The following is a 72,089-nucleotide window of genomic DNA, read 5'->3' as shown; positions in this document are numbered from 1 at the left end:
TGCCCAGTATCTGATTGCTGCATTTATCCTGCCTAATATTTGATTGCTGCATTTAGCCCAGTATTTGATTGCTGCATTTAGCCCAGTATTTGATTGCTGCATTTAGCCCAGTATTTGATTGCTGCATTTATCCTGCCTAATATTTGATTGCTACATTTATCCCAGTATTTGATTGCTGCATTTAGCCCGGTATTTGATTGCTGGATTTATCCTGCCTAATATTTGATTGCTACATTTATCCCAGTATTTGATTGCTGCACTTAGCCCAGTATTTGATTGCTGCATTTATCCTGCCCAGTATCTGATTGCTGCATTTATCCTGCCTAATATTTGATTGCTGCATTTAGCCCAGTATTTGATTGCTGCATTTAGCCCAGTATTTGATTGCTGCATTTAGCCCAGTATTTGATTGCTGCATTTATCCTGCCCAGTATCTGATTGCTGCATTTATCCTGCCTAATATTTGATTGCTGCATTTAGCCCAGTATTTGATTGCTGCATTTAGCCCAGTATTTGATTGCTGCATTTAGCCCAGTATTTGATTGCTGCATTTATCCTGCCCAGTATCTGATTGCTGCATTTATCCTGCCTAATATTTGATTGCTGCATTTAGCCCAGTATTTGACTGCTGCATTTAGCCCAGTATTTGATTGCTGCATTTATCCTGCCCAGTATTTGATTGCTGCATTTATCCGGCCTAATATTTGATGACTGTACGCAGCCTACTCTGCCCAGCATCCAACTACGGCATCTAAGTCTAGTCTCCTTAGCCTAACTAGAAGTAACATTATGCACTCTTACCTGCCCAACCTAGTCCACCTAGCATTACTCACCAATCTGATAGCTATACTCACCATCGTCTATATGACCATGCCTACATCTCTGCCCATAGAGGGCTCAGGAGCCTATATACAACCTAACTCCAAACCTTGCAACCTAGCACAGAGGAATCTTAGACTCCGGGCTCGACTACCTAAAATATTCAAACCCATCATTAAATATAACATCAACCTGGAACACCTTCGACCCAAATTACTCCCACCATTGGAAACTACCGCCCCTCCCAGGTGCAAACTCTACCATAAAACTAATAAACATATGGCCAACCTCCCTCTCACAGTGCAGCCAGAACCGGAATTAAAAGCCGCATTGCTCAATGCCAGATCGTTAGTCGCTCATGCCACTGACATAGCAGATGTCATACGCGAAAACGACCTTGATTTCATCGCCATTACTGAATCATGGCTCAACGAGGCAGCAGGTCCTGCACTCACTCTAGCAGTCCCAGAAAATTATACCATCATCAGAGCTGACAGACCAGGCGCACGAGGTGGAGGAATAGCAATTATCGCCAAATCCAATCTCTCTATGAGAATCACACCCTACCTTAAATCGTGTGAGCTTCTCTCTATCAAACTTCCCACCGCCAACTCCCAAACACTTAATATTTACCTCCTCTATAGACCCCCAGCCCCCACCAGTTCCTTCAATGAAGATATCACCTCTGTTATCTCTGAGAAGCTAAAAAATTCCTCTGAAACTTTAGTGTTAGGAGACTTCAACCTAGGGTACAATGATATCAATGACCACCAGGCCACTGCCGCAGCTAATACCTTGTCAGAACTAGGCTTCACGCAGTTCGTGAACACTCCCACACATACCAAAGGGAGAACTCTTGACTGGATAGCTAGTCACAACTGCAACCCCTCTATAACAGCCATTGCCCCCCAAATATGGTAAGACCATCACCTTATCTCCTTTACCTTCAATACTAAAAGACCTACAGTTTTAACACCCACTCCTGCTATACCCACTATAACCAGAAATAAGAAAAATATCACAGCGGATAATATTCTGCCCCACATCCTACCCAATCTTAACTCTCTACCCGACCATACCGACCCAGGCATCCTAGTGGACGAATTCAACAATGCTATGTCCACTGCCCTTGACAGAGTTGCTCCGCTTAAACTTAGAAACAGTAAACCAAAAAGCACCTAAACTCCTGGTTTACACCCCATTTAAAAAACTTAAGACTACAGAAGAGAAAATGTGAAACAGTATGGAACCGACATCCTACCGCTGAAAATAAAACCAACCTAATAAACATCTCTTTGCAATACAAAAAAGATATCATCCTGGCCAAACAAGAAACCTATAATAATAGGATCACCCAAGCCAACTCCAGTATGAAGGAGCTATTCTCCATCCTAAAAGAACTGGAAACTCCTATCGCAGCACAGGACGACTCCATCAAAGATAAAACCTGGTGTACAGACATACAACTGGCACTAACCAACAAAGTGGCCAACCTCCAAACTAAAATTGCCCTAAAGAAAGCCTCATTACCAACCCAACCTCCTGTGGACAAAACTCCCACACCCAAACCCAAAGAATCTACCCAATTCCGCTTCTCCAAGGTCTCAGTAATTGAGATAGAAAAGACCATTCTGACTCTTAAACCGACTAATTGTAAAGGAGACCTATGCCCTGCACAACTGATCAAGGACGTGGCTAGAGATCTAGCCCCCTTCATCACAAAACGTATTAATGCCTCCTTCACTACAGCACCATCCCTCGCAACCTAAAAGAATCTTGGGTACTCCCCCTTCTGAAAAAACAAACATTGGACCCCAACATTCCCACAAATTATAGACCTATCACTACGGTGCCTTTCTTACTAAAAATATTAGACAAGGTAGCGTACACCCAAATCCAGAACTTCCTCGAGATAAACCATCTCCTTGGAACACGCCAATCCGGTTTCCGTCCGCAACACGGCACAGAGACTGCCCTTATTGACCTAAAGGCCCAAATAGACTCACTCAGAGACGAGGGCAAACTAGCTCTCCTCCTCCTTCTAGACCTCTCAGCCGCCTTTGATCTGGTGGACCACAGAGTCCTATGCAATCACTTGGACTCGGCGGCCCACTTCTCAGGGGAGGCCATAGTCTGGATACAGTCATTCCTTAGTGACAGGACCATGAGGGTGTTCTCCCCCGCAGCGGCAGCAGACCCGATTTCTATCACCTGCGGAGTGCCCCAGGGATCTTGTGTCTCGCCAACACTCTATAACATCTTCACCAAGCCACTCTTCGACGATCTCGATAATCTGGGTATCACCTATACCAACTACGCAGACGATACCCAGATTCTCCTACCACTTACTGGGGATTACGCTGAAGACCTGGCTTTGGTGAACAGAGTCTATAGCATCGTTCAAGCATGGATGGCCAGCTATGATTGAACGATGACAAAACAGAGCTCATCATCCTGGGCACGGCAGCCCGCATCTCCAAACTCAACCAAAACTACTCAGCCTTCATCATTGATGGCAACACTATCAAGGTCGCCAGAGAAGTAAAAACCTTAGGTTTTTACCTTGATGCGACACTATCCTTAACCAAACAGGTGAACTCACTGGCCTCTTCCACAGCCTATACATGTAAATTAATACCAGCTGGGAAACATTTCTAATCAGATGACCGTTGTCTCATCCTAGCCAGAGCCCTCATCTTATCAAAATTAGATTATTGTAACGCCCTTTACATAGGGACAACCAAACAAATCATCAATAGAATTCAAGTGCTCCAAAATAATGCACTTAGAGTGGCCCTAAGTATCCCTCGAAGAGCACATATCTCAGAAATAAGACGTAAACACAAATGGCTCTCCACTCAAGAAAAAATTAACCTTAAATCTGCCTCCCTCATCCACAAATGTTTAAATAACAAAGCCCCCAGCTACCTTTCTGAACGCTTCAATAGAAAAAATCCCTCTAGACTTACAAGGACAGTCAGCCCTAACTGCCTCCTAGTGCCCAGATTTAAACTTACCACTATCGGAGGATCCAGCTTCCCAGTCAAGGCAGCACAGTTATGGAACGCCCTACCCCTTGCACTTAGATCCAACCAAACGTTCAACAACTTCAGAAAGAATTCCATAAAATGGCTCACCGAGAATGCGACATAAATGGCACTCTACCTCTCGCACCTCCACTTGTACTCCACCTGACTTGCTATTTTGTTTCGCCATAGATTTGACTGTTTGGTGGCGCTCTATCTGCACTTGTACTTGTCTCACCTGTAGAGTCAAGAAATTGTCTGCTCTGTAACTTGCTTGCTCTGGAACTTGTAACGTCTGTAACCAAGCTGTAAACCTCCTTGTCTCTTGCGCCCTGCTACCTCAGGGTCCGGTGCGCACAACAAATAAACAAACAAACCAACAAACTGAAACGGCACTCATTGATTTGAAAATCCAGATGGACACAATAAGCGACTCAGGGAAACTCTGTATTCTACTGCTGTTAGACCTATCTGCGGCGTTTGACCTTGGGGATCATGATAGCTTATGTACCACTCTAGCCAATGATTTCAGTTTCTCCAAAAATGCTACTCTTTGGGTTAAATCCTTTCTCTCCGAACGTACGTCTAGAGTCGCCATCTGCATAGACGCTGCCGACCCTATAGCAGTCCCCATACGGGTACCCCAAGGTTCATGCCTTTCACCTACTCTATATAATGCATATACAAAGCTTCTCTTATCGGGATTAGACGATATGGGTGTCATCTACACCAACTTTGCAGATGACACCCAGATACTTATACCAATCTCAGGGAACTACGACCAGGACACATTGACCATCAATAAAGTTTATGCCATTATCCAAAATTGGATGGCCTTGAATAGCCTTTGCCTAAATGATGAGAAGACAGAGATTCTCATCGTGGGCTCCCAAACCAAAATAGGTAATCTTCACCCAGATTACTCCTCAATCAACATTGATGACACAATGATTCCAGTACTTAAAACAAGTCAAAACGTTAGGACTGTACCTAGATGCCAATTTTACTATGGTTAAACACATTTCAGCACTCTCATCTTCCAGGTTCATAGTGACTGTTTCGACAGTCAAAGTTTCGAATGACAAAAGTTCCGACACAAAAGTGTCGGAAAAAAAAAGTTTCATGTTTGTTTTTTTGTATTACTTTTTTTATGCCCCCCCAAACCCCTGCTTTTTTTAAAACTCTTATTTTACTATCCGAAATTAAAATAAACCCTTTAATATTAAAAAAATAAATTAGAAACTTTTTTTTCGACACATTTGTTTTGGAACTTTTGTCATTTGAAACTTTCACAACTTTGACTGGACAGCCATCTTCCACATCATACACATCTAAATGAATTGCTTTAAGCCGCCAGTTGCTCACACCCACAAACTCTATTACTCTGGCTAGAGCTCTGAAACTATCAAAACTGGACTACTGTAATGCCCTACTACTAGGTACGTCCAACGCCAACATTAGCAAATTACAGCTGATGCAGAATAAAGCTTTACGGGCAGCCCTAAGAATAAAAAAATCAGATCACATCTCCAATATCAGGAGGGAGACACACTGGCTTCACATTAAGTCTAGAATCATATTTAAAATATTATTTGTCACCCATAAATGCCTCTCCAACAAAGCCCCCACCTATATGAACAATTCCATCAAGAAAAAAAACGTCCAGTAGGACGCTCAGATCCAACAACAATTCGCTCCTCGAGACCCCTCACTACAAATGCTCCAGAGCAGGAGGGAGCAGCTTCCAAGTCCTGGCCCCCAAACACTGGAATTCTCTCCCACTAAATATAAAAAATTAGGTGTTGTTCCTGCGATTAAAAAAATCTTTTAAAACTTGGTTATATAACCAATTTTAGCAAATAAAAATCATCCACCATAGGTCTTGATAGCTGCTCCAGGTTTAATAGTCAACATATCTATTGGTAGCATGAGCTGATCACTGTAAATAATTTGTTACTGCTGTATTGTTTCATTCTATATATATTAATAATCTATGCTATCTGCAAATATGTAAATGAATACACCTAAGCTCAATGTCAAAGATGTCTGTAACTACGCCGTGATACGCTAAGGTTTGAGTGTGTAATAAATGCAATAAATAAATAAATAAACTATCCAAACATATCAACACTTTGTCCAAATCATGCTACTTTTACCTCTGCGTAGTCAGACGCACCTTCGCTCATCTCTCCTACTCGCCTAGATCTATTGCAATGATGTCCATTGCCCTTTCTTGACTAGACTACGCTAACTCTCTCTACCTGGGCGTCCCGACCTACCAACTCAAAATGCTCCAGCAAGTCCAGAACTCTGCAGCCAGGCTCCGTCCTACTCTCGGTTGAAGAGAACACATCTCCCCCACACTCTGCACCCTCCACTGGTTCCATATTGGAAGACGGGTCACCTTCAAAGTCATGTGTATCACTCACTGAGCACTGCACAAGATAGGCCCTAAACATCTGCAACAGAAAATCACCACCTAAAACCCCACTTGAAACCTGTGATCAAGCACCACCCTTCTTCTAGTGATCCCCCCTCCATATCAAGCAGAATTGGAGGATCCAATTTCTCCGTCCTGGTGGCCACCATCTGGAATTCACTGACACCCCACATCCGACACACAAAAGACCACATGACCTTCCGAAGGGACCTCAAGACTTGGCTACTCCCACCAGCTTCATGATCTAAATCATACCCAATAATATCCATGGCTGGAATTCCCTATGCAGCCATGATGTGGAGGGTGGGCACTGTGCCACACCTGGAAGGTTTCTGAGGGTGGGCCTTTGGGTCACACTTAGATGGATCTGAGGGTGGACAATGCGTCACACTGGATGATTCCACTGCTACCAGCCAGGTAAGATGGAAAGGGTAGGAACACTGCCTCTGAGAACAATGTATGTGCCTATTTATCTGCCTCACTTTAAATGGTATACCTCGTTGTTGCCCTTCGCAATCGCTAGGCCAATTCCATGGCAACCGCATTCACGCCACATCTTTACATACTACATTTGTTTGATCCTCAAAAGCATTTCCGCATCTACATATGCTCCGAACTTAGAGCACACTCACAACCACTACATATATATCGCTGAACCAAAATGTATAAAATGTTGTGAATCTAGGTGCATACTAAATGCAGGGAAGTCTCGTATCTAGGTGCTCTTGACTTCAGGTGCACCTGATGTTTCTGTATCTGGGTGAATTGTGGGTGAATTAAAATTCACTTGATTGTAATGTTTTATTCCCTGTGATAAAAACTCAGTCTCGCTGCTCAAACAATGTCATTCCTGCTCCACATACCTTGCACAACACATCTGGCACTAGAATGCAGCACTCTCCCCTATGATAATTGTGATCTAGCTGCTCACATGATGTCCCTCCTTCCTCGCATACTTAGCACAACACCTCTGGCACTAGAATGCAGCGCTTTCCCCTATGATAATTGTGATCTAGCTGCTCACATGATGTCCCTCCTTCCTCGCATACTTAGCACAACACCTCTGGCACTAGAATGCAGCGCTCTCCCCTATGATAATTGAGATCTAGCTGCTCACATGATGTCCCTTCATCCTCGCATACTTAGCACAACACCTCTGGCACTAGAATGCAGCGCTCTCCCCTATGATAATTGTGATCTAGCTGCTCACATGATGTCCCTCCTTCCTCGCATACTTAGCACAACACCTCTGGCACTAGAATGCAGCGCTCTCCCCTATGATAATTGGGATCTAGCTGCTCACATGATGCCCCTCCTTCCTCGCATACTTAGCACAACACCTCTGGCACTAGAATGCAGCCCTCTCCCCTATGATAATTGTGATCTAGCTGCTCACATGATGTCCCTCCTTCCTCGCATACTTAGCACAACACCTCTGGCACTAGAATGCAGCGCTCTCCCCTATGATAATTGAGATCTAGCTGCTCACATGATGTCCCTTCATCCTCGCATACTTAGCACAACACCTCTGGCACTAGAATGCAGCGCTCTCCCCTATGATAATTGTGATCTAGCTGCTCACATGATGTCCCTCCTTCCTCGCATACTTAGCACAACACATCTGGCACTAGAATGCAGCCCTCTCCCCTATGATAATTGTGATCTAGCTGCTCGCAAGTTGTCCCTCCTTCCTCGCATACTTAGCACAACACCTCTGGCACTAGAATGCAGCGCTCTCCCCTATGATAATTGTGATCTAGCTGCTCGCATGATGTCCCTCCTTCCTCGCATACTTAGCACAACACATCTGGCACTAGAATGCAGCGCTCTCCCCTATGATAATTGTGATCTAGCTGCTCGCATGATGCCCCTCCTTCCTCGCATACTTAGCACATCACCTCTGGCACTAGAATGCAAAGCTCTCCCCTATGATAATTGTGATCTAGCTGCTCGCAAGTTGTCCCTCCTTCCTCGCATACTTAGCACAACACCTCTGGCACTAGAATGCAGCGCTCTCCCCTATGATAATTGTGATCTAGCTGCTCGCATGATGTCCCTCCTTCCTCGCATACTTAGCACAACACATCTGGCACTAGAATGCAGCGCTCTCCCCTATGATAATTGTGATCTAGCTGCTCGCACGATGCCCCTCCTTCCTCGCATACTTAGCACATCACCTCTGGCACTAGAATGCAAAGCTCTCCCCTATGATAATTGTGATCTAGCTGCTCACATGATGCCCCTCCTTCCTCGCATGCTTAGCACAACACCTCTGGCACTAGAATGCAGCTCTCTCCCCTATGATAATTGGGATCTAGCTGCTCACATGATGTCCCTCCTTCCTCGCATACTTAGCACAACACCTCTGGCACTAGAATGCAGCGCTCTCCCCTATGATAATTGGGATCTAGTGGCTCACATGATGCCCCTCCTTCCTCGCATACTTAGCACAACACCTCTGGCACTAGAATGCAGCGCTCTCTCCTATGATAATTGTGATCTAGCTGCTCACATGATGTCCCTCCTTCCTCGCATACTTAGCACAACACCTCTGGCACTAGAATGCAGCGCTCTCCCCTATGATAATTGTGATCTAGCTGCTCACATGATGTCCCTCCTTCCTCGCATACTTAGCACAACACCTCTGGCACTAGAATGCAGCGCTCTCCCCTATGATAATTGGGATCTAGCTGCTCACATGATGTCCCTCCTTCCTCGCATACTTAGCACAACACATCTGGCACTAGAATACAGCGCTCTCCCCTATGATAATTGGGATCTAGCAGCTCACATGATGTCCTTCCTTCCTCGCATACTTAGCACAACACCTCTGGCACTAGAATGCAGCGCTCTCCCCTATGATAATTATGATCTAGCTGCTCACATGATGTCCCTCCTTCCTCGCATACTTAGCACAACACCTCTGGCACTAGAATACAGCGCTCTCTCCTATGATAATTGTGATCTAGCTGCTCACATGATGTCCCTCCTTCCTTGCATACTTAGCACAACACCTCTGGCACTAGAATGCAGCGCTCTCCCCTATGATAATTGGGATCTAGCAGCTCACTAGATGTCCCTCCTTCCTCGCATACTTAGCACAACACCTCTGGCACTAGAATGCAGCGCTCTCCCCTATGATAATTGGGATCTAGCTGCTCACTAGATGTCCCTCCTTCCTCGCATACTTAGCACAACACCTCTGGCACTAGAATGCAGCGCTCTCCCCTATGATAATTGTGATCTAGCTGCTCACATGATGTCCCTCCTTCCTCGCATACTTAGCACAACACCTCTGGCACTAGAATGCAGCGCTCTCCCCTATGATAATTGTGATCTAGCTGCTCACATGATGTCCCTCTTTCCTCGCATACTTAGCACAACACATCTGGCACTAGAATGCAGCGCTCTCCCCTATGATAATTGTGATCTAGCTGCGCGCATGATGTGCCTCCTCCTTCCTCGCATACTTAGCACAACACATCTGGCACTAGAATGCAGCGCTCTCCCCTATGATAATTGTGATCTAGCTGCTCACATGATGTCCCTCCTTCCTCGCATGCTTAGCACAACACCTCTGGCACTAGAATGCAGCGCTCTCCCCTATGATAATTGGGATCTAGCTGCTCACATGATGTCCCTCCTTCCTCGCATACTTAGCACAACACCTCTGGCACTAGAATGCAGCGCTCTCCCCTATGATAATTGGGATCTAGCGGCTCACATGATGTCCCTCCTTCCTCGCATACTTAGCACAACACCTCTGGCACTAGAATGCAGCGCTCTCCCCTATGATAATTGGGATCTAGCGGCTCACATGATGTCCCTCCTTCCTCGCATACTTAGCACAACACCTCTGGCACTAGAATGCAGCGCTCTCCCCTATGATAATTGTGATCTAGCTGCTCACATGATATCCCTCCTTCCTCGCATACTTAGCACAACACCTCTGGCACTAGAATGCAGCGCTCTCCCCTATGATAATTGGGATCTAGCGGCTCACATGATGTCCCTCCTTCCTCGCATACTTAGCACAACACCTCTGGCACTAGAATGCAGCGCTCTCCCCTATGATAATTGGGATCTAGCGGCTCACATGATGTCCCTCCTTCCTCGCATACTTAGCACAACACCTCTGGCACTAGAATGCAGCGCTCTCCCCTATGATAATTGTGATCTAGCTGCTCACATGATGTCCCTCCTTCCTCGCATACTTAGCACAACACCTCTGGCACTAGAATGCAGCGCTCTCCCCTATGATAATTGGGATCTAGCTGCTCACATGATGTCCCTCCTTCCTCGCATACTTAGCACAACACATCTGGCACTAGAATGCAGCGCTCTCCCCTATGATAATTGGTATCTAGCTGCTCACATGATGTCCTTCCTTCCTCGCATACTTAGCACAACAGCTCTGGCACTAGAATGCAGCGCTCTCCCCTATGATAATTATGATCTAGCTGCTTACATGATGTCCCTCCTTCCTCGCATACTTAGCACAACACCTCTGGCACTAGAATGCAGCGCTCTCCCCTATGATAATTGTGATCTAGCAGCTCACTAGATGTCCCTCCTTCCTCACATACTTAGCACAACACCTCTGGCACTAGAATGCAGCGCTCTCCCCTATGATAATTGTGATCTAGCTGCTCACATGATGTCCCTCCTTCTTCGCATACTTAGCACAACACCTCTGGCACTAGAATGCAGCGCTCTCCCCTATGATAATTGTGATCTAGCTGCTCACATGATATCCCTCCTTCCTCGCATACTTAGCACAACACCTCTGGCACTAGAATGCAGCGCTCTCCCCTATGATAATTGGGATCTAGCGGCTCACATGATGTCCCTCCTTCCTCGCATACTTAGCACAACACCTCTGGCACTAGAATGCAGCGCTCTCCCCTATGATAATTGGGATCTAGCGGCTCACATGATGTCCCTCCTTCCTCGCATACTTAGCACAACACCTCTGGCACTAGAATGCAGCGCTCTCCCCTATGATAATTGTGATCTAGCTGCTCACATGATGTCCCTCCTTCCTCGCATACTTAGCACAACACCTCTGGCACTAGAATGCAGCGCTCTCCCCTATGATAATTGTGATCTAGCTGCTCACATGATGTCCCTCCTTCCTCGCATACTTAGCACAACACCTCTGGCACTAGAATGCAGCGCTCTCCCCTATGATAATTGGGATCTAGCTGCTCACATGATGTCCCTCCTTCCTCGCATACTTAGCACAACACATCTGGCACTAGAATGCAGCGCTCTCCCCTATGATAATTGGCATCTAGCTGCTCACATGATGTCCTTCCTTCCTCGCATACTTAGCACAACAGCTCTGGCACTAGAATGCAGCACTCTCCCCTATGATAATTATGATCTAGCTGCTCACATGATGTCCCTCCTTCCTCGCATACTTAGCACAACACCTCTGGCACTAGAATGCAGCGCTCTCCCCTATGATAATTGTGATCTAGCAGCTCACTAGATGTCCCTCCTTCCTCACATACTTAGCACAACACCTCTGGCACTAGAATGCAGCGCTCTCCCCTATGATAATTGTGATCTAGCTGCTCACATGATGTCCCTCCTTCTTCGCATACTTAGCACAACACCTCTGGCACTAGAATGCAGCGCTCTCCCCTATGATAATTGGGATCTAGCTGCTCACATGATGTCCCTCCTTCCTCGCATTCTTAGCACAACACCTCTGGCACTAGAATGCAGCGCTCTCCCCTATGATAATTGGGATATAGCTGCTCACATGATGTCCCTCCTTCTTCGCATACTTAGCACAACACCTCTGGCACTAGAATGCAGCGCTCTCCCCTTTGATAATTGGGATCTAGCTGCTCACATGATGTCCCTCCTTCCACGCATTCTTAGCACAACACATCTGGCACTAGAAAGCAGCGCTCTCCCCTATGATAATTGGCATCTAGCTGCTCACATGATGTCCTTCCTTCCTCGCATACTTAGCACAACAGCTCTGGCACTAGAATGCAGCGCTCTCCCCTATGATAATTATGATCTAGCTGCTCACATGATGTCCCTCCTTCCTCGCATACTTAGCACAACACCTCTGGCACTAGAATGCAGCGCTCTCCCCTATGATAATTGTGATCTAGCAGCTCACTAGATGTCCCTCCTTCCTCGCATACTTAGCACAACACCTCTGGCACTAGAATGCAGCGCTCTCCCCTATGATAATTGTGATCTAGCTGCTCACATGATGTCCCTCCTTCTTTGCATACTTAGCACAACACCTCTGGCACTAGAATGCAGCGCTATCCCCTTTGATAATTGGGATCTAGCTGTTCACATGATGTCCCTCCTTCCTCGCATACTTAGCACAACACATCTGGCACTAGAATGCAGCGCTCTCCCCTATGATAATTGGGATCTAGCTGCTCACATGATGTCCCTCCTTCCTCGCATTCTTAGCACAACACCTCTGGCACTAGAATGCAGCGCTCTCCCCTATGATAATTGGGATCTAGCTGCTCACATGATGTCCCTCCATCCTCGCATACTTAGCACAACACCTCTGGCACTAGAATGCAGCGCTCTCCCCTATGATAATTGTGATCTAGCTGCTCACATGATGTCCCTCCTTCCTCGCATACTTAGCACAACACCTCTGGCACTAGAATGCAGCGCTCTCCCCTTTGATAATTGTGATCTAGCTGCTCACATGATGTCCCTCCTTCCTCGCATACTTAGCACAACACATCTGGCACTAGAATGCAGCGCTCTCCCCTATGATAATTGGGATCTAGCTGCTCACATGATGTCCCTCCTTCCTCGCATTCTTAGCACAACACCTCTGGCACTAGAATGCAGCGCTCTCCCCTGTGATAATTGGGATCTAGCTGCTCACATGATGTCCCTCCATCCTCGCATACTTAGCACAACACCTCTGGCACTAGAATGCAGCGCTCTCCCCTATGATAATTGTGATCTAGCTGCTCACATGATGTCCCTCCTTCCTCGCATACTTAGCACAACACCTCTGGCACTAGAATGCAGCGCTCCCCCCTATGATAATTGGGATCTAGCTGCTCACATGATGTCCCTCCTTCCTCGCATACTTAGCACAACACCTCTGGCACTAGAATGCAGTGCTCTCCCCTATGATAATTGGGATCTAGCTGCTCACATGATGTCCCTTCTTCCTCGCATACATAGCACAACACATCTGGCACTAGAATGCAGCGCTCTCCCCTATGATAATTGTGATCTAGCTGCTCACATGATGTCCCTCCTTCCTCGCATACTTAGCACAACACCTCTGGCACTAGAATGCAGCGCTCTCCCCTATGATAATTGGGATCTAGCTGCTCACATGATGTCCCTCCTTCCTCGCATACTTAGCACAACACCTCTGGCACTAGAATGCAGCGCTCTCCCCTATGATAATTGTGATGTAGCTGCTCACATGATGTCCCTCCTTCCTCGCATACTTAGCACAACACCTCTGGCACTAGAATGCAGCGCTCTCCCCTATGATAATTGGGATCTGCTGCTCACATGATGTCCCTCCTTCCTCGCATACTTAGCACAACACCTCTGGCACTAGAATGCAGCGCTCTCCCCTATGATAATTGGGATCTAGCTGCTCACATGATGTCCCTCCTTCCTCGCATACTTAGCACAACACCTCTGGCACTAGAATGCAGCGCTCTCCCCTATGATAATTGGGATCTAGTTGCTCACATGATGTCCCTCCTTCCTCGCATACTTAGCACAACACCTCTGGCACTAGAATGCAGCGCTCTCCCCTATGATAATTGGGATCTAGCTGCTCACATGATGTCCCTCCTTCCTCGCATACTTAGCACAGCACCTCTGGCACTAGAATGCAGCGCTCTCCCCTATGATAATTGTGATCTAGCTGCTCACATGGTGTCCCTCCTTCCTCGCATACTTAGCACAACACATCTGGCACTAGAATGAAGCGCTCTCCGCTATGATAATTGTGATCTAGCTGCACACATGATGTCCCTCCTTCCTCGCATACTTAGCACAACACCTCTGGCACTAGAATGCAGCGCTCTCCCCTATGATAAGTGTGATCTAGCTGCTCACATGATGTCCCTCCTTCCTCGCATACATGATGTCCCTCCTTCCTCGCATACTTAGCACAACACATCTGGCACTAGACTGCAGCTATCACCACAGTAGAATTAGGTTTAGCTGCTCACATATTGCCTCTCCTGCTTCTCACACTCTGCACAACCTCTCTGTCACTAGAGTGCAGCTATCACCCACGGTATAATTTGGTTTTGCTGATCACTTAATGACTCTGCTGCTTCAAATACTTTGCACAATACCTCTGCCACTACAATGCAGCTATCCCTCGTGATCAAATTGGGTCTAGCTGCTCACATAAACCCTTTTCCTGCCTCACATACTTTGCACAACACCTCTGCTCTGGCACTAGAATGCAGCTATCCCCCATGATACAATTCAGTCTAGCTGCTCACATAATGTAAAACAGAGGGGGGTCCGGGAAACACTCTACTAGCACGAACACAGCCCATTGACTTGTTCTTGGGTGGATGGCCCCTGGGAGAGTCTCAACCAAGTCTTTAGCTCACTGTTCTTTTCACAGAGAGGAAATGTCTCCGCATATCAGTCTTGGTCCTGCCCAGGGGAAGTCCAGCACCGAAATGCTAGGCAATTCTCCTCTGAACAAGAGTACCACAGCAACCCCATACACGTGTTTCAGCCTACTTGGGCATCATCACTGAGTTGAAGCCGTGCCTCTCTAAGAGCAGTGAGCAAGAGGTCCACGTCTGGATTACCCTGGAAAGTTAGGGTGAGACAGAAAGTTAATTGGTATGCAAAACAGAGGGGGGTCTGGGAAATTCTCTACCAGCACGAACACAACCTATTGACTTGTTCTTGGGTGGATGGCCCCTGGGAGAGTCTCAACCAAGTCTTTAGCTCACTGTTCTTTTCACAGAGAGGAAATGTCTCCGCATATCAGTCTTGGTCCTGCCCAGGGGAAGTCCAGCACCGAAATGCTAGGCAATTCTCCTCTGAACAAGAGTACCACAACAACCCCATACACGTGTTTCAGCCTACTTGGGCATCATCAGTGAGGTGAAGCCGTGCCTCTCTAAGAGCAGTGAGCAAGGGGTCCACGTCTGGATTCCCCTGGTAATTTAGGGTGAGACCCAAAGTTACTTGGTATGCAAAACAGAGAGGGGTCTGGGAAACTCTCTACCAGCAGGAACACAGCCCATTGACTTGTTCTTGGGTGGATGGCCCCTGGGAGAGTCTCAACCAAGTCTTTAGCTAACTGTTCTTTTCACAGAGATGAAATGTCCCCGCATATCAGTCTTTGTCCTTCCCAGGGGCATTCCAGCACCGAAATGCTAGGCAATTCTCCTCTGAAAAGAGTACCACAGCAAACCCATACATGTGTTTCAGCCTACTTGGGCATCATCAGTGAGGTGAAGCCGTGCCTCTCTAAGAGCAGTGAGCAAGGGGTCCACGTCTGGATTCCCCTGGTAAGTTAGGGTGAGACCCAAAGTTACTTGGTATGCAAAACAGAGGGGGGTCTGGGAAATTCTCTACCAGCACGAACACAGCCTATTGACTTGTTCTTGGGTGGATGGCCCCTGGGAGAGTCTCAACCAAGTCTTTAGCACACTGTTCTTTTCACAGAGAGGAAATGTCCCTGCATATCAGTCTTGGTCCAGCCCAGGGCAGTCAGCACCGAAATGCTCGGCAATTCTCCTCTGAACAAGAGTACCACAGCAACCCCATACACGTGTTTCAGCCTACTTGGGCATCATCAGTGAGGTGAAGCCGTACCTCTCTAAGAGCAGTGAGCAAGGGGTCCACGTCTGGATTCCCCTGGTAATTTAGGGTGAGACCCAAAGTTACTTGGTATGCAAAACAGAGGGGGGTCTGGGAAACTCTCTACCAGCACGAACACAGCCCATTGACTTGTTCTTGGGTGGATGGCCCCTGGGAGAGTCTCAACCAAGTCTTTAGCTCACTGTTCTTTTCACAGAGATGAAATGTCCCCGCATATCAGTCTTTGTCCTGCCCAGGAGCAGTCCAGCACTGAAATGCTAGGCAATTCTCCTCTGAACAAGAGTACCACAGCAACCCCATACACGTGTTTCAGCCTAGTTGGGTATCATCAGTGAGGTGAAGCTGTGCCTCTCTAAGAGCAGTAATCTCTCTACTACTTCACATACTCTGCCTAACACCTCTGGCATTAGAAGTCAGCTATCCCCCATGATAAAATTTGGCCTAGCTCACATATAATGTCTCTCTCACATACTTTCTGAGCTACCTCCCTGCATCCTCCCACATGCCTGCTCAATATGGGTGACTAGCATGGTCTTGGCCACCCTTACTAACCTTCATACTGGATAAGTGCACACACTCACTCGATTTCCTGACGAATTTCCCATACCTAGACCTCAGTCCCCCAAGGGCGTTCAACCTACAGCACGTTCAGACCATACAAATGGGGAAAGGCGCTATACAAATGCCCATCACATTACATTGCATCACATTACATTAAGCCATCTACGGCTAATGAGCTCTTAAATTTATAAATGCAGATTACCCCAATGTCAGATATGATATGATATGATATTTTATTTATATTGCACCCATACACAAGTGTTTCAGGGCACGACAAGGCAAGGGAGGGGTACAAGGGAGAACAAAACAACAAACTTACTAGGCCCAGTGACATTGAGAACACACAAGTGCAGGTGAGAGGTAAGGGGGGAAGTACAAGGGGAAGGGGAGGAGTGGGAAGTGCTTATCACAAGATCAAAAACAACAACAGGAAGTGTGGACATCAGGAGGCAAGTAGAAGAAATTAAGCGCAGACAGCGGGTGTCATAAAAGTGTGGGTAAGGGGACTGTAGGGTTGCAGATACACACCCAAGTGCTGAGGGAGGCAGTGCATGTAGGCAGCTGTGTGGGCAGGGATCTGGGCCCGAATTCAGAGGGTAGCCAGGTGCCCAGTGCAGAAACGGAAGAGATCAGCAGGGGAGAGGAAGAGAGAAGGCAGAAGCAAAGAGGCAGGACTTGAGGTGTTTCCGGAACCAAAGATGGTTCTCTTCAAGTTTCAGAGAGGCAGGGAGGCTGTTCCAGAGGGAGTCCAGACCCAAGGAAAGGGATCTACCACCAACTTGTTTCTTGGAGAAGCAACTGACCCTGATGGAGTTGGAGGTAGAGAAGCAAAGAGCTCAAGTAGGAAGGTATTTCCGAAGGAAGAGTTGAAGGTATTTTGTCCCCAGGCCCCATCAGGCCTTGTGGACAATGCAGAGCGTCTTGAACTTAATCCTTGCATTAAAGAGATGTGTTCTCTTTAATGCCAGCCTTTCTATGGTGTTCAGTTATTTTGAATATGGAAATGCTGTATGACATTTTTAAGTTCGAAAACTGTAAATTGTATGGCTTCATGTGGTTAAAAGTCTGTTTTCTCATGCAGGTATTCCTAAATATTTTCTTTAACCCCATCTTTTAACTTCTGAGGTCAAAGGTATATTGAAAGGATTTTTTATGAAATTGATCTTTCTTCCTTTCTGATATAAACATCAGTAAAGTCCTTTGTTTCATATTCTTACTTAAATAAATGTCTTACAAATTATCTTAGATATGTTTCAGATCCCTTCACAAGAATACATATTACTCAATTTTATATGAATCAATTACCTTTGGCAGCAAATAGAGTGAAATGGCCTCTGGTTGGTTCAAAACCTTGTCTTTGTGATTGTCCTGAAATAGAAAAAAATATGAATTTTATGTTTTTTTGTCATTTTTATAATGTTACAAGATCAACATTTTTAAAACCCATTTCTGAGACTGTATACGTTTGCATCATGCCGTCTTGCACTGTTCCTTTTGCTAAATGCTAAATTCTGTGTGTGTGTTGGACTTTGGAACTGTATGTTGTAGTTGCACTTAGACTGAGAAAGAAAATGTTATCTAGTAATGCACTTTATTGGTAATTGTATTGAAGTTATTGTTGTACATTTTATCATGCCTGCTGTTGCTGCTTAATGTAATGATTTTGAATAAAGCATTTTTGATTGACTGATCAATTCCTGATTCTACATCACTATAATGTAGGAGAATGCTTTAAGAGTTGGTAGGCTAGATTCCTCAAAATCATGCAAAAAAACATCTTTGGGCAAAGTTTATTTCAGCCCCAAATATATTGTATTACACATTTTGCTTACTTTTTCTCAATATCGAATACATTTTGGGTAAATCCAAACCATGTGGGCTAACTTGCCCACATTGTGTAGGTATCATGTAGGGATTTATCATAGTTATGATCTAATGTTGGAAAGAAGAGAAAACTCTACATATTCACTGTAATCAAATGGTGAATACATATGATATATGATAAGTCATTTATAACATACAGTGGCAGAGGGATTCCAATTGTTTTTTGTAGATAATTTGGTATTCATATTTATCATTCCAGATCGTATTCTTTGTTCCCAGATGAGGCTTAATTCTGTGAACTTCATTTATTTATTTATTATTTACTCATTATTATTATTTATTCTATGGACTTTGATGATAGAATAGATTTAATAAGGACCACCATTTATTGTAAAATATATTTGTTTCAGTTTATTAACGATTGATCATTCACTGAATAGTTCAAAGAATGTACTCTTTCTTTACTTGTTGAGCACTAATTGATTTTCCAAATTGATGAAAATAAAAGTTTGCTTTCATTGGCACCTCCATTATTTGTTTCGAGGCACAATTTGACAGATCTTGGTGTCCAGGAGGTTTGCTCGTATGTGAAGTGATTGCTTCTGACGTGGAGGTTGATCCTACATTGCAAATTATAATTCTGATAGGGTAATAATGTATGGTATAAAATACCACCTAAAACATATTATAAGGATATTGCAAGTCACCAAGGAGTTTTATGACCAATGAAAGGAAGGCCGATCATACTTTTTATTTTCAGTAAGGGGTATTTTATTACTTCTAATACATGACCTCACCATCCTCCTGTACTTGGTTCCATGCTTACTCTAATGCAAGGGATAAAAAACGAATATACAACTTATATAACTATAGACGGTCAGATAGCAGAGCGAGCCAAGTGCTCATTCTGACATCTGTGCTCAGCCTGCTGATGCAGGCTCGAAACCCGGCAGGGCCAACTCAGCCTTTCATCCTTTGGAGGTCAATAAATTGAGTACCACGCAGTGGTATAATAATATCAACTGTTATATCAGTTATATACATATGTATGATTGAATAATGTTGATGGGATATGTGATTGCAAATAAATTTAATGCAACTGTAAGGGGAATCCTGATTTGAGAAAGACTGGGCATCAATATTAGTGTTAGGTCCTGTGTAGCTGAAAAAAGAACCCATTTTGAAAAATGTGTCCCTTCAGGCAGAATGGGGAAAGGTAGCTTGGCAACTAACAATGTATTTACGTGTATGTTTGAAATCTGGTGCACCAGCTAAAACTATTAATAAACGTACTGCACTGCCAGAAATATATTAGAGTACGCTGATAATGTTACTTCAAATAAATGCTGTTAGAAGTATGAATGCTTCATTGTATTCGAGGTGCTTATCTGTGTGGGCTATCTCATGCAGTCTCAGAACTGATCTTAAAGGTCTATGTTTGCCTGGCTCTACAGAGGCAGCCATTGTGTTAATTGGAAAAGACAGACATTCTCCCAAGTGGCTTGATGAAATCTTCCCTTTGTTGCATTGAGACCAATGTACTGAAGAGTTTATAAAGGGTAACGAAATTTGGGGGCGAGGGAACACAATCTGTGGCTGCTTGAGGATCGCATGTTCACTTGCCTTTGCTCTCTGTGCAGCTCTGCTATTAGAGAATTGAGGAACCAACCTTACCCGAGATCTAGTCTTGCATCTGTTTTCAGCAACAACTAGCAGGATTCTTGTCCAACAAAGCACGAAGTAAACCTACTACACTAAACAGTTACCTATCAGTGAATGGCTGTAAAATGACACAGAAAGTTAATTTAAAAGAAAGGAATCTGAGAAGCTAGTCATGGCTTCAGCAAGTCCTCCAGCGGCCACTGAATTCTGTTCTGTGCTGGCATAAGTAGTGATGTTACAACCGAACGTTGATAAGTTATTATTGTTGTAGAGCTGGCAGAATGTTCACATTAGAGACAGGCAGTGGTTTCACTGCTATCCTTTAGTGAGGACATTATTTGGAGACTTTTATGTGGGTATGGCTAGCTGCCATCTATGATAACCACGATTATTACAGCACTTATAAGTGGAAGAATTCAGGCATTAAGCACTACATCAAAATCGATATTGATATTATCCTCTGTATGATATCATAGATATTAATATGTCCTACAACAGTTTTCATGTGATGGTAGTCAATAGTCAGTAGGAGGATCAATTAAAAACTGGATTTGGTTTAGTTGAATGTAATTTATGGAGGATTCAAATCCAACTTGAATTGGATGAGCCTCATTCTAAAGATGATAGAGTATTTCTTAGATAGTCCCGCCACTTTCCTTATTAGGCCTGGGATTGTTCCATTTCAGAAAATTACAATTACATCTATACTTCATTTTTAAAACACTCACTGTTTAAAATCTCATACAACAATAATTGAAGCAATAGATATGAAGATTATACCTTATGAACACACACTAATCAACAACCTATCTTAATCTCTTTGTTAGGCATCAACAGTGACGCTATTGGGCCGTATGCTGTGTTGCACACTCTTTTGCTCCCACAAATGTGAAAAGCCTCCATGCAATTGGATTCAGTGGGAACATCACAGCTCCCATTGAATCCAATGAGCAGAGGGATCTTATTTGGGAGAAGGCAGTGTTCCAGCTGAGGAGATCGATGTGTGCGGTGTTGTCACAAAATGGCTACTGCTCTGCAGGAGTACAGGGTTGTGTAGTGGCTGAACCTATTGTGAGGCAAAAAACCTTGGTGTCATCTTCGACTCCTCTCTCTCCTTCTCTCCTCACATCACGGCCCTTTCCAAGATGGCCCACTTTCAGCTGCACCTCTTCAGAGGCATTCTCCCTTTCCTCATCTTCCCCCAGAAACTCAATGGCGGGAGCCGTGCCAGTAAATACCAGCACAGCTGCCGTCGGATTCAAGAATTTTACAGTCCCGGCAATGGGCAATTACCGGGGCATTACACCCCCGGCAGACCCGGTAATTGCCCATTGCCAGGCGCCGGAAAACATTACTCCCCATTCCCATTTGAGTGCCATTAGACTCAATGGGAATGGGGAGAACGGTAACACCGGCACCATCCAGAATGGTGCCGGTGCTACCGTCAAGGTCTGTGGGCGGGTGACGTTCCACCTGCCAGGACGGACTTGGCTGGCGGGACGGCACCCAACCGCAGAACTCGTAGTTTGCTGGTCCAGAAACAACGGCACCAGAAAGCTTAATGGTACCGTTGGTTGCGGACTGGCAAGCTTGTTATGAGGCCCAATGTCTCCAGAGCTCTGTGCTTCTAAAACCTTGGGTGCCCCTGATGCGTGCAGTATCAACGTGCATACATAGTAACTACTCTTGGTCGTTCGTGAATACCAGCTATTTATGTGTTCGGGATGGCAAATATCTTCAATAGCATCCAGGCCTAGGCCATGGTATGCATCGTATTCGGTCCTAGGCGCTTGTCTCATCATTCTATTATGGCACGATATATATACCTGTTTGGTGGTATACTACTGGTAGCATTGGTACTTCTGCTACTATTTGTGCTACAAAGGAGGTGTTTAATTGTGGGAAATAGTATTTCTAACATTTTGCTCATGCACATACTCGTTCAGGCACTGGTGTTACTTATTTGGGAAGTATTGTACATATATACAGTTATGTTTAGCAGTTCAGTTGTATTGAGAGGTGTACTTTCATTCAGGTTCTCCCCCCCCTCTTTTGGGTGGCTTGCCCAGATAAAGATGAGCCCCAATAGATTCCCAACTTAAACATAAACTTTGTGAACAGAATAGCAGTCAAATGCAAGCCCCAATTATATGAATATAGTCTGGTAGAACTAATAACATTTCTATCACTATGCAATGAATAATTTGATGTGGAGCACTCCATTTTCTTCCCCCTGTAATGGGAACAAAATGGGTGTGGGGGAAAAGAGGTGAATGAAGGGGAGGGTAGGGAGCTAGAGAGAGAGAGACAGAGAGAGAGAGAGAGAGAGAGAGAGAGAGAGAGAGAGAGAGAGAGAGAGAGAGAGGGCAAGAGAGAAAGAGAGAGATAGAGTGTTTTAATTTACAGAGTTTATGCTTTTAGCAGCAATGCATGTTTGGTAGCTTGTATATGCACTTATATAAGCAGCATTAAGCTACCTATGGTGAGGTAGATTGGTTGTTTTGTTTTAGGCTACTGGTGAGGAATTTGACGGTGTCTTGTGAATATCTGAGAGTCGTATCCAATATCAAAGCCCTTTCACCTTTACTGTGAGAGAGGTGGAAAACACCACTTCATAAGGTCCATGGAACCTAGGACTGTTCCACTTGCGCACAAAGTTCCTGGCATATACTAGTTCCCCCGGCAACAATGGTTGGGTGGGCGTGGTGTCTGTGGCAGTTTCACCTGCAGTGCTTTAAGGACTATCTGGGTGAGGTGGTATGATCTGTCGTGAGACGCATTTGATCGCAAGTGTTAGATTTATTAAGTATTCTTTGAACTCCTCGCCCAGGACTGCTGCAGCTCTATGGGCATCTGATGCCCTCCTGATAGAGGAGATGGGAGTGCGCATGCGCCTGCCTGTCACTATTTCGTGTGGTGAAAGGTGATGGTCCTTGCTTGGCTGCGTGTACAAATTGAACAGAGCCAGGGGCAAACAATGCACCCAGTTCTTTTTTAGGGTGGTGCAAAGTTTGGAAAGTTTACTCTTGAGAAGGCTGTTGATATGTTCCACAACACCATTTGCTTGGGGATTATAAATTAAGCACATACTGTGTTTAATGCCAAGTAATGCTATGATATCTTTGAAGAGCTCATTGAAAAAGTGGGTACCATTATCAGATCTTAAAACATTGCACACTCCCCAGCGAGGAAAGACCCTGCAGACCAGAAATGTTGCTGCCCATTTGCCATCTGGGTGGGCACAAGGGCCAGCCTCAACCCACTGAAAGAAGGGGCACACCACGACTATGAGATAGTGTGCTCTGTTACATCTCTCACCCATGTCCGCATAATCAATATGGAGCTCGCGGAATGGCCTTGTAACGTGTGGAGTGTCATTCCAATGATGAACACTTGGCATGGTGTGCACTTGTGTATAGGCGCGTTATAAATGCCATATCATATATCATATCATATCACTGTATGACCATGGCTGTGAGGTGTTCCTGGAGTTTTGGTATGAACCAGTACGCCTGGATGTCTGCTGCAATGTGTTGTTTTGAACTGTGAGAGGGGTTAATGCAATTGCTCAAATGCTTTGTGCAGTAGTTCAATAGTTATTACTGCCTTGCCCGTGCATTGCTGTATCCATAAGAGATCAGTGTATGACTGTACGCACCCTCGCTTGAGCCAAATGTCCTTTTCTTCCTGTGGTGCTCTGCATTGGAGCTCAATTACTTGTGCTATGAGCAGTGTCGTGTATGGGTCCTTTTCTGGTTGTGCCACAATAGTGGTGACAACGTACTCAGTAGGTGTGGGCACTGGGAGGTACGCTGCCGCTTTGGCCGCCGCATCTGCGGCTGCATTTCCCAAAGAAATGTTTTCAGTATTATGGGTATGGGCGGCGCATTTGACAACCACCACTACAGATGGCTCTCTCAAGGGGGAGATCAGGGCATTTAGTAGCGCTGCTTGTTGCATGGGTGACCCATCTGCATGTCAGAAGCCCCTTCTTTTCCATCGCGAGAAACCAGCGTGCACCATTATGGTGCTGTATACTGATATGATATGATATGACATTTATAGCACGCCTATACTCAAGTGTTTCAAGGCGTGAAGTCTGAGTAGATGGTCACATGACAGTCTTTTCATGCTCGAAGTGCTTCTATGAGCACTATGAACTCTCCTGTTTGTACTGAGTAGTGCATAGGTAATCTTTTCATAACTAACTAATGTTTCATATTCCCTTGCTTCTAAGCGCCTCACTAAAGTCCCAGTATGTCTTTGGACTGTGTCCTGGTCAATTGTTGCTGACCCATCAATGAAGAGTACCTCGCCCTCATCTAGCGGACTGTCTTTTGGTTTGGGATGTCATCCTCCTCACCCTTATGTGTGACACAGTAATGTTGCTGCAAGTCCTCTTCCATGCATGCTTCCGTTAGGAACGTGGCAGGATTTACTGTTCTGCAGTGCACTACATGGATGTTGGGGCTCGAGATGATAATCTCGTATGCAGATGCTGTCTGGGTGGTCAGGGTAGACTTCGATCTTTCTAAAATTGCAAATACTGAGTTCTTCACGTACAATGTTACTGAGCAGCCCATCACAATTGTGGAGCTTTTCTCGATGGCGAAGGCAGCTGCAGCAAGGGCTTGTTCGCATCCAAACTGTCCTTGCATTACTGAATCTAGTGTACCACTGCAGTAGGTCAGAGGCTCATGTGCTTCTTTGTGTCAGCACTGCAGTCATATGTGTGCCTTTTGAATGTGAGAATATTTAAAATTCCTGCCTGTAGTGGCGAGAACTGGGGTTGTGGAAATCACTCTTTAAGTTGTTGAAATTTTGTACCATGTCTGCTGTCAATTCTAGTTTATGATTGCCCTTTTGTGCTTTCTTGAGGCCCTGTAACAGTGGTCTTATGTATGCTGCATAGTCTATAATCCATGCCCTGCAGTAATTGCATAACCCCAGGAACTTTTGGATGTCTTTTACTGTTACTGGCATGGCCGTGGTGTGCACAGTCGCTGCTCTGTCTGGTATGATTCTTTTATCGTCTGCTGAAATGAGTTTAGTACTTCAAGCTGGCGCTACTGGAGCTTGGGCCTGTCAACCGTATATCCCTTGCGGGCTAACAGTTGCAGTAGGGTAATGTAATGGAATCTTTGCATCAGTCCTGCTCACTTTCACTTGTTCCACTTTTATGTCTGTCTTGTGTGCTATGTCTCAATTTATATGCTCCCGTAAACCTCAGGGTCCTTGGTACGCGTTACAAATGAATAAAGTAAAGCTGAGTCACTGCACACTAACAAGTTGTTCACGTTCTGGATGACAGTGCTGGGCACATGGATGTTACCCAAGTCTTTGTGCAGTATCCTGTTGAATATGCTAGGGCTCTCGCAATACCCCTGTGTGAATGCTATGAGGTCCTCCTGTGAGTCTGGGTGCAATGATACTGAAAAGAAGGCATTCTTTAAATAGAACCCTGTGAAGTGCGTTGCTTCTTTGGGGATGCTGCACAAAATAGAGGCAGGGTTCGGAACCAGAGGAAATTCTTTTTGTACTACGTCATTAAGTGGGCAGAGATCCTGGATCATTCTCCAACTACCCCACGTCACCTTTTTGACAGGGTATATGGCCGTGTTGCATGGTGAGATGGAGGGCTCTATTATCCCTTGGTGCAAGAGGGCCTTTATTGTGTCTTTTATTCCCTTTTCAGCCTCCCTTGATAGTGGGTATTGTTTCACTCAGGTAATACTGCTCCATTCTTTAGTGTGATGCATACTGGGGTCACTTCTCTGAGTAGTCCTATGTCATGCGGATTAGTTGTCCACAATTATGTTGGCACATGCTCTAAGTCGGCCTGGATGAAGGGAGGTCGCGCGACAACAGCTATTAGGGGGCTCTGGACTATCCTGTAATGCACCATAATATTGCAGAGGATGCAAATCTCAAGTATTATCTCCCCATTATCATCATTGTCTTCAAAAGGTTCTGCATCTGTTAATTGTTTGAGGGTTATGGTGGGATCAATGCACAGTACAGTGTGCAACTGGTATGCCTGGCTATCTGTGCCAAGGACAACAATTATTTTGGCAGATACCACCAACCTTTGTAGATCTAGGGACAATATAGTGCCTGCTACTAACTCTGGGGACACTACAGGGCAGCAAATGAAATCAGTTGACACTCTGCATCAAGCTTTGGTTATTTGCGGCACTACTTGCACAAGCACTGTTATGCCATAGATGAACATGTCTGGGTCAACAGGAATGCCTCTCACCACTATGTCACGTGCCATGGCATTTATTATGAGCATCGCCCTCATTGAGCACATACCTGGCGTGGCGCAGACAATGCTGTTGTCTGTGAATGAGATGGTCATGTTCAACTTGCTAAGCAGATCCCTGCCGAGCAAGTTGACAGGAAAGCTCTCAGAATACAGTAGGGGAGCACGTATTCCCTTCCTCCCACTATACATCTAGGTCTTTTTTATATGGAACCTTTAAAATACCCCCAGAGAATTCCTGCTTGTCAAGAGTTTTGCCAGGTAGCTGGTAGTCACCTTCACTGATGTACGATTTCTCAGTGCCTGAATCTACCATAAAGATGAACTGTTTGTTTCCTATCTCTTCCCCCACCAAGGGTTCCTCTTCTGGGTTTAGGGTCATTGATAGGACTGGACATGCAAGTGCTCTCTGTGGGCTGTCCTAGTCAGGATAAGTGTCTGTCCCTGGGAACGAGAAAGGTTTCCCCCGTCACTGTAGCACCTTGAAACGGAGCGACTGAGCCACTGGGTGCACCACCAAAGGCGTTTGCGTTCCCTGCCTGTTGAATGTTGTTGTGGGGCGGGTAATGTTATGTTGCATCGCCTGTAGGGAATGTCGCAGCGGGGGAGCGTCTGGGATCTGCAGGGTCAATTGAGTGTACACTTGGTGTATCTGATATGGTATTGAGGTCATTCTGGGGGTTGGCCCGAGGGGCTCCTTGAGGTTGTGCGCCATAGTTCTGTTGGCCATAACTATATTACATTCCTTACCTGCTCTTGCACTCTCTTGAGAAATTCCCCTACTTTCCACAGATCCAGCATTGCCCATTTTCCCCCTCCCTGGGTCCCATTACCACCCCCCCGGGTTTCATTCCCCAGAACACTCCTCCACTGGATTTTCTGAACCCACATCGACCTCGCTGTTGTCCTCCTTGCCACTGTGGCCCAGAGAATTGCAGGTTTCCGCCCACTGTCCTTGTCCTCCTTCTGTCCAGACCACTGCTATTCTGGCATTTGCCAAGTTACGTGTGTACCCTGCCACTTCTATCTGTGTGGGTGTTAGTCCTGAGGCCACCACAGCTACTTTAGCTAATTTGTTTTGCACCAGTTTTGCTTTCTCTGCCTGTCGCCTCTGAAGTGTTTCCTTCTCGCACTCTTTTATCCTCTTACAATGATGTACTATTATGGTCTGAATCTCAGGCCACCCCTTCACCTCAACCCCTACAATTTTGTTGCATGCCTTTTGTACTTGTTTGGGCAGGCCTTGTTTTACTATAAAATAGAAAGAGGGTATTGACTGGTCCCAGGCGTTACCCGTTTCTGCCCTCCACATCTCTTGGACCATAAAAATGAATTGCGCAGCGTCTTCATCATCACCCATGGTACACTGCATAATGGACTGTAAATCTGGTGTTTCTGGGTAAAGCTTGCCGCAGCACACCCGACACTTTTGCTCCAATTTTATTGATGGATGCTCCATCATGAGCATTGTTGCCCAGGGTTATTCGCGGGTACCCCGCCTTCACCCACACATCAGCAGCCTGATCATCGACAGCGGCCACCAATATACTTTCCAACTTTCCATAACTCCTACTGCTAGGGAAACCGTTTTCTTTTCAAATTCAAAAGTGTATATACATTTTCCTGCACCCGCTGTAAGGGCCGGGAGCGCCTTTATTGTGTTGTCTTTGTCCATCTGTGCCCATGATACATATCGTAGCCTCCCCGTGCCCTTGTGTAGTAACGGAATTTGCATTTTCAGTTTGCTCTTCCCACCCTTTGTCGCACTTCCCTTTTTCCTTGCTACTGCCATCCAGCGAAACCTCTCTCTCAACCTGCCGTCCCATACGGTCTCTACTCTGGGGGTACGTTGAGGTGCTTGCGCTGCCTCCCCATCCTCATAGTCCTCAACCTCATCAAACTTGCTCCACTAATCTTCGTCTCACCACGGGAACCAATATTCTCATAACCCAGGCTGTCTGCGTCCCCATCACGCTCTAAGGGTACAGTACTTATGGCGCGTTGTCTATCCTTAATAAAAAGTGTCCTGACTTCCACTCATCCGTCCCCTGCTGCGCTGGTGTGTCTGTCTTGGTTGTGCCACATGCTGCTAGTTCTATTTCTAGGTCTCTTGGATTAACAATTGCATGTGCTGCGACATCTAGAGTGGAGACATATGGGGGTGGTGGGGCTTTTGCTGGTGTCGATACATTTGAACCTGCACGTTGGGTTTGTATATCCCACTTCGGTACGGGCTGCTAAAGGGTATATTCCTGTATGTCCCGTCGATGCCTTCACATCTTCGTTTGGGCCTGCACCTTTTCTATCATTGTGCACCCCTCGTTGCCCCCCGTGCTCCTCTGTATCCTCAAACATCTTCCAGAGGTTCAATATTTCCCTCCTGTTTTGTAATTGTTTCCCTTTGTACTTTGAAGTCAGAAAGATGGACATGTGTTCTAGCATACTCCTGTCAAAGAAGCCTTGCTCTGGCCATGAGCGGGGCATCCCCTCTCGCCTAGTCTCAGTCACCCACTGGTTGTGATACTTCTTGATCCTGTCGCAGTACAATGGCAGGGCCTTACACATGTATTCTATGGGTGTTTCTCCCCCTCACGGCCGCATCTTCCCTGTGCTTGCCAGTAGTACTACGCCTCTGCTAATGCGCCACACAGTTATAAAGGTATTATCAAAACATATCAAATACTATTTTTCTTCTCACATCCACCTGCTTCCCCTTTTGGTCTTCTTACTCACACAAACCACACTCTCATCACACACACACGCAAACCACACAATGCCCCTCCTGGACCTCTTCCCTACACAATAAAATACACAAATTAAAACAAACTAAAATAGCAAGCTAAAATAACAATCACTACTATGCCCGAGCTCTCTAATTATACAGAGCTCCTATGTATTTCCTCTTTTCTTCGTTAAACAATGTTGTGGCACCACCTTCCCCCCTCACTCGGGGAGGCTCCCTATCTTCCCGTTTTCTTTTCCTTATTACACTCCTTAAAAATTAATAAAAACAAAAAACAAGCCACAGGCATGCCACACATTCAATTTCAAAATCCGCATGTTCGCACTATTCACACTTCCCCATACATCTGTCCCCTACTTGTTAACCCTTGAAGGCTATACTCACGTGCGCGTGTTCATCCAAACTCCTCCGTTAACGGGATTCCAAGATCAGCCTGCACCTCTCCTTGGGGCCTCCTGAGAGCAGACAGGATTCTGCAAAGATAGTTCCTGTACGGCCACTGAGAAGTACTTGTTTTGGGGACTGGTTGCTGTAAGTGGGCGTGGCCCTTCCGGAGAGGTTGCCTGGACACCTCTCCAGGTACAGGGGGCACTGGGATCACGTCAGGGTCATCAATTGAAGGTACGCCCCTGTACGCTCACGCCAGAAAAAATACAACCGGCTTGGGAAAAAAGCAAAGAGATTTCTTGCCAGGATAACAAGTTTAATCGCACAAAAATAAGGGTGCAAGCAAAGAACTCTGCTGCATGAGAATGTTCTGGCCACAAGTAGTACAAACAGAAACTTATAAGGCATCACCACCTCATCATTGTATAGGACAAATCTGCGTGATTGGTTGGTTCCAGTCTCGTCCATCTGTCTTCTCTCACATGGCGTCAGCTGGGCTAATCTCTCCAGGGACTCAAGGTCAGGCTCTTCACATGCTGCTATTACAGATTTAGTATTGTAAGATAATACTACTAAATCATTATGGCATGCACCTGGGAAACTTGGGAAATGGCACAGGGGGAGGAACACAATCACACTCAACCACACATTTTTTGCTCAGTTCATATAGCACTCTCCCCACCCAAGGTTTCCACCCTCGTTTTGAGCTATTATTTATTCCTTGCTGTACACCATATTACAAAGGGTGCATTTATGGGATAACGTGAAATGGTCATGTTTGTTTAGATCTTTTATGGCCATTGGTTTTATGCTTGGTGGTCTAAGGTCACCTACTATCACAGAACTTCAGGGGTCCCTGACTGGGTCAGTGGTGGGTGCCATTACTCCTGGTGGGCTGGGTGGGCGTTGGAGGTCTGCTGGTCGCCTGGCTGTGATGAATGTGCGGCGCGAGCAGCCTGGTGCTGTCTCATGGCCTTGCAGGGCGCATTCCGCTCTGGGGTAACGAATAGTTACAACAGTTAAGGAACAAAGGGACGTTTCTGTGGGAATTAGCAGCGTGGGTTCGTCTGCCTTCAGCGTTTGGGCCTGTTCAAGTATTTCCGCCAGGCCTATGTTTACTGTGAGACCATGCAGGACTGAATGTGTCTACCATAACTAGAAAACAGCGTCTATTTATATGCATGCACTACGTCTATACAACGATAATTCATGCAATATTGTGTTTGTGCTATGCTTCTTAGCACGGCCCTCTCCCTCCTTGGTACATCGCATGTCTGTCTATGGGACTTGCCTCACTCTAAAGCGCATATGGGGGTGGGAAAAGATAATTTCCTTCCCAACATATCCCCGTCCCTAAAGATCTGGCCCTTGGGCACTGTGAAAGGGTACAAGCTAGCAGAGGGGGCTAGTGGGGGTTTATGGCCAGAGGGGTATAACCAGTTTCAGCAGGCATCACGGCAAGCAGAAGGAATAGGATGATTGCATGAGAAGGAGGCGGATCTTAGTGGGATTTATTGACATCTATTCTGAGCAAACAGAAAGTCTATATGTGATCTGGAGGTACCTTGCTCTAATGTACTGTTGTTGGCCGTTGACAGGGATCAGCTGGATCGGAGGACGAGCCCTGTTACGAGTGGGCCTACTAAGATACCTTGTATCAAATTGAAGTTGTAAACCCATTTGAAATACAGTTGAGTTAAATGAGTTGGCCCGTTGGCCGAAGTTTATCGAGTAATAAAGGAGCAGTGAAGCAGAGATACGTTCCATCCCCCACTGACAAGAGCGAGAGACTCAGAAGGCAGGTCCTGTGTTTGGAAGGCGAGCGTAACACAGAGTGACTTTGGCCCCCACCGTTGAGAAGTAGGAGCCTAGCGTATGGCTAACAACAAATCAGGGAGCCGTTGAGAGGGGGAGTGTGAACCGCATAGTCAAAGAGGCGGAAGAACAGCTGATGGCGGCGACAACCCCGAGCAGCTGACAGTGACGCACAAGTCCGAGGCAAGTACAGACTCCGGCGTGGAATAAATCCGAAACGCCCCTGCAGCGGAGGCACCAGGAGCTGTGCGCTGGAGGCTGAGGGAGTCTCATATCTGAAAGACAGAGTACTAACGAACTACCAGAACCTCAGCTGGTTCATTCACTAAGCCGAGAACCAAACGTAGGGACTGGGCTGCAGTATCGGAAGAGGTGTTGCCAAAGCAAAGTTGCTACATGAACGAGACACAAGTGAGCCGTATTGAGAGATGACCCGATCCTATCACCTAAAGTAAAGAAGAGGGATGATTCAGCGAGGAAGTACTTAATGAGAGAATATGATCCTTGGGAGGGATGTATACACACAAGGTTGTTAGACTGAAAATGAATCAAATAAACATAAAGAAACATTATAAAGGAACCTTGTAAAAGTTGACAACAAAGTGTTCTCTTGGCTTTCCACACGGAGAAGATCTCGGCTGAGTGCTTGGATGTGTTGAGAGGGGAACGCCCGGATTCTTGTCAAGCGCTACTTCCAGAAACAGCGAGAGAGAAGAACCAAACAGAGAGTGCCTTGGATCTATAACTAATGTTAAAAGTTGAATAAAGAACAGTTGTCCATTAAAAGCAGTTTAGTGTTGTCGTTTGTCCCACCACAAAGCTTGACAGGCACAGAAACCTGAGGGTTTTTATAGTATTTTGCGCAATGGGCCTTACACAGGAAAGTCAGTATGACACATTTAGTAAGGTACATTTGCGAACTTTCTAACAGTGCATCATTTGGCCTTGAAGGGCATGCTTTTGCATTACCATTCGAGACCTGCAGACTTCTGCTCGGCCTACCCATGTGATACAGACCACTACTTGATGAACCACTAGGAACTATCTTTTGTTGCTGTAAGACTTGCATCGCATTGACTTTACCTACCTCTCTGTTGTGTGATTGTTTGCATTTTTTCATGCACTGCACCCTGTTGACTGAATAGCGTTTGGGGGCCGACGTCAAGCCCCAGTTATACCCAAAGGTCTAAAACTGCTTTTGAATGCATCGTCATCGCTTTGAATTGGTTCTTTCACCATTATTACTGCCCGTACTTTAGTACGGCCAGCTATTAACACTGCCCTGACTGTGCGAATGTAATGCCTAGATTGCCGTATTGCTCAGATTGCCAGTAAATACATCATAACGTAGGCACTGCATGCCACACTACACAAATAACAGCCACGCATCTGCCCCTGATTGCCAGACTATTGTGTCTTGTTAGCATTGTTTAAGCCACCAAAGCCTTTCCGTAAACCACGCAAGCGTCTGCGCTCCACTGACTGTTAGATACTGTTTGCACTACTTTTCCCTGATCGCCTGAGTATTGTATCTTGTTAACATTGTTTATGCCACCAAAACGTTTCTGTTAGCCACGCAAGCATCTGTATTCTACTGACTGCTGCATTAGTTTTGCCTATGTTACCAACACAACCCCTTCTGCCACGCAAGCGTTTATGTTCCACAAACTGTTAGATCTTTGTTAGCATTGCCCATGTTACCAAAACGCATTATTTAGCCGCGTCGACATTCTACGGTCCATTATATTTCATTGGTATTGCTTATGCCACGCAAGCTTTGATGACATCGTGACTATCCGCACCATGATTGCATCGCCTATGCACCAATACGGATCCGCTAGCCAGCCACTTTCCCCAGGCCCGCTTTCAGGCAATGCCCAAACACATCAGTTCATCAACACTAGTGCCGTTGCACCGTCACCTCACACGAAAGCCAAATTTGGATGCCGCCCCTCGCAAATGCATTGTAGAAATACCAAACCACTAAGTGCAGCACTAGCGGTTCTTGTTTCCACCCTCATACTAACACATCCCAGCCACTATCAAAGCCTGTTCACCAACAAAGGTGCAACAGCCACTCACTAATACCAACCAACAATGTCCTGTAAACAGGATACTAATCCCGCAAGCACCACAACATGCTCTAAGGGTGTACTCATTCATTTAGGCCATGGTCTAGTCCGCATAGTCTGCCCTAGACACTAACCATCACCATATCCCACTCCTTTACTGCCTAACACACTACCCTTCACAATTACATCACACAACATCGTTAAACAACACCCCACCATGTCTATATTACGGAGCAGTACGTTGTTCACGTCTATCATCAAGAAATCAGAACACACTCATATTCCCAAAATCCATACTAGGAGCTATAAGGAAAGCAAGACTCTCCTCCCGCACACACCACTGTCCATCGATCACCAAGAATCACACCCTCCTGCCACCAACCAGCAACCTAGATAGGCACCATCCGCTCAGTACCCACCAACCTTCCGTCACCTCCACTCCTCCACGTCCTAAACCTAGGAATATAACTCAAAAAACACAGGGTGACATCATACCCCATCCACTAGCACCACCAACTCAAATACCCCTTTCTACTCCAAATAAAACACCTATAAAAGGTGCCTTACTCAACGTAAGATCCTTAGTAGCTCATGCCATTGATGTGCATGACCTCATTCTAGAATTCCAATTAGATTTCTTAGAAATGACAGAAACATGGCTCCACCCAGCATCAGGTCCACTGCTCACTCTAGCCATCCCATCTGAATATACTATACTCAGAGCCGACCGTCATCAAGCCACTGACGGAGGTGTTACCATCAACACTAAAAACACCCTTCAAATCAGAGAATGCAAAATGGAATCTTTAGCAGGATACAAACTCTTATCCTTAAAACTAACCACTGACTCCAAAACCACCATCAATCTCTTAATAGTATACAGAGCGCCTAGTTCAACCAAAAACCCTGATATTGACTTACCTCTACTCATCACCGTAACAACGCTGGTATTGACCTACCTCTACACATCACCCCTCTCCTTAAACCTAAAACTAAATTCATTCTCCTAGGAGACATTAATTTGGGCTACAATGATTTATCAGACCACAAAGCCACAGCCTTCCATAACGCATTCCTAGAAATGCAATGTACACAAATTGTCAACACCCCAACCCATTCAAAAGGAAAAATCCTAGATTGGATACTAACATGGAATACTTTAGTCACCCTATAAGATATCATAGAGATGTCTTTGACTGACCACCTACTAATCAGGTTCAATAAAATCACGACTAATGATCCAATCTCAGCCACCTCCATTCCTTCACCCATCCTGGTGAGAAACGCACGAAAACTCACCCCAGAAAACCTGACCCTTATTCTAAATAAATTACGCATTACACATCCAGCAGTTGACGACAATCCTGACAATATCTCATTGCACTACCACAACTTCCTGAAAACAGCCATCGAGGAAGTAGCCACTTTCCGATCTAAACTCCCAAAACCCAAATGCAGCAACCGCTGGTTCAACGATGCTCTCATCAAACTTAGAAGGAAATAACGAGCATTAGAGCAAAACTCGAAGTAATCACTCATAAAGTTAACTCCCTTAACCTGTGTATCACTAATGCAACCTCTACCAGCAAAGAGTTGTTCTCTATCATCAGAGAACTAGAAACACCCTTTCCACCACTGAGCCTAGCCAATGTGAGTGGAGACTGGTGCACTACCATCCAGGATGCACTAGCTTCCAAAGTAATCACCCATCAAAACAAAATTGTGCTGCAAAGAAAGCTTCTAACACCCACCTCAGAGACCCCCCCCATTATCGTCAGACACCACAGCAAACCCACACAAATTTCACTTTACCTCAGTGACCACTACCCTGGTTCTTAAAACCATAGCAACTCTTAAACCCTCTAACTGCAAAGGAGACAGCTTTCCTGCCAAATCAGTAAAGGACTGTGCACTCACTTTAGCACCCATCATCACTAACTTAGTGAATGCCTCCTTCAGTTCCAACACCATCCCAGCTAATATCAAAGAAGCCTGCCTCTCACCTCTTCTTAAAAAACCCACCTTAGACCCCACTATCCCCACCAACTACAAACCGATCACCACAGTTCCCTTCCTCCTCAAAATCATAGACAAAATTGCATATACACAAGTCCAATCCCACCATGAGAACAACCAGCTACTAGGGGACAGTCAGGTTTCCGCGCTAGGCATAGCACAGATACAGCTCTACTGGATCTAAAAAACCAGATGGACGCCATCATAGATTCAGGAAATGTATGCATCTTACTACTACTTGACCTATCGGCGGCATTTGATTTAGTGGACCATAATAAATTATGCCAACCTTTAGCAAACAACTTTCACTTCTCAAAGGAAGCAACCACCTGGGTCAAATCATTACTCTCAGACCGCACCTCTAGAGTAGCCATCAGCGATGCAGCAGCAGATCCTATAACAGTTCCTCTGGGAGTCCCACAAGGATCCTGCCTCTCCCCCACGCTCTATAACGCGTACACTAAACTCCTCTTTGCGGCATTAGACGCAATGGGAGTAATATACACCAACTTTGCGGATGATACACAAATACTTATTCCCATCACAGACAACCTTGAACAGTAGACCCTCTTCGTAAGCAAAATGTACTCACTTATCCAGAGCTGGATGGCGACTAATACCCTCTGGGCCTCATTACACGGACGGCGGTAACCATGGCGCTATTAGCGCCATGGTTGCCGCCGGTATTTTACCGATTCTGCCTTGGTGAATGGGGGAATTACTGCCCCATTCCAAGGTTGGCGGGGCGGTAATTCCCCCTTCACCAAGGCCCTTCCCCATTCCCATTTGAGCCCCCATAGGGCTCAATGGGAATGGGGAAGGAGCAAATAACGACACCGCTATTAGCGGTACCGTTATTTGCCCTGAAGTCCCTCAGCGGGTCCCTTCCTTAACGTGTCGTCTGGCCATACGTTAAGGACGGGACCCGCTGAGGGACCTCGTAGTATGGCGCTAAGGGATTACCGGCACCGGTGCCCTTACCGATGCCGGTAATCCCTTAGCGCCATCTGTGTAATGAGGCCCAGAAAAAACAGAGATTCTTATAGTAGGTGCCTCTGCCCTCTTAAGGAAGCTCCACCCTCAATACACATCCATAATCATATATGGCACCCCAATCACCATCTCGAACCAAGTTGAAACCCTAGTTTTTTATCTTGATTCCAGCCTCACCATGTTTAAACACATCAGTACAGTCGCCTCTTCCACGGCATACAAAGCCAAACTCATTGCACTGAGCCGACCCTTCCTTACACCCCAAAATTGCATCACCCTAGCTAAAGCCCTCATCTTGGTCAAAATTGATTACTGCAACATACTCCTACTAGGGAGGACCTCAACAAAAAAGACACATAAGTAAATTGCAACTCTTACAGAACAAGGCCCTGAGAGCAGCACTAGGTATAAAAAAAAGCGGGAACACATATCACAACATAGGAGAGAGGCTCACTGACTTTACAAAACACTCACCATCACACACAAATGTGTCATTGGTAATACCCCTATCTACCTCAACCAAAGCGTTACATGCAAAATTGCAACAAGAACACTCAGATCCAACGTCAATACACACCTTCTCATCCCCCGCTTTAAGAATGCAATAACAGGCAACTCTAGCTTCCCGGGAGCAGCCCCCAGAATCTGGGTCTCACTCCCAGAGCACATATGCAGCCAAATTCAAGAAACTTTTAAAAACTTGGCTCTTCAATACATTTTGATTCCACGCTAGACGCACTGTCAGGACAGCCGTAGACCCTCCTGATCCCAGATCGTGAACCCTGCTTTTCCTGCCAATCGCCTAGTGCACCCTTGCCGCCACCATGTCTACCATGCATACTCAGGTTCTGTGCACGTAGCCCTGTACCCAGCTTTAATAGTGCTACCATGCAACTACTCAGACTTGTAAGCCCTCCTTGTTACTGCTAAGTCTCTAAGTATGCTTGTATATCCTCTTGACACCACTACCATTGTAACTAAGTATTATTGTAAGCATGCCCCCTGCTGCTCTACCATGTAACCATTAAGACTTTTAGTATTCTTGTTACCATAAAGATTGTAAGTATTGCTGTATACACTGTAACCATTAAGACTTTCAGTATTCTTGTTACCATAAAGATTGTAAGTATTGCTGTATACACTGTAACCATTAAGACTTTCAGTATTCTTGTTACCATAAAAATTGTAAGTATTGCTGTATACACTGTAACCATTAAGACTTTCAGTATTCTTGTAAACCATAAAGATTGTAAGTATTGCTGTATACACTGTAACCATTAAGACTTTCAGTATTCTTGTTACCATAAAGATTGTAAGTATTGCTGTATACACTGTAACCATTAAGACTTTCAGTATTCTTGTTACCATAAAGATTGTAAGTATTGCTGTATACACTGTAACCATTAAGACTTTCAGTATTCTTGTTACCATAAAGATTGTAAGTATTGCTGTATACACTGTAACCATTAAGACTTTCAGTATTCTTGTTACCATAAAGATTGTAAAAGATTGTAAGTATTGCTGTATACACTGTAACCATTAAGACTTTCAGTATTCTTGTTACCATAAAGATTGTAAGTATTGCTGTATACACTGTAACCATTAAGACTTTCAGTATTCTTGTTACCATAAAGATTGTAAGTATTGCTGTACACACTGTAACCATTAAGACTTTCAGTATTCTTGTTACCATAAAGATTGTAAGTATTGCTGTATACACTGTAACCATTAAGACTTTCAGTATTCTTGTTACCATAAAGATTGTAAGTATTGCTGTATACACTGTAACCATTAAGACTTTCAGTATTCTTGTAAACCCTCGCCGTGATACCCCCGGGTTTGGGGCGTGTAATCAAATGCAATAAATACAAATAAAATAAATAAATACTTCTAGCAGATCTTTCCATTACAAAAAATAATCTGGCACCTATTGACTCCTCGTTGCAGTTCTCAAGCGGCGCTGACCTATTTCAATGATGACATTGAGCCAGAAAGAGGGTGCACCTGTGCCCGGGAGAGTGCCTAATGTAACATTTGGACTGTATTATGGGTTTCTGCATGCGTGCCAACCAATCCGCCTTCTCACCGCGAAGCCTCCCAAAACATGGCTGCGGCTACCGCATCAACTTGTATTGTGTGTGTGGCTTTGCCCTGTCCATGGCTTATTCACATCCACTTCAAATGCAGAAATAAAATGCTGTCAGCTTTGACAGTTCCTCTCGTTTGTGCTTTAAAGCACAACGCTCAAAGTTATTTCATTTCTCGAAACATATTCTCTTGCTAGCTTCACCCGGGTCTCATTGTACCCCTAATGCTGATTATCCCATTTTATTAATGTGCTTTAACGTGTTATTGTGCATGCCATTCATTTCAGATATCATTGCATTATAAATATTTGATCATCGCCATTTTCTGATCTCCATCTTGATGGTGTCATTTCTTTCCACATCACCTTTAGAGCCCATGTATTCTATATTATTAATGATTAATGGTAGCATCTGTTCATTGCGAATGTGAAGAGTTCTTGTGACAGTGCACCTGAAACAGAATTAGAAGGTAAAAGCAGTAACTACAATAGCAAAGAGCAAGATTATCCATGAGTCAGCTAATTAAACCCATTTTTTACATGGCATAGCACACCAAATGGAATACAATGAGTGGTGAGCTAATTTAAAGGCATTCTTTTGAGGATTGAAGATAGGTTCTACTACTCCTACCTTCAACTGTTTTCCAGCAAAAGTTCAAGCGAAAATAGTTTAATATATTTTGTGCACAAACAAAAAATTCAGGTTGAAAAATTGGCGGCTGATTCTACTCATTGGGTGAAATTGGCAAAGCAGGCACAGCGCTAAGACAGACTTCACATCTAAAGGGATATAAGCCTGTGGAGCAACTTGCGCTGTTTTTTAAAAATTAAGTTAATAACAGAAAAACTGAAAAATAAAAATAAAATGAATGCATTATAAGTAAAGTGAGCCAAAAAATGAAATGTAGGCTGCCTAACATTAACAAAGCATGCTGGTTTGGTCTCCACTCTCTGTCTCTCTCTCTCCTGATCTTATCCACTTCCTTCTATCTATCACTCCCCCCCCCCTCACTACCCTGCTTCTGTTCTCCTTCACTGTCATCCTCTAACGCCTCTCTCTCTCTTCTAATCTCAACTCGACTCCTACTCCTCCTCCAAAATTACATCCATCCACTCTTCCTTTCACACCCAATTGGTACCCCTTTCTCCACACTTGACCTCCACATTCAGTAAAAACTCTAAGGTCTCCTTAAAGTCCTCCCAGAGCAGCTACACACTCTTCTCTGGTCCTTTGACCCTCCTTCATCTCCTCTCTGACCTCATCCATACACCTCTCACTGTCAACTGACTGCTGGCATTGTATATCCCTCCCCTTCCTGCCTAACAAATTCCCTTTGCTCCCATTGGTTACCTGAGTCTGTTACTTCTCGGTCTGTGCTATCCCCCAGTGTGCCGGGATTTCTCCTAAAAGTGTTTGTTAGGACCTTTAGCATTTCTATCTGTCAGCATCCACCTTTGCCATTTAGTTAATATGGTTCTTTGTTCTCTGTCTCCCTACTGGATCAAGTAAGTCCTTGTCCACAAAGGCTTTTTTGATGGTTTCTTGATCTCCCGTATTGCTGGGAAGCTCCATGCTGGTGTCAGCTTTGCTGCTGACCCAATACTCCCCTAGTGCCAGTCTGGGACGTGTGGGGTAGGTGCTTAGACTCCTATCAAGCTTCTGAATAGGGAAGCCAAGTCCATTTCCATTTAGATTACCAGACCATTATTCCTGTTCCAGGGCTGGTCTTGTTCGCTGCACCAGGTGCATTTTGGTACTTATAAATGCATGACTCCATGCATATCAGGGAGGTCTGGACAAGGGTCCCACTCAACCCCCTCGCATAACCCATGGGTAAGGTCTATCATTTCCCTGATAGTCCACCTACCCCAGGTTGAGAAGGTACCTTGGCCTCCCCTTGACAGGGTCAAATCCACAACCCTGTCAAACTGAACATTCACGCTCTTGCCGAAATCTGTAATTAAAGTGCACAGTGTATATGGGGTGGTCCGAAGGCAAGTAATCACTGGGGTATCCAAAATAATCCAAGTAGGCGCATACACCAGGCAAGAAGTAATGCTGTTTATTACAGCTGAGCAAGAACAAATCAAACAGCACAGTGGAACAGAACTGGTTGGTAGGAGCTGACAAAACCACCCACTGCGGCCACATCTTTTATACAATTATACATTATTTACATAGTCAGAAACCTTTGCGAGTAGTGTTACAAAATATTAGACTTCCTACAAAGCTAATTGGTGGGAGCACGCCAATCACCTATAGCTAAACATAGGTTAATTAGAGGTGATCTTGACCCCTCTGTTCAGTACCACCAATGTGGCGCCACATACCTCCCTGCTCCGCCCCAGGAATTAATTTGTATTAGCAATACGTAATCATGCTGACTTCCGGATCTTTAGTAACCTGCCATTGGTCAGCACACATGAGAAACACAAGACATCCTGAGTTTGTGGGAAGGGAGGCATTCACACAGCATCCAACCAATGAGGTGGCTCAAAGGCCTAACTTGCCCTATACTAAGGTGGGATTTCCCTACCTAAAGAAACTAAGGAATGTCTGATTCAGGAAGGTCAAGTCTGTCTATGTCCAACCCCTATGCTTACCCTCACAATTAATGCTAAGCAATGTGTAGGGATGTCAATAACAAAAGAAACAGTGTAACAAATAAAGTTCTGAGCTCCGTCCAGCTCTTGGCTTTGTTCTGAGTTCCCCTTCCCCAAATTCAGGATAGTTCCACAATAGTCTTGGTGTGCCCTTCCCCATGGTCAGACAATTCCACAGAGTCTAGCGGTTCCCTTCCCCAAGTTCAAGACAGTTGCACAAAGTCTTAAGGTTCTCTTACCCAAGTTTAAGACAGTTCCACACAGCCTTGGGATTCTCCTTCCCATTTCAGCTTGTCAACTTGTACTTATTCTCAATCTTTCAATGTTCAAAAACACCTCCACACCACCTCTATACTCCTTCTGGTTTCTTAACAGTTCAACCAGATTGCTTTCTCCTGTTTCACTTCAGCAACCTCTTAGGCTTTCACAGTTGGGAGTTTCCCCAGTCTAGGCATAGTTGTCGAACCACACGGTCCACCCATTACATGTGGCGAAACCAGGAACCCTAAGCTCTTTAGCCCGCACATGTTCATGATCTGTACCTGTGTGATGGTTCACACTTACTTGGCTTTTCCTTGTCAGTCTCTTGGCTTTGCCACTATGGGTTTTTCCCTATTCGGTCTCTTGGCTTTACCACAATGTGTTTTTGCATATAATTCACTTTGTAGTATTATTATTCCTTCAGCACCTTCCTTTCATACTTGCTCTCAATCTTCCATACTTGCTTTTCATTGCATTTCATACAGCTCCGGCTTTGCTTGCAATAGACGTTATTTGAATTTCACACAAACTTCTAATCAGATCAAATCTTTGGCAAAAGCCTTCATTTAGTTTGGTATTGTCATGATGCCTACCCCCGGAGCACCAGGCCAGGCCCGGCACCCCCGGGAACAGGCATCATGCCCTCAGGTAAAAGCCCAGCGGCCCTTTATAGGGGCTCTTTGGACCCTGTCCTGGCGCCGTTGGCGCCAGGCTCATGTTGGACATCAGTCCTGGCGCCAGAGGCGCCAGGCTCATAAGGGGAAGTGTTTGGTGCACTTACCTGAAGCAGACCATGCTGCACACTCACCTGATGCAGACCATGCTGCATGAAGAACCAAGCCAAATGAGGCTTAGGAGGGACTATTTTTCTGAAGGAACTATTTTGTTACTGGGGTGGGGCTGTGGAAGAATACTCACCTGGAACTTCTTCCAAAGCTATTTAAGCCACGCCCGGACAGCTTCATGTGCTTCGCGTTGTTCTGCATCCCAGCAGCTGAAACGCTCACCGTGTCAGCTCCTGCACCTGGACTCCAGCCACGCCCGCCTCGAACCTGGAACACCTGTAAGGGAATAAGAGAAGAGAAAGGTGAAAACCAAGAACTTATTCAACCTTCTTACCTGCATCCGGAATCTTCACGCCAGCATTCCTGAAGGAAGACTTCCATTTAAAAGCACCGCGTTGCTCGCTGCAGCGCCGCGCTTCACTCACCTGTTCCCGAGACGCCGCCCGGCTCCATCGCCGCTCTCAGCACCGGTCGCCACATCTCTGCACCTAGGGGAGAGAAGAAGAGACAAAAGGTGAGCAAGGGAACACAAGAGGAAAGCCGAATTTTCAGCCATATTACTTACCGGCTTTTCTTGGTGAACCATTCCACATCTCGGGTCAGCGCCGCATCTTTGGCAGGTACCGCACCCCGGCCCCTATGGGGAAAGGACATTTTCAGCCATAATACTTACCGGCTTTTCTTGGTGAACCATTCCACATCTCGGGTCGGCGCCGCATCTTTGGCAGGTACCGCACCCCGGCCCCTATGGGGAAAGGACAAAAGACATTACTGGGGAATTATAAAGACATTTAGAGGGGTCGCCCTCATCACTAACTCACCTGACTTTATCACCGGCAATTTAACCCCTCAATGCATCGCCTTTGTTCTGCACCTGAAATAAAGGACAGAAAAGACTACATAAAAGGAGGCTCACACTTGGACTTTTGCATCTTCATACTTACGGCGTATCGCTCAGAAAAGTCAAGTGGCTGTGCCAGCGCCATTCTGAAAACCAGTGAAGTAACTGGACGTACGCGCGCCCCTGCACCAGAAGCAGGATGGAGAGTTCATCCTTCCAAACCATAAGGTGAGCTTAAACCGGGGGTTTTGGAGGAATCAGAGAGGAACGAAGGGGGGAGGAGGGAGCAAGCACACTAATCAGCAGACAGTTAATCCCCTTTCTCATCTGCAGAAGGATATTCCTACGGGCCCGACAAGCAAGATTTGGGGGTCCTGTTCAATCGGTGGTCCGAATTCTGCGCATCACACTTGAAGAGGCCACAGCAACCCAGACCAGAGCCTCCGTGGGAGCCAGGTGAGCATTACAGAACGCGAAGCCTTCCTACAAATTCCCACCCAGGCGCTATGGAAACTTCCGAGACTGACCAGTTGGCCCAACTACTGGGGGAATTACGGGCCGAAGTGCACGCCGCTCGTCAAGAGACTAATGCTCTCAGGAGGGAAGTGATTGTAACAAAGGAAAGAGCTGATGACCTGGCTAGACAGCTTTTACAAGGTCAAGCTGGACAAACCCCTTTACCCGGTTCCGGAGGGAAACCCCGCTCCTGTGCTTTCCGGTAACCCGGTGCAGATTAATCTACCTGGAAACATGCCGCTGGCCCCACCCGAACACTTTGCTGGGGACCCCAAACTATTCGCCGTATTCATGAATCAGTGTCGTTTGCATTTCCTGTGCAGACCTGGGACCTTCCCTAATGACCAGACCAAGGTGGCCTTTGTATTGTCATATCTCAGCGGCAGTGCTGACGATTGGTCAGTTCCACTGGTAACTCAAGATGACCCGATTCTTCGTGATTTTCAAAGATTTCAAGCAAGTATGGAAAGGTTATTTGCCCGTCACTCCCAGGGGCAGGCTCTAGATGACAAACTTCTATCTCTGCGACAGGGCAATCAAGACCTCCTTTCCTACATTGCAACCTTTAATAGACTAATTGTGGAAAATGGGTGGCCAGAGGATAAAAGAATCACGTTATTTTATCGAGGTCTGCACGGAGAACTTAAAGATGTCCTGGCCCAAGTTGTAAATCCGCCCCAAGAATGCTCAGAATATATAGACTTAGTGGTCCAATTGGATCACAGACTGCAAAACAGAAAAGCTGATCGGTCCAAGTTTGAGACTCGGGTGTTAGTCAAGACCCACGCTAACCTCAAGGGGGCTGAAGCCTCTGAGCCAATGCAGATCGGAGGAGTTAAAGGACCTTTAACGCAAAAGGAACGTGAAAGAAGGCGGCAGATGCACTTATGTCTTTATTGTGGATCCTCTGGACGCTTTCTACGAGATTGCCCGGCAAGGCCGCCCAGGAAGGTGGTAGGAGCCACTGAAAAAATCCATGAAACCTCTGTATCGGGAAATGACCCCCCCCCGACAAGCGTAGGGGTCCGCTTGCCGAGCTTGAAAACGAACTCTCAGACCTCGCATTTCACTGTGCCAATGGTCCTCGTAGATCCGGAACAGCCTAAGCGGTTGCATGCAATAAAGCCATACATCGATAGTGGGCCTATAGGAAACTACGTGGATCGTGAATTGGTCTCCAGGATTAACCTTCCCCTGCGTCTTAAAACCAGCAAAGATGTCATCACCACAGTTGATGGAACCGAAATTGCCTCGGGACCGGTAACACATTCCACAGCTGAGGTGACACTTGTAGGTCCGGACGGCCATCGGGAGGCAGTTGTGTTTGATGTAATCAAGGCTCCACAGTTTCAGGTTATTCTCGAAATCCCTTGGTTAGAGACACATAATCCTCGAATTGATTGGCGAGCGAAGAGAATAATCTTTCCGGAGTGTGCACGAACCTGCTACCCAGAAAATCTGAAGATTAGTCTAGCATCAGTAACCTCTGTCTCCATGCAACTACCTCTGGAATACCAAGACTTTCAGGACGTCTTCCAAAAGGAACAGGCCAACACATTACCTCCTCACAGATCGTATGATTGCCAAATCGATCTGGTGCCCGGTGCACAACCCCCTTCTAGCAGGATTTATGACTTTACTGAGCCGGAGAATCTGCATTTGAGACAGTATTTAGACCAATACCTAGCCAATGGTTTCATTCGCCCGTCAAAGTCTCCGGCATCCTCGACTTTGTTCTTCGTGCCAAAAAAAGAAGGCGACCGTAGAACTTGTATCGATTACCGCGCATTGAACCAGATAACTGTTAAAAATCGTTACCCTCTGCCTTTGATCCCTGAACTCCTTGACCAGGTGAAGGACGCTTGCACATACACCAAGTTAGATCTCCGGGGGGCTTATCATCTGGTACGAGTAAAAGAAGGCGACGAATGGAAAACGGCCTTCTGTACAAAATATGGACTATTCGAATACCAGGTGATGCCTTTCGGGTTGTGCAACGCGCCTGCTGCCTTCCAATTCTTCATGAATTATGTCCTTCGGGAACTCATCGATGTCTGTGTTGTCGTGTATATCAATGACATTCTGGTGTACTCCTCTTCGGAATCTGATCACAGAAAACATGTCAGGGCCGTCCTTGAGAAATTGCACCAGCACAAATTGTTTGCAAAGCTGGAAAAATGCGTTTTCCATACCACCGAGGTTGAGTTTCTTGGATTCATCCTGACACCTAAAGGGGTCCGAATGGACTCACGGAAAGTGGATGCCATCCTCAAATGGCCATCACCTAGTTCGGTGAAAGGTGTCCAAAGCATGCTTGGTTTTGCCAATTTTTATCGTAGGTTTATCCCGGAATTTTCACGGGTGGTGCAACCCATCACTGCACTCTTGCGGAAGAATAAACGTTTTGAATGGACCGAGGAAGCTGAACAGGCCTTTCAGGAATTAAAAGCTAAATTTACGTCCGCACCTATTTTGAAACACCCGCGTCCTGATCTCCCATATATAGTCGAAACCGACGCATCCAGCTTGGCCATGGGAGCTGTCCTGTCTCAGAGAGACCCCGAAACCAACCAACTGCACCCCGTAGCATTTTGGTCCAGAAAGTTCTCGCCGCCGGAGATAAATTATGCAATCACCGATAAGGAATTATTAGCCATTAAGTCCGCCTTTAAGGCTTGGCGGCATTATCTTCTTGGCGCCAGGCATACCATCACCGTGATCACTGATCACCGAAATTAACAATATTTAATAACTGCCAAGGCTCAGTCTTCACGACAGCTCCGATGGGCTTTATTCTTTGCTGAGTTCGATTTTGTAATCACCTACCGTCCCGGCTGTAAGAATGGCAAAGCGGACGCGTTATCTCGAATCGGAATGGGAGAAATGGACACAAACTCAGAACCTGTGCCGATAATTCCCGAACAAAGAATCTTGGGGATAACCACTTTACAAACCCTTGAAGACATTCAAGCATGGGTAAAACTATTCCTGGACTCTTCAGCCTTGCAGGATTGGATCAAAAGGGGATCTGCCTTTTCAATCAACGATGGCTTACCTTACTTCCAATGACGTTTATTTTTGCCAGAAAAGGAATTGCAAGAACTGGTTATTTCCCGTCATCACGATACTCTGATGGAAGGACATCCTGGCATTGCCAAAACAGAGGAAAAGATTAAACGACAATTCTGGTGGCCGTCCTGGCGAAAGGATATTAAATCTTTCGTGATGTCCTGTGGAGTTTGCGCTCAAAACAAAGGTAAAAAAACAAAACCCGGCAGTCTTCTTCAGCCCTTAGACATTCCACCAGCACCTTGGCACACCTTGTCACTAGATTTTATCACGGACCTGCCCTCTTTTAATGGGTACAATACTATTCTGGTTGTGGTGGATTTATTTTCCAAGATGGCCCATTTTATTCCGTTGAAAGGATTACCTTCAGCTTTTGTTCTTGCCAAAGAATTCCTCGAAAATATCATCCGTCTGCATGGATTCCCGTCCATACTAATCTCCGATCGGGGAAGCCAGTTTATTTCTCATTTTTGGAAAAAGTGTTGTCAACTGGCACAAATCGACGTAAGACTCTCAACCAGCCACCACCCACAGACCGATGGTCAAACGGAGAGAACGAACCAGACCCTTGAACAATATCTACGATGTATGTTGCACCAATCGGAGGGTAATTGGAAGGATATTTTATGGGTGGCTGAATATGCATACAATAACTCGATACACTCTGGAACTGGTCAGAGCCCCTTTTATACCCTATATGGACATCACCCTCGTACTTCAGACTTGGACTCACCTTTGAGCCTCGAAATGCCCGCAGTGGACCATTTGCATTCTACGATTACTCAAGCCTTCAAGGACGCTACTGCACACTTACAACATGCGAAAGGGAAATACAAAAAGAATACGGATCTGCATCGAAAGGAGGCGCCTCCATACCAAATAGGGGATCAAGTATGGTTGGCTACCAAACACTTATCGCTCAAGGGACCTCAGACTTTTAATCCAAGGTATTTAGGCCCTTACTCGATCAAAGCTATAATTAACCCAGTGGCAGTCAAGCTAGATCTACCAGCTAACATGCGGATTCACCCCGTTTTTCATGTGTCGCTTTTGAAACCAGTGCAACCAGGAACCAGATTAATAAAGCCACCAGAACCAATCCAGATAGATGGGGAGCCTGAATTCGAGGTGAAGAACCTTTTGGACTCTAAGATCTCAAAATCAAAACTTTTCTATCTAATTGATTGGAAGGGGTACCGGCCTCAGGAAAGATCTTGGGAACACGTACATGCACCTCGGCTAGTAAAAAGGTTCCATCGGAATTTCCCGAACAAACCAAAACCTCCTGGGGAAAAGACCTTGGGAGGGGCCTTGGGGGGGAGTGCTGTCATGATGCCTACCCCCGGAGCACCAGGCCAGGCCCAGCACCCCCGGGAGCAGGCATCACGCCCCCGGGTAAAAGCCCAGCGGCCCTTTATAGGGGCTCTTTGGCCCGTTGGCGCCAGGCTCATGTTGGACATCAGTCCTGGCGCCATAGGCGCCAGGCTCATAAGGGGAAGTGTTTGGTGCACTTACCTGAAGCAGACCATGCTGCACACTCACCTGATGCAGACCATGCTGCATGAAGAACCAAGCCAAATGAGGCTTAGGAGGGACTATTTTTCTGAAGGAACTATTTTGTTACTGGGGTGGGGCTGTGGAAGAATACTCACCTGGAACTTCTTCCAAAGCTATTTAAGCCACGGCCGGACAGCCGCACGTGCTTCGCGTTGTTCTGCATCCCAGCAGCTGAACGCTCACCGTGTCAGCTCCTGTACCTGGACTCCAGCCACGCCCGCCTCGAACCTGGAACACCTGTAAGGGAATAAGAGAAGAGAAAGGTGAAAACCAAGAACTTATTCAACCTTCTTACCTGCATCCGGAATCTTCACGCCAGCATTCCTGAAGGAAGACTTCCATTTAAAAGCACCGCGTTGCTCGCTGCAGCGCCGCGCTTCACTCACCTGTTCCCGAGACGCCGCCCGGCTCCATCGCCTCTCTCAGCACCGGTCGCCACATCTCTGCACCTAGGGGAGAGAAGAAGAGACAAAAGGTGAGCAAGGGAACACAAGAGGAAAGCCGAATTTTCAGCCATTTTACTTACCGCCTTTTCTTGGTGAACCATTCCACATCTCGGGTCGGTGCTGCATCTTTGGCAGGTACCGCACCCCGGCCCCTATGGGGACAGGACATTTTCAGCCATAATACTTACCGGCTTTTCTTGGTGAACCATTCCACATCTCGGGTCGGCGCCGCATCTTTGGTAGGTACCGCACCCCGGCCCCTATGGGGAAAGGACAAAAAACATTACTGGGGAATTATAAAGACATTTAGAGGGGTCGCCCTCATCACTAACTCACCTCACTTTATCACCGGCAATGTAACCCCTCAACGCATCGCCTTTGTTCTGCACCTGAAATAAAGGACAGAAAAGACAACATAAAAGGAGGCTCACACTTGGACTTTTGCATCTTCATACTTACGGCGTATCGCTCAGAAAAGTCAAGTGGATGTGCCAGCGCCATTCTGAAAACCAGTGAAGTAACTGGACGTACGCGCGCCCCTGCACCAGAACCAGGATGGAGAGTTCATCCTTCCAAACCATAAGGTGAGCTTAAACCGGGGGTTTTGGAGGAATCAGAGAAGAACGAAGGTGGGAAGCGGGAGCAAGCATACTAATCAGCAGACAGTTAATCCCCTTTCTCATCTGCAGAAGGATATTCCTAGGGGCCCGACAAGCAAGATTTGGGGGTCCTGTTCAATCGGTGGTCCGAATTCTGTGCATCACACATGAAGAGGCCACAGCAACCCAGACCAGACCAGCGCCTCCGTGGGAGCCAGGTGAGCGTTACAGGTATTCAATTACTGTGATCTTGTTAATCTGCTGTTTGTATTTCTTATGTCCTTACTTTTCCTCTTAACCCATTGCTTTAGTTCCATTTCAACTTGTGCATACTTTTTCCAATACTCTTCATCTATTTTAGCTTCCCAACAGCTCCCAGGTGCGTCCTGGTTTGAGTGCTCTTCCCTTTCCACTTACTGGTCCCTGGCATCTCCCCGGACAGCTTTCTTTTCTTTAACTGCAAGCCCCGCTCACACTTCACTGTCTCTTCAGATCCTGCCAGCAGCTCCACTTTCTTCGCATGGACACTGTCAGTTACTTTGATCCTTGATTCTGTGTCCACAGTTCCGGCTGCAAACCTCGGTCCAGTGAGACTCCCACACCTGTTGCTTTTCCTGGGCCGCACAGCCCATGGGTCCACAGCTTCTATGTATCGTCTTCCCTCGTCCTGGCTCTCCTGCAGGACCAACCTTGGCTGCTCCTGGGATGTAGGATTCTCCCTCCACGTCTGCAACATTCGGCCTCGACTCTCCCCTGCTGCTCTCCTCTCTGCTTGTCTCTCCCCTTTTTATACACCTGCAACCACTTGAAGGGTTGCACAATTGATTTCCCTGCATCTCCACCCCCACAGTTAGGATCCACATGGGCTTTCTCTGGCCACCTGAGAAGAGGACCCAAGGCGAGTAGATGTGAGGACACCCTCAGGTTTCTCAAAGGAGCCATATTTTAGAGACCCTCTTCCCCCATCAAGCTACATTCTTCATATGCTTCAGGGGTGCACGTGAAAAAAGCACCCCCACCGCCATAACAATCTATCCAGTGTGTGTTCTGTATAGTTGTCAGGATCAGGAGGGGGATACAAAAGTGTTCCAGGAGAACCAATTGCAGTCCCTATCTCTACTATACACAGCCTTGCTTCCTTACTCTGTTCATGTCTGTGTGGTCACATGCATCGAGAGGGACGTGCCAGCATGTGTGTGTGTTGTGAATTGCATCATGTATTTCCCCTTTGTTCCGACACCCCTACAATAACCCAACACTAGCTGGACAGCGCACAGGCCAATAAGCAGCACAATGAGGATAGGAACCAGCATCTAAAAAAAATCCCCAACCACAACTGCACCCAAGAAAACATCTGATGATACCAGTCCTCTTCAGCCACCCAACTTGTTTCGTGCGGCATGGCAGTATGTAGACAATGCAATGAATGAATCGCCTCTGTGATGCTCCCATTTACTTCATCGTTGGAAGGTATTACTGTACAACAGGAAGCACCTATCGTGGTGCAGACCTCGCTGTCATAGCAGTTAGGAGGTCAAGGACATACCTATTTTGTAGGGTGATCAAACTTACTGCCCTCAGCTCCTCTCTCACTGCATTGAGGACAATTTCTGTACTATTTGCAAGCAGCAACCATTCATAACGAGTGATCTGGATCCATCGTGCGTTTGCTGCTGTTTGCACCCCTGGCGCGAGTAATGAAGTCCAAAACACTGGAGTGGAACTGAACAACCAAAATTCAGGTGGTATTTCCGACCATCTTTTTGCTGATTTCTGGGTGAAATGATTCTGCCGATTGCTGTGCCCTAAGGCAGAAGGACGTTGTAGCTGCGTGTTTCCTCTGGCATAGTTCATGTTCTCCAGCAAATAATGTTCATTTATCAATACAAGAAGAGTCTGTAGAATCACCAATGCAGGCGAGTGCAGCGTTACACATGGGTACATGAGCCAGTCCAATCGGGCTGGAGCTGGATGTAGGCATGGCCACCACAGGCCCAGTAGGAGTCCTTGAAGGCTGCCTTCCACCCTCTTAGGCCTTTAATGGGAATTGTCCTCTTACAGTTACGATTCTACCTGAAACATAAAGAAGGTTGTGTGAGTTTTGATTCTTTGACAGGTTGCTTCTTTTCATCAATATAGGTCATTGCTTGCACTGTATTTTCCCAAACACTACAACAACTCCTGCTAATATGTGCAAAGAACTCCTGACCCAACCTCACCTGTGCACCTGCGTACAGCCTATCATTCCTACCTCCCACTTGTTATGATGAAAAACTGCCCCCTTAACATACGGCCACAGTCATGTCCTACACCAGTGATTGACCTGGAGTCACTAGGAAATGGCAATGAGGTCAGTTTCAAATCTAGCCTTATATTTACCGATATTTACCGTTAAGCATCTATTTTTGAGATACACACGGATGTACATTGTTTTACATTACCTTGTAGATATATTGCTGAAACACGTTGTATCAAGCCTAGGAGGGTGAGTACACTCAAACCCTGAAGAAGGATTCTGTTATTATCCGAAACGCGTAGGCAAACACTTGTTACCATCATTCGAGTGTATTAGGGGATACAACTATATGTGATTGAATTCATGTACCAATAATTTCCTAAAGCCTAGAAGTGTACATGTGAATGCAACACTACTGTTTTTTTTATTTTATTTGGACTGCACCACTTATTGTGATGCAACATACTTTATTTTGACTGCTTAATTTCAACTTTTGTGTTTTGCTCTATGAAAACATTTGTAGAGGGCAACATGCTTCTTTAATTGTATTTAAACAGATTTTTTCTTATGAAATACAGACTCACATGTGTTTTGTTTACTTCTCTGGTTTCAAAGCACATATATAATCTATTGTATGTAACCACGTACCACTGAATCACCCTAAGGGATCACCCAAGAACTTCCATTGATTATACACTCAATTTACTAGTCTACCTTTTTGAATTAAGTTACACTTTCAGAAAAAGTGGGGTATTTACCCCTCAAGAGTGCACTAAAGGGGGCACCAGTTAGCAATAACTGGCTCATGGTTCACTACACCAGGGAATCTCATGCCCTGTGTCATTCTCGCAGTTTACGTCATGCTGTTGTCAACAACATTTCACCCTTTCTAGCTCCTTCTGTGACATCCTGCAAGATGATGTGTTTTGTTTCCTCTTTTTCTGCCATGTATAGTTGTCTCCATAAACCTCATATCCCTCCTCTAACCATTCCAGCTGTGCTCTGTGACCCTGAAATAGCCCTCTGACTTTACCTAAGGCCAGGTGAATTAACCAATGTGCTGTTAGTGGCCTATTTCTTGCGCTGAAAACAGTTTGGGTGTGCCAGTTGCATTAATGAGCAAACATAGCACGTCTCATTCGATCTCTCCTGTCCCACTGCACGCATGTGGTCATACCACATGTTGTCCTGCTCGGTGAGATATGCACTCCCCTCTTGTCCCAGAAACATCTCATTGTTCAATTTGCTACTCCTAAGCCTCGTTATTGACAAACTAATATCTCCTGCCACATTAGTAAAGTTTATTCTGTTTCCTTACCAACTCTTGAAAGCAAGTCCCTGAACGCTCACACCAGAGAGAATACAACCCGCTAGGGAAGAAAGGCCAAAGTCGATCTTGTAATACACAGATGAGTGCAAAAGCAAAGGACTCTGCTGCAGAGAACGTACTGCCGAAAGGTAGTACAAGCAAAATTTTATAAAGAAAAACATCGTCACTTATGACGCAACATATACAGTAGAAATCCGCACGGCTGGTTGGTGTGTGCCTCAACATGAACCGCCTGCTCCATAAGAGAGGCCAGGTCATTGGTTCCAGCCCAGTCCGTTCGTCTTCCATCACGTGGGTGCTGCAGTGATCCTCTTCATCTCACGTTGAAGGTCAAGGAACAAACTAACTATACTCCTATCACATTGCTACTTTGTCATTATACTGTGCACCCGACAGACTTTAATGCTGGCTCAAAGGAGGTTCTGAGGCACTCTGACCTTCACACACACATCTCACTCCCTCCCTTCCGTAACAACCGGCTGCAAAGTCTCCAACCTTGTTTTAAACTATAATGTATCCCTCCCAGCACCTGGCCATAAAAATCACATGGTTGTATTTCAAAAACACACAATGTCTGTGATCTATGAACATCCAGGACTTGTTACTTGTATGGTTGGTGGTCAGAGGGCACTTGGTGCCATGGAATTCTGGGGTCTCAGGGCTCAGTCAGTTTAATGGGCTCTAACTCGTGGTCGTCTGGTCATGGGCCGGGTCATGCTTTTGCCAGTGTGAGATAACATGCACACCAGGCACCGGTCTCTGATTGCAGCCTTGTAGGGTACATTCCTCTTGGGTACAAAACACATCTTTGCAACACTGTTAGAACAATGTATAGACGTGGTGGCGGTTGGGAGTGGGGACTGCCCTCATCAGAGCCCAGGCATGGCTGGAGATTTCCCTCGTCTCGCAATTTGGGCCTTATGCATGCACTGCTGCATTTGCCGCGCAGGCCTTGTCTCTTAACTACAAATACTAACATCTATGCAAAAATAGCAATGTTGCTCACGTCCTGCGCTACACTATGTGGGTTAATTATATTGGGGTGGGGTCCTTTACATTAGGGGGTGGTCTTTTCACCATCTCCGCTCCCTCCTGGCCCATCATAGTGTTTTGAATGCATCTCGCCTCACTCTAAAGCACTTAGGGGGTTGGGACGGGGCTATCCACTTCCCAACATTCCCCCCTTTCATTACTTCTACAGTAATTAACTTCATCATACCTCTGCGCTCTCGCTCCCCCCTCTCTGCTTCCACATATGGCTGAGTTCCCTTTATTGGCACGCAGGTCCTACACACTGACCGCAAACACGCCCCCCTACGCACGTACTGTTCAGGTGAGCAAGTCATATAGATGCATTCCGCCCTCCCCCGCCAGGTACACCCAAACCTGTGTAATTTTCTAGATCAGGGGGTGGGATAATGATAGTATGGTAAAAATGGTCAGCTTCGTCTCCATACGGGAGGGGGGAACATTTCATACTTCGGACCACTCTTTGGTATATCAGTCTGTGCTTCAATATCTTTTGTCTTGTAAGGTGCTTTTAGAACCCCAATTCATGCCATCATTCTTGTGCTATGGGGTGCTGCACTAGCACAACATCGAAGGCCTAATTGGCAGGTACAGAAGATGACTAGGGCAAACACAATAATGGGCATTAACATCGTCAAGATTGCTCTGAACCAAGACAGGACCAAATTGAATGCCAAAGTATACCAATCACTGTCCTGTATTCCTCCCTCCTTCTTCATGTGAACACCCAGGCCATGGACAGCTGCAATGTTGTGGGATAGCGATGGATTCTCTGCATCCTCTGGAGGCACAAATATGCAGCAGGAATCACCACATTTTTTGCAAACCTCCCTTCCATTGCTTTTAACATGTCCAACACATATCGGTTTTGCATCGTCATAAGTCTTAATGCACGAAACTCAACCTTGATCACATTGAACCCGTTCTCTGTATCATTTGCGAGCTGGACAATGTGGTCTGAAGTATGCAATGTTCCCCCTCCCGTATGGAGACGAAGTTGACCGTTTATGCAAAATTAAACGCAGCACCGACAATCTCTAACTCTATTCACTTAGAACTCTGATTTACTCCAGTTTTATATTGTTTTGTCGAATTAACTGCATCTGCATTTATGTCGTATCCTCTTTGTATATCCTTTCCTATGCCGGCTTGCTGACCAATATGTAACGTGTGTCACTGTTCTTCTGAAATGTACCTCTTTATTTGTACCTGTAACATCCCTCCAAGTTCAAGCGCCCAGATACCCCAGCGTTAGGTGCACTCTACAAATAAAACTAAACTAAACATTGCTACAAATTATTTGGAAATGGAATTGGTTCGTTCATCTCTGACAGTTGTTTGTTAAATAAAAGTACTTTCCAAATTCTAAAATGTTACCGTTTTCTTTTAAAATCATATATATCATTTTGAAATGTAAAGTACCACGTTATACGTCGCTGTATGTTTATTTACAGGTTCTGCGTCACGGTACATACTGTTGCTTTTTCATTGCTGTCATGGAAAGCGAAGAGGGGCTATGTATGGAACAACTGCCTTTCCTTTCGATGGTGGCCATCTTGAAAAAGGATTTTGTTTTGTAATCCGGCCCGCGACGGACCACTTTATAACCAGAAATCCTATTTTTCCGTAGCATACGTTAATGCTTTGCACATCTATACTATTATTGTCAAATCTTATTACGTCTATGTCCTTTACTGTGAAAGGTGGTTCTTAACGCAGCATTTACTTTGTTAATGGATGGTTTTCTTTTTTGGTAGGATAGCTAATAAGGCCATTTGCGAACGGAAATGAGGAAAGACGCATCAAACAGTGATATGGGGGGGTGGGTGTCCGGTGCAAAAATATTGTGCGTTTGTTATTTCTAAGGTTGGTGCTGTGTTTGTCATGCTCCCTCATTACAGTAGTGCTGCTGTTTCTTGGGGAGGAGGGATGGCCTTAGCTGATGTCATTTTTAGATAACTAAAACTTTTGCTGAAAGTATGCAATGTGTACTACATTGTTATTGGCTAACTATCAATATGTGTTGGCGCTGTGCAAGGCAAATGTTGCAGGTGGACATTCCTACATCAATATAAAATCTGTTTCCACATTGTCCACGACACCACCATCTTACTGTTAAGTGTTTACGGATTCGGGGACACGTTACTGTGCTGTACCACAGCATATTGTCAAGTGGTATTCTCTGCAAGGTGTTTAAATAAGTCAGAAGTTGCTTTACATTATGGTTACGTGGCACTACTGTAAACCGATCATCTTTAGCAAAAGAACTTGGCAAAAGGGACGGTATGGTTAAGTTGCTCTACTGGAAACCTGTAAAATTGAGTAAAAAAAACTTTGTTAAAGGGACGTTATGGTTAAGTTGGCCTACTAAAAACCCGTACAATTCACTAGAAAAACCTTTATAAACATGACATTATGGTTCAAAGTACAATCGAAAACCCCCTGAAATTCGACAGTTACGGTAGGCTAAGCAACCATAACTGCCCGCACCACTGTGCACTGCTAACACTAACACCCAGGACATCAAAGATGACATCACAAATGTCATTGATGACATCAATGATGACATCACATGTGTAGCCCCTTCGTTTTTGTTCACTGCCATATCTAGGCCAGGTGGGTTTATTTACTGACAGTCAGAAACGTCACTTTCAAAAGGTATTACATTTATTAATGCTGATATTCTCACATGTTCTTACACTACTTTCTTTAGAATTTAATTGCAGCGTGTGATGTACATATACAGCGGAAGAAGCAGGCATGAAACACAGCAATCATTTTTGTGGGTGAATCCAACCATGTACATTATACACAGTTGCCAATGATACTGCCTCTTGTATGCTTCCTTTACTCTCCACATATAAGCCCCATCTTTGTATGCATTGTAGTCTATTTATGTTTTGCGTGTAGTACTACATATATGTAGTAAGTGATGCATTATTAGCAATTTAGTACATGTTTCACAGACCAGAAACATGTGATACGGAAATATTCACCTTTTTACTATACAACTTTGGAAAGTACAAACTTAGCACCTCTGTGTTGTATGCTGCAGCCAATACCTACGTTTCTGTATGAGTAGGTTCCTGTACTAGAAAGAACACTGCAATGGAATTTTCTTTACAACACTACGTTGCGTGATGAAGTATGTACTTTATTACACATGTCCCGATATTCCCTGATATTTGTTTGCTAAAGTTACATTCACAACCCCTCCTCTGAAAAGTAAATGCACATGTGATGTCATCAGTGATGTCATCAATGACATTTGTGATGTCATCTTTGATGTCCTAGGTGTTAGCCTTAGCAGTGCACAGTGGTGCGGGCAGTTATGGCTGGTTAGCCTACCATAACTGTCGAATTTCAGGGGTTTTTTGATTGTACTTTGAACCATAATGTCACGTTTATAAAGTTTTTTTAGTGAATTTCACAGGTTTTTAGTAGTGCGACTTAACCATAACGTCCCTCTAGCAAAGATTTTTCTAGTGAATATATATATATATATATGTATTTGATTATATATGCATTTTGTGAATTTTTCAAACACAAGAAAACTATAAAGAAGGGGATATGTTAGGCGCTCATAAAATATGCAAGTCAGCTGACAGTGAATATATGATGCCTGCCTGTGCCTGAAGGTGTAGGTGTGTAATCAACTGAAATAATAATATTGTGGTGTGAAATCACTGAGAACCAAATCATGGAGGTGAAAAAGTAGGCTTGTGTCTCAAAGGCAGCCATACTGCAGACACAGAAGAGGGATTACAATATAAATGTAAGGAATGATAACATAAATACAGGTGCTAATGACAAGTAGGTGTTATTATTCAGATGCTACTTATATGCATGCAAACTACTGTAAAAAATAAAATGCATTTATGGTATACCTTTAATGCAAATTGCCTTCTTAACCTGCCCCACTTTGTTTCCATCTGTAGATCTGTCGGCTAGCCTCACAAACTACAGGACTCCACGGAAACTGCCTTGGCAGGTCCCACAGCAGAGAGGTGGAAGTGGTCTCTGTATTCGTTTGGGGAAGCAACAGCAGCCACCAGCTGTCCGACTCGACATCAGACAAGATCCTGCATCCAAAACTGGCACCGGCATTCTGCGATGCTGATACGGTAAGGCCATGAGCAGAGAAATCCATCCACACAGGGAGTTCATGAGGTCAATCTATTTACACCAATTATGCAAATGTAGGCATCTGAGAACCAATGCCTTCAGCAAGCTGCTCCTCTTGTGCTTCCCCACCAATCAAAGACTCAACATTGTATTCTGGGCCAAGGAAATTCATAGGTACCTGAAGAAAACCTAAAAGGTCTGTCTATCTCGTTCTAGGCAAAATTGCTACGGTAATCTAATGCAAGGATCTATAGACTACAGGTGTATTACATGCTCTTGTAGAAGTGTCTGGAGATTGCATGTATTCATGTATTGGTCAACGCTTCAAGTAGCCATTCCAAGTCCACCATGCTAGGAATCCATAGGTTCCATAGGTTCCATTCATGCACATCTTCCCAGACACAAAGCTCAACACATATATCAAATTTTGGGCCCAACTACCCTGATTGTTTCATGCTTATCTTCACACATATATGGGAATCCCAGGATCCAATAAGAATGTGTTTCCTTGGCTTTTCCAAACCTATAGGAGCAAACATCCTGTGTCTGACGTGTACATCCATACAATTTTGGGACACTGTGAGGGGTCAGAAATGCAAGACAGACTCAATGTTCGCCATTTTATTAAAATAAAAGGGTTGAGATAAATGCCTATCGTTCCCTATCCTAACAAGAGTATCTCTACCTAGCAAACTAAAACTAAAGAAAAATGGCCTAATGTCCAATAGTTTCTGACCCTCCCGCTAATACATACAACAGAAATGTACAAGGAATAGTTGGCTAACTTCAGTTCAATAAAACAATGCAAAAGATCAAAGGAGTAACCATAAACAAGTTCTGATTCAACAACAATCTGTTCATTTCAACACAAAATGTATTTTCCATCCGTTGCGTCTTTCAGCTTGATAAAGCAAATGTCTTCTCTACAAACACTTGTTCAAAAACCAAAGAAATAGTTCTCTTCCACAATATCCTTCTTGATAAGGCAAATGTTTTTTTCGCAAAATACCAGTTCATAAACCAAGGCAATTGTTTTCTCTCAGACTTCAAAGTAAATCGTAGCACACCACAATGATTCTTCCAATTGTTACTCTGCTCTCGGACTCCCCATGGCTTACTCACAGGAGCCAAAAACGTTATGAAGCGCTCCAGTGGTCCTTCTATGCTCACCAGTTACTGTTGGCAGCTACACTTGTTCTTCTTAGGTACTGCGCAGTACAGCGGCTCTTCTCTGTGGCGTCTCTGTGATCTCTCCGGTTCTCACGCCGTCTGTGTCTCTCTGTCTGGGAGCCTCAGCTGATCAACTCCCAGCAACCACAGCTTTCCCGATCTTCCCGTTTCCTTGTGGACACCGTCTGTGACTTTCCTCGCACTTCTGCACACCTCCTCCGCACACGCTTCGGTCCCAAGCTGCAGCCTGGGAGTGCATGGTCTCAGCTGCTGCTTCCGCTTTTACCTGCTACTGCCCCACAGTTGTTTTTTATCTTCAGTTTTATAGGTCCCGCTCAGGTGACTTCCATCCAAACAACTAGACCGCATATTCTTTACAATGACATTTCTGATCCTCATTGACTCCTGGTTCTTCTTCTTCGCCCCAGTACCACAGGCATTCTGGATATTGAATCCATAATGGGTTTGAGTTTTTTTTTATATCCATTCATTTCTATGGATCTACTAAATTGGATGTTATCAGAGTTGGGAAATGTTATAAAATTGGATGTGTGACTTCACATTAGGGCTAAGATTGCCACACAAAACAGAATCCTAATTATTAGAGGATATCACATTAGATTTAGGAACTCCCAAGGGGTGCACCTTATTTTGTCTTGGTAACCTTTCACATAAGGTTCCTTGGGGTTCCTCATGAGAGAGACCTGTGCAATGACAGAAGGCTATTAGATACTTGGGAATTATTGAACATTCATTCTCACAAGACTGTGAATACTTTGTCTCTCGCAAAGGAGTCACGACTTCCGCCTGACAGCCTTCGCCTCCCATGTGATCCTCCCGCATGATACCACCCCCAGGGTTAGGGATCAGGAAGGGGCTGCCTTCCCCTGGCACATGGGAGATCTCAGGCTGGGGACTCCCAGGTATGCTTCCAGGGAGGTAAGAACAATCCATGGCAAGAACAGCTTGTGTGTACAGGCATGCCTCTGTACCAGCATGCACAACCCAGAGCCAAACCAGCATGTGTTTCCCAGGCATGCCGACATGCTTTTATACAAGTAAAGACAATCCATGACAAACACATGCATGTTTCTCCCTGATCACCATAGAAATTTTGGATTGACGCGCAAAACAGACTCTTCTGCCATGGGCGGGCATGGGGTCAGATAAAACTGGTCTATTAATCTGCGGCAGATTAAGCTATGTTTTCCAAGCATGGTGTCACACTGTTACAGTGGCAACATAACAAAAAACACCTTTCCATGTGCTCTTGGATCTGCAGTTGAAACATGATATAAAATGAACAGTAAAGCTTGGGGTATTAAGGAGAGTCTCTCTGCGACTTGGATTCTTGACCAGTTCCTGTTGTGTGGTTAGTTAGTTTGTAGCATTAGTTAACCTTAATATGCTACCCTTCGCCTTTGAAGTAGCCAACGAGTGAGACCCCCTACTCCTAGTAATAAGTAATCGATTGCTACTCCACAAACTGCGCCAGGTGCCTTTATTTCGAGTATGTCCTAAAGGTTTACACGTGTTTTGGCCCTTGGCCTTTCTCATGAATGAATGACACAGAAAAGGGTTTGGTGAAGGGTAGGTTTACAAGGTAAAAGAAAAGAAAAAAATATAATAACAAAGGATCAAATTAGTTATAAAGTAATAGACATAATTTTGCATACCAATCCAGTTTGTTAAATCATTCACCACCACATACGTAAGATAATACTTGAACGGTTGTACTCACCCCAATAGTTTCTAAAGTCGTTTCGTATCATTTTATGAATAATTCTTAGATGTGACTTCAATTCCGGGTTAATCCCTTTTCTACAATATAAACATCATGCACTGAACTTCATGGTTACTTTAATCCCTGTTACAACTACCTTACCAGTTCTTTTATTACATTGTTTAATATTCTTATTTGTCACTCTAATGCCTCATATTTGACTTGTTATAATGGCAGGTTGCTATTAACTAAAGGTGTCTATTTCATGTGAAATTGTTGTTGCTAAACTCTCAAATCTAAAACTCCTCCCGCACCTCCCACAGGTTAATAAAAGCACCTTATTACTGATTAAATATATCAAAAGGTACTTGAAGGCAATACCGGACTGTTACCCCACCCACCGGCTTCCAGCAACTCCTTGATTCATTTGAAAAGTAGGAGCTCAATTCTCCCCGCGGCTGCGATCCATGGCAACAAACACGGCCACCATTTATGAATTTACATATTATACTCCCGCGACTGCAGGACTCAGTTATCCCAAACAATAGCTTCTAACTGCTTCTTGACTAACCTGGACTAAAGGAGCTTAGTTCACATCGCGGCCGCGTTCCTTTTCAAGAAACATGACCGCCATTTTGAGTTTACATAAATACAAGCCTGCTGCTGCCGGCCCCACCCATTCTATGAGCATACCATCGTGCACTGGGGTCATTCCTAGTTCTCCTACTTGAAAATTGGGAGTACCTTCATCCACTCCCTCAAATGTGTATCAATTCCTTATTTGATGAGAGCAAATTGGTGCTTTGAAATACAAATAAAATTATTTTCGTCTTCTCATCCCATTACTTTGAAAACGAAGTCCCCACAAATTACTGTGCCATTCCCCATTGAGTAAAAAAGTTATTTAAAGCTCCATCTTGTATTTATATTAGGAATACCAATGCAGCATTGGTGATTAAACAATATAAAGTATGCTGTTATTTAATTGAGTATGGACCTTGTGTTGTACAAAATTAGTGTTATGCCTACTGAGTTTAACCTTACACATTGTATGATGGTTTCCATAGCACGTGTTTCTTCTGATTAAATTGCGAGAATAATTGTGTTTTATAGAAATAAACTAATTTCATGGTCAACATTTAAACCAATTTCAGTTGCCCTGAAATGGAGGATCATTCTGGCATCTGTTTGTCTAAGGAGTCGTTCCTTATTCCCCCTCTTTTACTCATCGTGATTTTTAAACCAATAAACCTGATCTTGTTTACTCTGCATCTTGTTTACGCTCCATCTGATGGTTCCTTTGCCAATGCACTGCCAAAGTCTGGGGTCCTGGCTACTAATGGATGAGATTGTTCTCTTATCCTAGTTTTGAGTGGTCTAACAGTACTGCCAATATGTATCTTCTCACAAACACAAATTATTGCATAAACCACGTACAGCGTTTTACAATTAATGAAGTAATTGATAGCACCCATATACCATTCAAATCATTGAATTTGTCTATTGCGTCATGCCCAAATTTGTACATTGTGCAGATCCCACATTTATGGAAACCACGTTTCTTTGGGTTCAGCCACATGGTCGGTCCTTCTGTCATAGAGGTTGATAGAAATGATGGACTGAGCTGGCTTTTCAATGTTTGAGCTCGCTTGAATACAACCGTCGGCCTTTCTCCCAAGTGCTCCGCTAGATTCTTATCCAATAGTAACAAATGCCAGTGCTTTTTGAGTATTTTACGGATCCTGAAATTATTCTGGCAATATTACGTTATAAATTTAACTTTCATGGTCTCTGTGTCTCGATTTTCCTTTCTTTGTATCAAAGTGTCCTCTCTATCCATTGTTTTAGCTTTGTTTAGTGCTGCCTGTATGCTATTCCTAGAATATCCTCTTTGATAAAATCTGTTTAATAATAAATCACATTCACTTTCAAAAGACCCTTTGGTCTTCACAGTTCCTTCTGGCCCTGATGAATTCACCAACTGGTATATTACGTATCACTACATCATGATGACAGCTTCTCGCATATAAGGTTGAATTCACCTCAGTCGGTTTCCTAAAAGTGCGAGTATGTAATTCTTTATCGGATACATAGATCTTTAGATCTAGGAAGTTGATCTCCTTTTCATCATGTGTCCCAGTAAATAGAATGTCAAAGTTATTAGTATTAATTTCATTAATGAATCCCTGAAGCTGCTGAGCATTGCCCTTCCAGATGAGCAGTACATCATCTATGTACCTAGTCCATAATATCACGTCTTTGATAATTGGGATTTGTATATATTACAGTATACTCGAGCCCCATGAAGAGATTAGCCAATGCTGGTGCATATTTAGTACCCATTGCCACACCCTGCACTTGTTGATAATATTTATCGTTGAAGAGGAGTTTATTGTGTAGCAGTGTTTCGTCTACCATTTCCGTAAGCATATTCCTGTGTAGGTAGTGTGAAGCAGAGCTGTCCTTAAATATATTTTCAATAGTTTTGAGTGCCAGTTCATGTCTGAGGTGTACAACGCCCGAACATCAAGTGTGGCCAACAGTCATTATCCCATTTTAATTCCTTAACAATATTAAGTACACTGGTTGTATCCTTCAAATAGGATTTCAGTTGAGTTAAATAGGGTCTGAGCATTGCATCAATATACTCTGACAATGGTTTGGTCGCCTACCCAATCCCACTTAAAATGGGCCTTGCCTCGGGTATATTCTCAAAAGTCTTATGAATTTTAGGCAGGAAATACACGGTAGGGAGAGTTGGTTCCTTTGTACCGAGAAAAGATTTCTCACCATCAGTTATTAGTCCTTGCCTGTGCCATTTAGTGATCAGTTCACTCAAATGGTCCAATACACCCTTCTTAGGATTTGATTTTATTTCAAGATTGAAAACATTAAAGAAGGTGCTCCCTATGATCCCTGTTCTTTTACGCCCCCCGGTGGTGGCAGCTATGGTGATCTCGCGGATAGACTATTGTAATTCCCTTCATTTGGCACAGCCCAAGCGAGTGATTTACCGGCTGCAATGCCTTCAGAACCTGGCCGCACGTGTGGCCACTGGCTCCCCTTATGGAGCCCATATATCCCCTATCCTCCGATCCCCATACTGGCTTCCAGTGACTCAACAAGTCATCTTCAAGGCACTGTGTATTGTCCATCATGCTTTACATAGCCAAGGGGCGTAATATCTCTAGGTGAAATTCACGCCCTATGTCCCCCGACGGTGTTAGGGAGAATTCTCTCTTTAGGCTGAATTTCATAACCTAGTGAGTCCCCCAGCAGCTTTGCTGGATTTCTGGAGTTTGTTTTTTTCTCCTACCAAGAGTGAGACTCTTTTTCTCCCACTCTTGGACATGATTTATGGTGTTCCTTTGACTACTAATGTGTTTTATGGGCTATGGGGTCCTTTACTCCATAGGGTCTCGTGTTTTTTTCTGTGTGTTACACAGCACCCTCCGTGCAGTAACACCGGGGTGTCATAGTGACACCCCACCATAGACTCAATACCCTGGGACTGACTACTGTCTCCCAGGGCATGTAAAGTCACCATTGGCTTTACTAGTCCCAAATTATTAACAGAAACCAGTACAAACCATCATATTGTGGACGTACTGGTCGGGGCAATTCGATTGCCCCGGGGTCTGTTAGTCGAGGGGGCACGTCTCCGTCCCCCCTGATCGAATTTTGGCTGGTGGCAGTGGATACTACTTTTTATATTCGACCGCGAATATATTCCTATGGGATTTTCCCATTGTTCGAGGCTACCAACTTTAATTATTTAATTCTCATAGCCTCGAACATACCGCCGGTTTATTTATTTAATATTAATTCGCCGGTTTGTATTTTTTGCCAGGACTCGATTCTAAAATGGCGTTTGTGTTGTCTTCTGTGACTCCAACCAAGTCGAGCCCTTTGTTCCACTTTTTGGTGGGCTTCTCCACAGAAGCCTCCAAAAGTGGTGCCACTCTGTCTGGGTACCACAGGAGGTGTGGGAGGGGGTTTAGGCACCCTGGACTGAGTTACCTTGGTAACTCAAGTCGCACTCTTTTGTGATTGGCCCAAGTGCTGAGCCGGCCGGCTCACCACTTAGCATGTTTGATTGACAGCTAGGCTGAGTGAATGGGGGTATGCTGCATAAAAGCAGGGCTTTGGGGACTGGAACTTCAGAAGTCGCCACAGGACCTGAGAATCCGACGAGGGAGAAGCTGAGCCAACCTACCACGACGACACCACCGGTGGAGCCCTGCGGAACCGACTCACCACTTCCCGACGACAGAGAAGATCTCCCAGCTGGAGAGGCTTCTTCCCCTGACTGGTGGGCACAACCAGTTTACCTTCTTCTCTTCGCACCCAAGACCGGCTTGTGGTCGAATTGCCAGTGCCAAGCACCCCGGCAACCGGACAGCCACTTACCACTGGACCACAAACTAAAGGACTGTTCCTTTTAACTGAGAACTCCGCGGCTGGTTTCTTCCCTGGCAGTGCAACGGACTCCTGTCTTCCTCCCCGACAAGATCCTCTCTTCCCCCAGACGAAGCACCGACTTGCATCCGCTGCCAGGAACAACTGCCCCCGCTTGAGTATTCTCACCCCTTTAAGGTACTGTGTCCGCCAGGCCTCCCTTTCTAAAGATTGCTACAAGGTAATAATAACCCCTTAACCTTCTGGACTGGGCTGGCCGCCTTGACCTTCTAACTGGTCCCTTTCTTTGGTCCAACTCCTTTTTGAACCGTTACAAGACTTTTGTGCCCTGCAACCGTGTGATCTTGGACACATTTCGTTTTGATCCTCTTAAAGTGGATCCGGCCTACTGACTCTAAACTCACGGTGTTACTTTGCCTTCCTCTCTTGTTGTGTTTGTGAAAAAGTGTTGGGATCTGTTTCAATTTATTCTCTGCTCTTCTCTCCCTTTTAAAAACGAATTATTAGAGTGCCATCTACGTTAAGCGCTCACCTCTGTCTGAAAATAAGTGGGGCTTTACTTAAGACTTGTCTAGTATTCTGCTAAGGGAGTGTATATCTTTTAGCTACCGTGTTTTTGAATTGCTTACTATTAGTGCCTGTGTGTTTTTCTAGATGTGGTTTTAAATGAATAATTATATCTCGTTTACTCCAAGCCCTGGTCAGTGTTTACTTGTTCTACTATGTTCTTTTGACCTATTGTGAATACTCTGTATACTGCCTAACTCTTCTTGAGGGAAGTCTGACTGCTCAGCCACAGCTACCAAGTGAATCTGTGTGGTACAGACTGCTACCAAGTGGGTTTACTGCCAAACACCTGTAGTCTTAAATCTTTTGCAGTGGTCCCAGAGGGAACTGCACAGGTTTCTGCCTAACACTAGTGTACAGCGGTGGGATTCGTATTGAGTGTACACTTTAGAGTGCTTTTTGAACACTTTGGGACAACTAACCACAGTGCTTAGCACTAAAAAGCTGATTTTCTAACTATGTCTGGTATGGAGAGTTATACCCTAGAATCACTGTATGCCAAAACTGTTGATTGCTTAAAAGTATTGTGTAGACATAAGAATCTCTCTGAGAAGGGCAAGAAAATGGAACTTATAGAAAGATTGTTAGAAAACCAAAGTCTGGGTGGTACAGAGGAATCTACCCCCCCCAGCAGATGTAGAAAACAGTGATGGTATTGATCTGAATCAAAGTCTTGATAATGAGTCAGAAGAGGAAAGTGAACCTAATGAAGTTAGCCACTCTGAGCCTCTGTCTGCCTTACCTACTGTACCTACTGGGCCTATACCAGGTCCTACATGCAACCCTGCTTATTTTGAACTTGAAAAAATGAAGCTTGAATTAGAGTACAAACGTTTTATTGCTCAATCTGAAAGAAACCAAGAGCTAGAGTTCAGAAGAATGAATGCCCAGGCTGAGCAGAAGCAAGCTGAGTTAAGACTCGGAGAAATAGAGCTTAATCATGAACTGGAAATGAAAAAAAGTTGTCTGTGGAAAATGCTTCCCTCTTCTCTGGTTCCTCTAGGAGTTCCAGTCCCAAAAGACCCCGGATGCCTAAGGAATTAGTGGGTATGTATGAACCTATGTTGGATGGGTTGGATTGGTTAAAAATGTTTGAGTATAATCATGGGCTCCAGGACATCACAGGGAATGAGTTACTTCCCTGGTTGTTCTCTAGGCTTCCCCCGGTTGCAACTGATGTGATAATGGAGTTGGGGGAGGTGGATAAGAAGGATTATGAATGTGTGAAGCTAGCTTTGATAGCTAGATTTGGGAAGACCCCTTGCCAGTACCTTAAGAGGTTTAGGACCCTCAAAAAGAATGATGGTACCCCTGGGCTACCTGGGTGAGTGAGTGTTTGAAGAACTTAGAGGGATGGATTAAGGGTTACAAGGTGAACACGTATGAGGGAATGAGAAATCTTGTTATGTTGGAGTCAATTTATGATGCCTGCTCTCCTGAGCTCAGACAGCACTTGGCTGATTCAAAGGAATTAGATTCCAGGAAACTAGCTAAGGCTGCTGACTTGTGGGTTGCCAACAGGGCCACTCACAAGGATTCAGGAGTCACTCAGAAAAAGGATGAGGGAAAGCAGCCACCAAAAGGGAACCAAGAGATTTCTAATACCTCCCAAACCAAAGGAGGCCCCAAACAACAAAATAACCAGGGTAAGCCCCAGGGTAAACCACAACAGGCAGGTGTACCTTCTGGTCACAAACCAGAAGGAGGTCAGGCCAAGCCACCCTTCCAGAGAGCATTTGGAACATGCTATCTCTGTGGGGCAACTGACCACATCAAAAGAGATCCGAGATGTAAGGGTAAATCTACAGGGATCAGCACAGTCTCCTTAGCCTTCACTCCTGAGGAGGAAGTCCAAATGGCTAGTGCTCACTTTGAAGTCTTTGCTGAAGAACCTTTGGGCCTTCAAGTAAGTGTAACAGTAGAGTCCATGGGTCTGGTTAGTGATCAGAATAGGAATGTGTACAACTCCATACCAGAAAACCCTAAGGTTTATTATATGGACAGTGTTCTTGTCAATGGCCAGGATACCCCTGCCAGGCGAGACTCTGGGGCCAGCAGAACAGTAGTGGATGAAAGCTTTTTCAGGCCTGAGGATGTTGCTAAGGCACCCAAAGGTCCCACTATGATGTCTGGAGGCCCTGTCCAAATGGTTCCAATTCTACCAGCCCTCATTCAGTGTAATGACATGACAGTGTTGATTCCTGTCAGTGTTCAGACAGAGGTGCCTGGGAGAGTCCTGTTGGGGAATGATCTAAGAACTCTAGGAGTAGTATCCAGTACCCCCAGGCCTCCCAGTATGGAGACCCAGAACCAAACCAAATTGGCTAGAGAGGCCACCTTAAGGAGACACTCTAAGCCTGTGGGAACCTCTACTGAGAACCCCACTACAAGCCCTGGTGTTGGTAAGTTGACCTCTGACCCAGGCAAATTTCAGGCTAACATGTTAGGGAATTGGGAGCCCCAACCAAGCTCCATCATTGTTTCCCCAGTTATAGAGTCTGTGACTCCCCCTGCTTCTGAGCAAGAGGTGGATAGACCTACTGGAACCCTAACTAGGCCTAAGAGAACTGGTAATTCTCAGTGCTGGTGGAAAACCAGAAAAGAAAAGTCTAAGGCAAAAAACCTTCAGACTGTTGGACCTTCCACAGAAGACTCCAACCCAATTCCTAGTCTTAAGGCGGAAACTCCTAAAGTAGGTAAAGGTAGATCTAAGAGGAAGGAGAAGCATGTACCTTGCTTATCTCCATCCCCTCCAACCACAAGGCCTAAAACCCAACCTTCTCCCAACAGAGAGGTGGGGAGGACCTCTGGAGGCCCCTCTAGATCTAAGGGAATCCTTTATAAGGACCCCTTGAAAAAGCCTAACACAGATTCAGAAGTTGTAACAACTTCTGATGGACTGGTCAACCAGATCCCCTATAACTTTAAAAAGACTGATGTTCCTCAAAGGGTTTCTAGGTCATATAGCTTACAAAGGAAAACCTTTGATTTGACCATAGAACATGGGTTAGGGTGTCACCACCAAAATGCTGATGGTCTCTCTAGGATGTATGTCATCGACTAGAGATATGAGATTCATCCAGGAGTGGATTAAATCCTCCTGTCCCTTAGTCTGGGGGGGGGCGAGTATTAGGGAGAATTCTCTCTTAAGGCTGAATGTCCTAACCTAGTGAGTCCCCCAGCAGCTTTGCTGGATTTCTGGAGTTTGTTTTTTTTCTCCTACCAAGAGTGAGACTCTTTTTCTCCCACTCTTGGACATGATTTATGGTGTTCCTTTGACTGCTAATGTGTATGGGCTCCTTTACTCCATAGGGTCTCATGTGTTTTTTTCTATGTGTGTTACACAGCACCCTCCGTGCAGTAACACCGGGGTGTCATAGTGACACCCCACCATAGACTCCATACCCTGGTACTGACTACTGTCTCCCAGGGTATGTAAAGTCACCATTGGCTTTACTAGTCCCAAATTATTAACAGAAACCAGTACAAACCATCATATTGTGGACGTACTGGGCGGGGCAATTCGATTGCCCCGGGGTCTGTTAGTCGAGGGGGCACGTCTCCGTCCCCCCTGATTGAGTTTTGGCTGGTGGCAGTGGATACTACTTTTTATATTTGACCGTGAATATATTCCTATGAGATTTTCCCATTGTTCGAGGCTACCAACTTCAATTATTTAATTCTCATAGCCTCGAACATACCGCCGGTTTATTTATTTAACATTAATTCGCCGGTTGGTATTTTTTGCCAGGACTCGATTCTAAAATGGCGTTTGTGTTCTCTTCTGTGACTCCAACCCAAGTCGAGCCCTTTGTTCCACTTTTTGTCGAGCTTCTCCACAGAAGCCTCCAAAAGTGGTGCCACTCTGTCTGGCTACCACAGGAGGTGTGGGAGGGGGTTTTTTTCGGCACCCTGGACTGAGTTACCTTGGTAACTCAAATCGCACTCTTGTGTGATTGGCCCAGGTGGTGAGCCGGCCGGCTCAGCACTTAGCATGTTTGATTGACAGCTAGGCTGAGTGAATGGGGTGTGCTGCATAAAAGCAGGGCTTTGGGGACTGGAACTTCAGAAGTCACCACAGGAACTGAGAATCCGACGAGGGAGAAGCGGAGCTGACCTACCATGACAACACCACCGGTGGAGCCCTGCGGAACCGACTCACCACTTCCCAACGACAGAGAAGATCTCCCGGCTGGAGAGGCTTCTTCCCCTGACTGGTGGGCACAACCAGTTTACCTTCTTCTCTTCGCACCCCAGACCGGCTTGTGGTCGAATTGCCAGTGCCAAGCACCCCGGCAACCGGATAGCCACTTACCACTGGACCGCAAACTAAAGGACCGTTCCTTTTAACTGAGAACTCCGCGGCTGGTTTCTTCCCTGGCAGTGCAACAGACTCCTGTCTTCCCCCCCGATGAGATCCTCTCTTCCACCGGACGAAGCACCGGCTTGCATCCGCTGCCAGGAACAACTGTCCCCGCTGGAGTATTCTCACCACTTTAAGGTACCGTGTCCGCGAGGCCTCCCTTTCTAAAGATTGCTACAAGGTAATAATAACCCCTTAACCTTCTGGACTGGGCTGGCCGCCTTGACCTTCTAACTGAGACCTTTCTTCCTTCCAACTCCTTTTTGAACCGTTACAAGACTTTTGTGCACTGCAACCATGTGACCTTGGACACATTTCGTTTTGATCCTCTTAAAGTGGATCCAGCCTACTGACTCTAAACTCACGGTGTTACTTTGCCTTCCTCTCTTGTTGCGTTTGTGAAAAAGTGTTGGGATCTGTTTCATTTTATTCTCTGCTCTTCTCTCCCTTTTAAAAACGAATTATTAGAGTGCCATCTACGTTAAGCGCTCACCTCTGTCTGAAAATAAGTGGGGCTTTACTTAAGACTTGTCTAATATTCTGCTGAGGGAGTGTATATCTTTTAGTGACCGTGTTTTTGATTTGCTTACTATTAGTGCCTGTGTGTTTTTCTAGATGTGGTTTTAAATAAATAACTATATCTCTTTTACACCAAGCCCTGGTCAGTGTTTACTTGTTCTACTATGTTCTTTTGACCTATTGTGAATACTCTGTATACTGCCTAACTCTTCTTGAGGGAAGTCTGACTGCTCAGCCACAGCTACCAAGTGAATCTGTGTGGTACAGACTGCTACCAAGTGGGTTTACTGCCAAACACCTGTAGTCTTAAATCTTTTGCAGTGGTCCCAGAGGGAACTGCACAGGTTTCTGCCTAACAGACGGTCACTGCGCTCTGCCTCCGCCGACATGTCAACAGTCCCCATAAATAAACGTGCTCGGATTGGAGGGAGACCCTTTTCGTTGGCAGCTGCAGAGTAGTAGAATAAACTTCCACTGATCATCAAGAAAATTACGAACCATCTAGATCTTAGAAAAGCTGCTAAAACCTCTATTTTTTAGACTGTTGGCCCCTGACCTAGATCCCCTCCCTCTAGCGCCATGATGCACTCGGACGAATGCGCGCTTTACAAGTGGACATAACATAACATTGTGTAGCATCCAGGAGTATCAGTGTTGCATAGCCATGTCAATGTAGTCCTTTCTGTCCATTATAACAATATTTCCTCACTTATCCGCCTCTTTGATGACAATTGAGATAATTTTTTAAGACGTTAAGTGCCCCTCTTTTTTGACAGGTTAGATTGCCCCAATTTTTTTATTCCATTTGATCCCTTGTGAAATTGTTACGTTCTTTGTCATTTGTGACAGCTCTCAAGAATGTATCTATGATATTGTCCTGTGCCGATATGTGGTTGATGTAATTCTTAAGTCACAACGTAGGTTCCTCATCTCAAAGTCTTCAGTCTCATCCAAAGATCTTAAAAGAAAAGTGTTTTCAATGTCCGTTATAGTAAGTAGATCTTCCTCTACATTAGGTGCTCGTTCCTTCCCTTTGACCACTTTTGTAGCGAAAAATTTCTTTCATTTTAGTTTTCAAATAAATTTGAAACGATCAATTTGGAGGTCGATAGTGTCTATCCCTCTGGTCGTTGCAAACGACAATCTTTTATTTAGGACGGTAAGCTCATCAGTAGTGATAGTCCGTTAGTCGTGTGCATCTGTTGTTCACTCGTTTGACGCTCGCTCTCGTTATGCTTTTGCTCGGATCTTGTGCGAGTAGTTGATCTGTTCTGATGTCCCCTCCATACTCTCCTCCTGTGGTTGGAATTGCCGTAGGTACAGACAGTGGTAGTTGAAAACTGACCTGTTTAATTGACTCTGTCATTCTCACATAATCATTGTA

Source organism: Ambystoma mexicanum, chromosome 6p (assembly GCF_040938575.1).
Source record: "Ambystoma mexicanum isolate Mex_15411 chromosome 6p, UKY_AmexF1_1, whole genome shotgun sequence".
In the NCBI taxonomy this organism is placed as follows: domain Eukaryota; kingdom Metazoa; phylum Chordata; class Amphibia; order Caudata; family Ambystomatidae; genus Ambystoma; species Ambystoma mexicanum.
This window is presented reverse-complemented; position numbering follows the sequence as displayed.